The following is a 72,089-nucleotide window of genomic DNA, read 5'->3' as shown; positions in this document are numbered from 1 at the left end:
TTTTCTCCAGGTGCTCCAGTTTCCTCCCACATCCCACAACATAGCAGCACATGTTATGACGGACGGGTTTGCAGGTTAATTGGCTTCTGTAAAAATTGCCCCCAAGTGTGTAGGATGCGAAAGTGCGAAAACGTGGAACTGGTGCACGGGTGATCACTGGTCAGCATGGACCTGGTGTGGTTCAGGGCCTGTTCCCTAGATGTATCTCTAAATTATACTCTAAACCAGGTTGTGGAAGCAGGGCAAGGATTCTGGATGAAGGGAATGAACCTGTTGATGGGTGCCTTGGCCGGGCCTAGGAATTGCCCCAAGAAGGGATCTCTCATCTGCCCTCCAGCGAGTCTCAAGATCAAGATCATAAAAATAATATATATATTTTTTATTTTTAGAGATACAGCGCAGAAACAAGCCCTTCGGCCCACCGGGTCCACGTCGCCCAGCGATCCCCGCACACTAACACTCTCCTACACCCACTAGGGACAATTTTTTTTTTACACACATTTGCCCAGCCAATTAACCTACAAACCTGCACGTCTTTGGAGTGTGGGAGGAAACCGAAGATCTCGGAGAAAACCCACGCAGGTCACGGGGAGAACGTACAAACTCCGTACAGACGGCACCCGTAGTCAGGATCGAACCTGAGTCTCCGGCGCTTCAGGGGATCCAATTGAAACCAGCAATTGAGTAGCAGAGAGTGTGAACCACAATGTCAGCAGTCTTTGTCATTCTCAAGACCTGGAACATTGGCATAACAACCAAATGGAATTATATCCGATGCAGTGGTTTAAACATTTATTTAAATAGCAATTTCTACTTGAGTTGTTTTCTTTACATTAGATCAGTTTAACAAGTTATTCTCCACAGATATGTGTCTCGGACTAATATACTCTAACATCAACTACTACATCCCATCCCATCTCTCCCTTTATCTCCCCCACCCCAACTCCCCTCCCACTGAATCAGCCATGTAATGGAATGGTCACCAGGAGAGTAATGGATAGGTTCTACAGCAGGAATCCATAGAAAACAATTCTTGTTCAAAATACATACATTTTTACCAAGCGTTGACCAAAAAGCATTACATTTCTTGTCTGTTTCTTTTTTCCTACTTCTGTCTTGCAATTTATATTTTTAGAATACAGGATTTTTAACGACAAGTATTCCAAACTCAAACTGACATTTTCTCTTCCATCTTATATCTTTACACTACAAATGTCTTGTGCTATGAAATTCTCTCCACAAAAAGCAATATTTTCAGCACAAATATAAAAAATTCTAGCTACATTATCCTCATTACATGATAATTATATATAGATTGCAACATATTTTCCGCTAAGTCTGAAATTAAAATCCAATGACCATTTGCAAATGTATCTCTTTCTATGTAGATGTAAAATAGATTCCAATTGTGTGCAGTTCTACCTGCCTGTTAAAAAAAGGATTTGGTGGCTTTGGAGAAGGTGCCAAAGCAGAATGCTGCCTAGATTAGAGGTTTTTAGCCATAAGGAGAGGTGGGACAAACTTGGATTGTTTTCTCCAGAATGTCGGAGGTTGAGGGGAGACCTGATAGAGGTAGATAAAATTATCAGAGATATAGAGAGGGCAGATAGTCAGAATGTTTTTTTCCACAGCGGTGGATATGTCAAAGACCAGAGAGCATAGCTTTAAGGTGAGAGGGGCATTGCTTAAAGCAGACGTGCAGGATAGGTTATTTTACACAGAATGTGGTGGAAGCCTGGAACACATTCCCACGTGGGTGATAGAGGCAGATATGATAGGTGTATCCATGCCACATGGATATAGCATGGACATAGCAAAGAATGTTGTAATATGGATCACTTGCAGGTCGGGTAATTTAGTTTAACTTGGTGCCATGTTTTGCAGAGACCTTGCGGACGTAAGGACTTGTTCCTGTGTGTACTGTTATATGTTCTCAGTTCAGTTTTCCTTCTGCATTCTTTCCCTCAAACAATCTTATTTTTAAAGATATGAATATCTATCTATCTATCTATCTATCTATCTATCTATCTATCTATCTATCTATCTATCTATCTATCTATCTATCTATCTATCTATCTATCTATCTATCTGTCTGTCTGTCTGTCTGTCTGTCTGTCTGTCTGTCTGTCTGTCTGTCTGTCTGTCTGTCTACCTATCTGTCTATCTATCTATCTATCTATCTATCTATCTATCTATCTATCTATCTATCTATCTATCTATCTATCTATCTATCTATCTATCTATCTATCTATCTATCTATCTATCTATCTATCTTTCTATCTATCTATCTATCTACCTACCTGTCTACCTACCTGTCTGTCTATCTATCTGTCTATCTATCTCTCTGTCTATCTATCTGTCTGTCTATCTGTCTGTCTATCTACCTGTCTATCTATCTGTCTGTCTATCTATCTATCTGTCTGTCTGGTATGTGTATATATATATATATATATATACACTAGTCCAAGTGGACCCATTGGGCCCAAACCTCTCCTGCATTGGTGCAGCACCCTGTCCTCCCCCCTCCCCTCTACTCCCCCCTCTCCCTTCTCCCCCACTCCCCGCTTCCCCCTCCCTCCCTCCTCCCCTCCCCCTCCCCTCCTTTTAAACTTAAAAATGTGAATAACTTAAAAAAATACACCACCGATTTCAATAAAACTACTTGCATTATCACTAAAGTGACAATGGTGAGTAAGGTGGGCCTAAAATTGTCGCGCTATCGTGCACCGTTTTGGCTGAAGTTCAGTCACAAACAAGATAACAAACGAGAGTTTTAGTCTATAGATCTATATATATATATTTATATTTGCTGCAGTATCCTGTTATGGGGATATATAGAACATGGTAGAAGTTGATGGCGTGGGGAAGATAAACTCGATAATTGTTCATACTTCTTGCTTAACTGAAAATGCCTGTCACAGTTTGTGGTAATAGTAAAATCAGCCAGCTTCCTGGCATCCATTTAAGGATGTTTCTGCACAGTGAGCCAACTGTGATTGACCCTTACCAACTCAGTTACAATAGAGCAGCAAAAGCTTGTTAATAACACTGCATTGACCTTCATTTACTGAGGTCATTTGAGCATTTGAGGGTTAAATCTAAAAGCAATGGCTAAAAGATATTCACCCAGATTCCTTAATGTGATATCAGGAAGCCCGTGAGGTTAATTAGCTCTTTTACTCAGCTGCACTCAAAGCAGATTTTTTTTTTCTGCTTCAATGAAAATTGTTGCATGCGGCAACGAATCCCATTCCATTCCATCCCAGATAAGATTAATCTCTTCTTATAGTTAAACTACATACACTGAAAGAGTAAATGAGGAAAAACAGTCATTATGATACGTAATCCACCTTCTGCAAGAATGGTGGTAGCAAATTTAAGGGTAACTTTCTGTAGGGAAATAATAAATTCTCGAGAAAGGGAGAAAATAAAACACATGGGGTGATGAAGCAGTACTATTAAACAAATGGGCTGAATGGTCTCTTTCGAACCTCAGTTTTACGATTCTAAAAATTGAAGTGAATTCATCTGCTACCAAATACATAGCAATGAAACACGGTTGTAATGTATTTTTTGCATCTACAATTACCCTTCACATAATGAACTCAGGCAGGTTGACATATTGTAATTAAATGACTATTACTCTGTACATAACAATGAAATTACTCGTTTACTGGGGGAGAAATCCCACTAATTACCATGGATTTCTTGGCCCATAACAGGGCAATTACATAGAAACATAAAAAATAGGTGCAGGAGGCCATTTGGCCCTTCAAGCCAGCACCGCCATTCATTGTGATCATGGCTGATCATCCACAATCAGTAACCCGTGCCTGCCTTCTCCCCATATCCCTTGATTCCGCTAGCCCCTAGAGCTCTATCTAATATTGGTCTATCTTTTTTATGTACACAGATTCAAGTATGATACATTTACAAATTATTAATTTCAGTTCATCAATAAAATCGTGTTCAGTATCACATTTTCTTATGTACATGAAGGAACTGCAGATGCTGGTTTAAACCGAAAATAGACACAAAAAGCTGGAGTGACTCAGTGGGACAGTCAGCATCTCTGGAGAGAAGGAATGGGTGACGTTTCGGGTCGGGTCTCGACTCCAGCTTTTTGTGTCTACCTCACATTTTCTTATGATGTCAATCTAAAGCTATGAGAGAATGCAATATCTTCTTTAGATTAAGCAGTCTCTTATGCACAGGCCAAAGGGTCAAAGTGCAAATATTTCACCAGGAATACACTCTCCTAGCTTTATGGTATAGTATTTAGCTTTTACCACAATATCAAATGCAAATTGACCTTTAACTATTTCAATGTACATTTGCATAACTCATTCATCCTTGGTTTCAATATCTTTACACATTTATTTTCATAGATGCCATTGGTTGAATTTCTTCATTTTTTTCTCCAAATGAAATATGTGTCCTCTCATCTAAGTCAGCAAATCAGATCTTAGATTATCTGCTGGCCAATGTCTGAACCAAGTCAACCATACATTTTTCTTAATGTAACCCATATTATAGATAATTTTTCCGACACTCAGTTAATGTATACACTTGATTCAAACTACTTTAAAACACTTGGTGTAGTATCTTAAAAAAAAGGAATAGAGAAGATTTTTCACTATATTTTCACAGGTCTGGAGAAATGGAAATTGAGATTCTGCAAAAAAAACATTAGTAAAATATTTATATTAAAACATTATTTTATGAGGTCCATTCATAATTAATAGTGTTGATGTTATACATAAAATAACAATATAATGATATGAAATCAACTTTAAAATGTTTTAAATGAAAGTTTGTTTAAATGAAAGGTCTGTCAAAATGACATAATATTTAAATGAAAGTTGTTAAGATTGAAGTATGGCCACAAAGAAATTCTATAATGGAAGAAATAACTTTGTCTCAAAGAGAAAAAAAAAGATTATTATATGTCACTGAAGGGAGAAATTAAAATGTAGATGGCAACTTCAGGCTATTTTTCTTTATTATTATCTTGATGGAGCACAGAAACACAGTAACTGGAAATATAGTTACAAATGTGAAATGGCATCAGTCATCATGGGCTTTGGGGCAGAAACATTCTGGAAATTAAACTCTCCATATACAGTACAGAAAATTGTAGATCATATGTTTCTTCTGAATGGTATCATGTGCATGTGCAACCATTTCTGTAATTTTAACTCCGTTGTGCAATTCACTCAACTTAGAAATCATAATGCATTGATATCAGAAGGTATATTCAGATGCCACCTTAAAGTGAAGATTATTCACTTAGTGTACGTTATATTTACTCATGCCTTGTTTATCTCATCTTATGGTACAAAATATTGAAATAAACGCTAGAAGGACAATACTCAGACAATACATTGGGCGGCACAGTGGCGCAGCGGTCGAGTTGCTGCCTTGCAGCGCTGGAGACCCGGGTTCGATGCCGACTACGGGTGCTGTCTGTATGTAGTTTGTACATTCTTCCCGTGACCGTGTGGGTTTTCTCCGAGATCGTCGGTTTCCTCCGACACTCCAAAGATGTACAGGTATGTAAGTTAATTGGTTTGGTGTGAATGTAAATTGTTCCTAGTGTGTTTAGGATAGTGTTAGTGTTCCGGGATCGCTGGTCGGTGCGGACTTGGTGGGCCGAAGGGCCTGTTTCCGTGCTTTATCTCTAAACTAAATTAAACAAAACATATTTTATATTTAAGTTTTTTTCCCGGTAGTGATAATAACATTTAAAACTGATTTGAGATGGGTGCTACTTTTTCAAAGGAAATATACAGGATGAGATACCTGAAAAGCACTTAAATGAATAAGAGAACTCTGCATATAAACGGAGCAGGTTGTATCTCAGAGACAAAGAGCAAGCAAAAATATGCACTTGAGTGGAATGTGAGGGAAAGAATCGATGAGACATTTATAAGTCTGTGAATTATCAAATGGATTTGGATAGAGAATGCTGATGATAAATAGAGGATTGTTAATGGGCAGGAGAATCTTGAACATGTATGGAAAAGAATCAGAGTTGTAGAGAACAGATGGTGGAAGGAAAACCTTGAAGGCATGAATCAGGTAAACTGAATTTCAGAGGGAATTGATTTGAAGGGCAGAGCGGAACACATTTTAAAAGCAACTTGAATTAATTCAAGTTTTATTTAATGTATAAAATAACAGATAACTCCTTAGTGTAGTATCCGAGAAAATGCCAAATATAATCTACACAAAGACAAATGCTCATGAAGAGAAACATACAGAGAATTTACAGAAAGAGGGAGAGAGACAAAAAAATGATGTGAAGAGATGACGTGATTCGGATCACTTAACTGCTCATTCCTGGTTATCCATGTAAACAATCAACAGTTTGTAATTATATCAGTGCCTTGAAACCACTCCTAGATATCCATGAATTATACTGAATAGTGAGTTTTTATAAGAACATTTCTATTCATCATGTTCATCAATTATTTATGTGTTTGCTTCACTTTCAAAGTGTTCCAACAACACCCACATTGGTTTTTCAGATTAGCAGCAGGGTGCAGTTTTGGAAAACCTCATATTTTTTTCTGGTAGGGGGAAATTACTTTCTGGCTGGGGCTACACAAAATAAAGAAAAGGTGCATGATCTCTCGTGATGAACAGTATCCCTGCTCTTATCTCAAGGCTTTCTCCAGTGTTAACACTTCTGATTCGATTTGACTTGTTACTGCACTTTTCCACCCACATTGACCCCTCTTTTATCGTGTGGCATTTTAAAATTAAGTTCCTCATCCCAGTTTTGAAATATAAAAAGCATTAATTTTATAAATGTCAATTACAGTGAATGGGTTTATCTCTATTTGCAACCTTTTGTCCTCAGATAGACACAAAGTGCTGGAGTAACTCAGCGGGTCAGGCAGCATCTCTGGAGAACAAGGAAGGGTGACCTTTCGGGTCGGGATGAAGGGTCCCGATCTGAAACCTCACACATCCCTTTTCCCCCGAGATGCTGCCTGATCCGCTGAGTTACTTCAGCACTTTGTATCTATTTTCAGTATATACCAGCATCTGCGGTTCCTTTCTAAACATTTTGTCCTCATTGATTTGAGATAAGATGTGATACAAATAACAGCAAATTTGAAAAAAAGAACACAAAGTGCTGGAGTAACCCAAAGGGCCAGGCAGCATCTCTGGAGAACATGGATAGGTGACATTTTGCATCAAATCACCTTCAGACTGATCTGAATTGTATTTTTCAGGTAAGCAAAGATCCATAAAATGTAGAAGCAAGGAACTGTGGATGCTGGAAATGTGTAAAAACACAAAGTGCCAGAAGAACTCAGCACTTGTGGTAGGAATGGTCTGAAGAAGAGTCCCAGTCAAAGGCGTCACCTATCCATTCCTTCCGCAGATGCTGCCTGACCCACTGAGTTCCTTCAGCACTATGTTCTATCCATAAAATTGTTGAATCCACATCTTTATCCCCACCACCCCCTGCCGACCCAACACCAATCCCACCCTCTACCAAAACACACACAGACTGGGAACTAGCTGTGTATTATTTGCAGAATTTAAAAAGTACAATAAACAAACATCATGACTAACAATGTACATGAAGGCAGCCAGAGAGGTACCTCTCTACTGGCTAATACCCTGTGAATCCTCTAATCACCACATGGGGCCTCCCCTGTCTGCAGTTGATCTTCTCTGACATAACCACACCAGGTAATAATACGAGGAGACCTTTCAGCTTTTGGAGGCACGTTTTAGACTTGAAATTCCATACCTGAAGAGTATTGTGGCTAGATTTTATGAAAAGCCCAGTCATTACTGAAAATAGAGGCAAGCAGTATGTGGAGCTAATGTTGCATTTATTTTTGAGGCTGATAATGGAGGAGCCCAGATATTTCAATCCCATTGCGGACATTGGACTTTATTTATGGAACATTTGTGTTGAGCTATAACACTGAGAACTATATTCTGCACTCTGTATCTCTCCCTTTACTCTACCTATTCTACTTGAGTGTCACGTGATTGTACTTACGTAAAGTATTATCTGATCTGATTGGAAAGTGTGCCGAACAAAGCTTTTCACTGAGCCTCACTGAGTGTAGGTGAAATTAATAAACCTAAATCTAAACCTAAGGTTCATGATGAATCTACTGCCATTTTAAACGGGTCCAAACAAGTAACGATTGTATTTGAGTTTGATGTAATTGTAATTACATGTAGCATTATCTGATCTGATTAGATAGTCTAGTTTAGTTTAGTTTAGAGAAACGGCGCGGAAATAAGCTATTTGGCCCACCAAATCCACGTTGACCAGTGATCCCCGTACACGAGCACTATCCTACATACTAGGGACATTGTACAATTTTTACCGAAGCCAATTAACCTACAAACCTGTTTGTCTTTGGAATGTGGGAGGAAACCAAATCACCCAGAGAAAACCCACGTGGTCACAGGGAGAACATACAAACTCCGTGCAGACAGCGCCTGTAGTCAGGATCGAACCTAGGTCTCTGGCGCTGTAAAGGAAGTAGCTCAACAACTGCGCCACTGTGCAGCTTGCAGAAGAATACTTTTCACAGTGCCTTGGTACACGTGACAATAGTAAACAAAAACCTAAACCTAAGGACAGTGATGGATTTGCTGCCATTTTAAAAGTGTCTACTCACTGGGCATCTAAAGCACTTACCTCTTTCAGAAGGTTCAATTTAGAATGGTATTATCACTGTCATTTGGGCTGGAAGTAGTTGGAGCAATGGCCCATACATCTTTATCATTTTCACAGGCAAAGAAGACAGCCATTCAAAGGAACTTCAAAGTTACTTTTGTGTAGCCTGGAGGAGCAGGGATACTTCCTTGGACAGTCCTGACATCCTTCCTGGACCGTTGTTTGTCCCCTGCATTTATTTCATTGGTAGCTCAAGGTTGGCCAGTGTTAATTAATCTCTTCAACATTTTACTGACCTGAATTGAAAGAGGCTTCTGCATCAAGACCAACTTTGTTATCTAAACCAACATAAACACGTTGGCGCAGAGGTAGAGTTGCTGCCATACAGTGCCAGAGACCCGGATTCAATCCTGACCTCGGATGCTGTCTGTTCGGAGTTTGTACGTTTTCCTCGAGACCGTGTGGGTTTTCTCCGGGGGCTCTGGTTTCCTCCCACATTCCACATCTCTAAACATAAACCTAAATCTAAAAACAACCCCAATGAAATGCCAAAAAGGCTGCAAACTTGCATCGATGGAGATTAAGACAGAGTTTGTGGTTGCAGTACTCCCTATGCTGAGTTGTATGATTTGTTCGTTGGCTGCGAGATATCCTGAGGGTGTGAAAGGTCCCAGATAAAGGTAGAGTTCTTTCAACATTCATTGGAGTTTCTCTACGGGAGGCACAGTAGTAGAGTTGCTGTGTTACAGCGCCAAAGACCCGGGTTCAATCCTGACTACGGGTGCTGTCTGTATGGAGTTTGTACATTCTCCCTGTGACCCTCATCGGTTTTCTCTGGCTGCTCCAGTTTACTCCCATACTCCAAAGACGTGTTGGTTTGTAGGTTAATTGGCTTCTGCAAATTGTCCCTTGTGTGCAGAATAGAACTAGTGTGAATGGGTGATCGTGGTTGGCGCGGACTCGGTGGGCTGAAGGACCTGTTTCCACGCTGTATCTCTAAACTATATGAAGGCTACTGCAACACAGCAGCTGGCTGCAAAGTGCCACCAGTGGGTGCCTGGAAATATATCATCCATTTGCCTCCATTGCCAATGAAGCACAGTGCAAAAAAAGTCAGTCGGGAAATAAGTGCAAAATGGGGCATAAATTCAGAGAGCATGATATGGCAGCTGGACTGTTAATGATAAAAGGATTATGGGGGGATTAAAAAGTAGTTTGTGGTATCAATCATTCACACATGAGAAAGAGAGGATTTATTGTGTGTAAAATTGTAAAATATTGCGCACGAAAGGTTGGTCATTTGGCCCATCGAGTCACTGCTGGATCTTTTGAATAAATGCAACAAAGATTGTGGCCTTAACTAAAAAAAAAGTTACAATTTCAATACACTGACAAAATCTTCTCCATGGGGGCTTATTGATCTCCACGGAGCAGTGTGTGCGATGAGAAGTGGAAAATTAACTAACTAGTGCTGCCGCAATGATACATTGTGTTCTGTTCCTAAACAAAGCTCCGTTATCACTTCGTTCATTTAGCGTCATCCAAAATCATCAACGTTACACTGTAATTTAAAAGATTCCAATCATGACTGCACAAAATGTATGATTTCACCCGATAGTTTGTGACATGTTCGCTTATGCTGGATTGTCTGACTGGATGAGTGCAGAGGAGAACGAATAAAAGAGACTTTCATGCAGATGTATTGTGAGACAATGTGATCTAAACTCGTTCCGATTTGGAGAACCAAAGATGGACACAAAGTGCTGGAGTAACTCAGCGGGTCAGGCCAGCATCTCTTACAATTTGTATCTGACTGCACCGTTTCTTTAAACAAAGAGACCCACTTCTTAAATCCAGCATTGGAAGAGTTAACCATCCTCTTTTTATTCTCGATGCCAGTTTCAATAATGGCAGCAGCCTTTACTGTCTGTTCAAAAACCCCACCCCTTCCTTCCCCCAGCCCCCATGGCACTGATACCCCCTCCCTCTCTTGCCCTCCCCTGGCAGATGGTTAGAACCGGCCCTAGCTGGGTGATGGTGGAATCATTCAGTGATTAAATAGGAAATGTGCCGGTAAAGGAATTACAATGAGTGTTATTGTCACCATTAGCAGAATACACAGGAGCCCCCTCCCACCAGCAAGCTAAAGAGCACTCTGCATTTTCAACTGCACCAGTATCTTTTATTTAAAAAAGGAAGAAATGCAAAATGAAATGGAAATGGACGCTGTGGATGCCAGGATCAGTATAACAGAAATCACATAAAGGAAGGCAAAAAGATACAAGACATATCAAGCAAAGAACAGGATGTAGAAGAGAGAATAAAAGGAGACAATAGCAGACAAAAGAGAGAGAGGGAAGGACTGAAAGCTGAGAAGAGCTGGAAGCTGTTTTGTCTCATTTACTTCTCATCATCCAAAATTATATTGGTTTGATTTCCAATTTTAATTATTTTTAGTGCTGTAATATTGATGATTGTTAGTATCAATAATTCACATTCTGCTACTCAAATTCCCCCATTCTCTTTATCTATCTTTTTCATGCGTTCAGTTATCATTTAACATAACTTAATGTGAGGTGAACTGGTTATCAAGAGTTGCAATGAGTGGATGAATCATTTCATCAAGTGGTATGACAGACTTCATCTACATCTCCAGGAACAATGCATTTATGCTTCTCTATTCCCGTGTGTGTTAAGGTGATGGGAGGGGAGGGGGGAGGGGTGGAGGCTGTTGCTTGTTGGCATTTTTTTGGATCAGTTTCATCTTTCGAAGCTTTCCTTGTCTATTTTGAACAATTGGGACCTCAGAGTTCCTACATTTTCTCTCTCCGAATGAGTCCTACGATCATGGGTAGCTCACTTCATGTGAAGCACATTGACTTAAAGGAACTTCATCGTGATCCAAGCCTGCTCGAACTGCAGGAAACGTTTACGGCTCGGTGACTCTGGCTCAGAGTTGATGAGCTGGAGGCGGACATTTGAGCATGATGATGGATCAAGGAGGGAGAACATTGCCTGGACATCTCTTCTCAGCTTTCTGCCACTCCCTCTCTCTCATTTACCTACTATTGTCTCATTTTAGTATTTCTTCTTTCTGTTCTTTGCTTAATATATCTTGTATCGTCTTGCCTTCCTTTATTTGCCCCTCTTCAATTAAATACTGGAGAAATGGTCAGTGAAGAAGAAGGGGAGGGGTGACTGCATGAGAGGCAGAAATGGGGTTCCTGAATGTAGTTCTTGTAGCATCTCAGTCCTTGCACTTGTCCAATGGTATTAGGTTGTTGCAGCCGGTGCGGATGGCAGCGGGGAATGCAGGAAGAATGATCAAACTGACCATAGGGGAAGTTTAAAGTGATGTCGTTGCTCACCCGGTTGCTAACCATTTTAACTCCCCTTCCCATTCCAACCCCTCTGTACCATGCCCCCTCCAGTGCCAGAGTGAGGCCACACGCAAAATGGAAGGAAAGCACCTCATATTCCACGTCAGTCTGAAGAAGGGTCTCGACCCGAAACGTCACCCATTCCTTCTCTCCCGAGATGCTGCCTGACATGCTGAGTTACTCCAGCATTTTGTGAATAAATACCTTCGATTTGTACCAGCATCTGCAGTTATTTTCTTATATTCCACTTGGGTAGCTTAAAACCTAATGGTATGAGCATTGAATTGTCCAATGTTAGTTGACAACCGCCCCCCCCCCCCCCCTCCATTTTCCCTTTTCTGTGCCCTATTTGGGTGCACACCCATTTCTCCCACTATTCCACCCCCCCCCCTTTTCTCTTTCCCCCAATCACCTTCTACCCATATCCCTTTCACTGGCTTCACGTTTCACCCCCTCCCCGCGCAATAATCAGTCTTAAGAACAGTCCCGAACTGAAACATCACCTATCCATGTCCTCCATAGATGCTGCTTGACCCCACTGAGTTACTCCAACACTTTGTGTCTTTTTTAAACGTAATGTAGTGGTGACTTGGGATGGTAGCAGTCATGGAGATATGATTCTCAGCAGCCTCTAGCTTGGGACCTGAAGGCTGTGTTGCCAGCCTAGCACCAGGGTTAAGAATATCTACTTGTGGTAGGAGAGTCATGGAGTCGTACAGTCATACAGCGTGAAAACAGGCCCTTCAGCCCAACTAGCCCATGCCGACTAAACATATATCATCTACGCTAGTCCCTCCAGCCAGCGTTTGGCCCGTATCACTCTAAACTGATCCTATCCATGTACCTATCTAATGTTTTTTCAAAGTTGCGATAGTCCCTGCCTGAACTACCTTCTCTGGCAGCTTGTTCCATGCACCCTTTGTGTATAAAGGTTACCTCTCAGGTTCGTAATAAATCTCCCCCCCCTCATCTTAAACCTGGTTCTTGATTCCCCATACTCTGGCCAAGAGACTCCGTGCATTTACCCGATCTATTACTCTCGTATTTTTGTTTACCTCTGTAAAATCACTCCTCATCTTCCTCCAAGGCCAAAATTCCAGGCCTGCTCAACCTCTCCCGATAGCTCAGACCCTTGAGTCCTGGCAATAGCCTCGTAAATCTCTGCACCCTTTCCAGCTTGAGAGGAACTTGGAATGAGAGGGAATGTGGTCAAAGAGTGAACCAACTGCATTGAAAAATGGAAGTTTAACAGTAGGAATAGAACTACTAGAGTCCAAATTAAACAAAATCAGAATTTTGAAGGTTTAGTTTAGTTTAATTTATTGGTGCATCTACCGAGGTACAGTGAAAAGCTTTTTAAACTTACAGTGAAGCTGGTAATAACTTTGTGCATTACTTTCCGAGCCACATTCAAATTGGCATAGGGTCAAACGACAAGAGAACTCAATGTGTGGCACAAGAGAACTCAATGTGTGGCACAAAAATTGTTCGGGAGTAAATGGCCTTCAATTCATGTGGCACCACCATCAGTACTGGGGAATGAGAGAGTGTTTCTCTTGGAATAGACTCCACTCGAGCCAGGCCAACACTGCAGTTTTGCAAAGATAGGCACAAAATGCTGGAGTAACTCAGCAGGACAGGCAGCATCTCTGGATAGAAGGAATGGGTCACGTTTCGTGTCGAGACCCTTCTTCAGACATCTGGGCCCGAAACGTCACCCATTCCTTCTATCCAGAGATGCTGCCTGTCCCGCTGAGTTACTCCAGCATTTTGTGTCTATCTTCGCTGCAAACCACCATGTGCAGTTCCTTCCTCCGCCACAGTTTAGCAAATGGAACTACTGGGGCTGTAGATAACATTTGAAACTAAACAGCGGAGGGCGAGTCTGACGAGGCAAACGATGGACTGTTAAAGAGAAGGGATGCAAAGATAGCAGGGGGTGAATTCTGGTGAGGGGAAATTTAGACTGTGAAGGAGAAAGAATGCACTGATTGTGCACAGCAGAAAAATGGGCAATAAAAAGATTCTGTCAGGATAGTGTCAATTCTGTCAAGGATGTGAGTATACCTTCAACTGAAGTGACAGCAGGAAATAATGTTGTAGAGACAAATCTAAAAGCTCTTCATCCAAATGCACACAACACATGTACCAAGATGGATGAATTAGATGCACAAATAGAAATACATTCAGTTCTATCTGAGATTTTTTTTTAAATGGGTCAACTCTGACTAACAAGAGAGATCAGGAATAGGGCACTGCTGGGTTCAGTGCTTGGACCATGGCTATTCACCACAGCAACTATGTAACCTCTACCTTTGTCTCTACCCAACAATCGGCCGAGAAGGAAACCTCCTTACCTAAAGTCATCTGTTGTCGGCCTTGATTTGTCCTGCCTTTTTTAGCTTCCAGTTTTTTCCCCCACTCTCCCAACTGCAACCAGTCTAAAGAAGGGTCCCGACCCAAATTGTCACCTATCCTTGTTCTCCAGAGATGCTGTTCGACTTGCTGAGTTACTCCAGCACTTTGTATCTATCTATCTTTGGCGTAAGTGAGCATCTGCAGTTCATTTTTTATCACAATTGTAAAACATCTAAGTTTGCTAATGATGCAAACCTGGGTAGCAGTATGACTTGTGAGGAAGGTGGGGGAAAGTTTAAGGAATAAGGACAGGTGAATTGGTAAGGACATGGCAGGTGGAATATAGTGTGGAAAATGTGAGATCACCCGCTTGGTAGAAAAAATAGAAAAATAGTGGTTTTGTTTTCAAATGGAGAAAGACTGAAATGTATTAATGTTTGGTAATGCACTCCTGATCGTAAACAACTCATGAAGCAACTTGTAATCTCCCTCTCCTTTGGTCTTTTCATTATTACATAGAACAGTACAGCACAGGAACAGGCTCTTTGGCCCACTGAGTCCACGTAGACCATTGATCACCTGCACACTAGTTCCATGTTATTCCCACATTCGCATCCCACACACTACACACAAGGGCCAATTAACCTACAAATCTGCACGTCTTTGGAATGTCGACGGAATCCAGAGCACCCAGAGGAAACCCACACGGTCACAGGGAGAATGTGCAAACTCCGCACAGATAGTACCCAGGGTCAGGATTGAACTCGTGTCTCTGCCGTTGTGTGGCATCAGCTCTATCGCTGCACTTCTGTGCCACCCTAAAGGTGTATCAAGAAATGGACCACACAGGAAAAATTCATCAGTAGCTGAAACATCAATTGCTAATCATAAAACAAATGCCCTTATTGTTTGCTATGTTCAAAAATATAAGGACTTACCTAAAAAAAAAAGACATAATCTACTCCTTCAAAATTAAAGGATATATCTTTAGAAAGGAGATGAGGAGGAATTTCTTTTGTCAGAGGGTGATGAATCTGTGGAATTCATTACTGCAGATGGCTGTGGAGGCCAAGTCATCGGTTATTTTTAAGGTAGTTGACAGATTCCTAATTAGTACGGGTGCCAAGGTTTACGGGGAGAAGGCAGGGGGAGAATGGGGTTGAGAGGGAAAGAAAGATTATGATTGAACACCAGAACAGACACGATGGGCCAAATGGCCTAATTCTGCTACTATGAGTTATGGACTTACGAAAATGTTTTTTCACAAGAAAAAAACTACAAACTGCAAATCAGAGTGAATAACACAAAGTGCCAAAAAAAGAAACAGTTAGCAGTTGAGAGTGAATGATTCAGGCATACAAATTCTTCATCAGAACTCCATATGTTCTCTAATCCAGAAATGTGACCTGAATAGATGAGAAGATACTTTAGCACATGAAGGTAGTAAAGATTGAATGGTGCTGCAGCAATTATTAATACAAGTGTAACAAGAAATTTGAGCCTGAGATTGGTCTTTTCGAGAGCTAATCCGAGGACATGTTACATCCTGTCTGGTTTACTTTTCCATTACAGGCAAAATAATAAATATACAAGTGCTTACCTAACTTCCCCAGGCTGTGGGAAGGGAGAAACAAACACGTTACATAGAACAAGAATTTGAAACAAATGTTTATTCATTCAAAGTGCCACTAACCTCTATGCAGATCAGTATGCTCCAAATAATACATAGTGTATAAAATGCATGAAATGAGGGAATGAATGACATTTAAAAAAACCAGAGTGATGTGTAAAATAGTAAAAGTAGATGCAAGATTCTAACGACACCATGATGAATGGAAATGTAACAAATATGTGATCATTTGACATGTGAGCTCCATGTAATTTCAATTTGCCAGAGGGGAGGAACACAAAGCTGCCCTGCGTCTCAGCTTTTACAACCTGCACAATACAACACTGGAATGTGGGCCCACACCCATAATAGCGCACCTAATGTGTTCCCCGTACGGTGTGAATGATTAGTTCCCCTTTCTATTTTAAAGTTGGGGTTCAAATTCCTATTTCCATTCGGTTCAATCTCATGGCCTTGCTAAACTGTGCTTTGCTGACCATATTTTCTTATTAATCGTCATTGGGTATTTTAGGAAAACTCAGTGAATTATTGATGTGTAATTGCAGAAGTAGGGAAACAAGTGCATTTATAGAGAGCTACTTCATTAACCAAGCCTCTGTGACCACACTGAGAGGCTGCACACTTGACACATTTTATTGGCTTTATTAAAGGGTAGGGGGACTTGATTGAAAACTTACTCTGAATGACAGTGACTAACCAACTATCTTACGGTCTTCAGCGAGAGATTATTCAACATTATAGGCTTAAGAGGCCCAGCTTTTTCAAAGCTGCTTCACTATCCTTCTCTGCGGCTGACGGTGGAGAGGTCGACTTCTGAGCCTTTTCCGTTGCAAGAGGTTGGGCGGAGGCGGCATCGTTGGCGCGGGACGCGTCTCCAGTTAGCTTCCACAGTCCCATTCTCTGCAGGGCGTCCTGTCTTGCTGCCCTCTGCTCAGGGGTTCCAAGTAACCGGAGCGAGTCGGAATGCGCCGCCAGGCCCTCCAGCTGACTGCCCGGCTGCTTCTGGGCAGACCCGCTCAGGCGAGCTAGAACCTGAGCACGGAGCTCCTGCACACTCACCCCCGACCTCAAAATGGTGTCAAACTTTTTCGCATGGGCCGGCAGCAAGGTGAGGGACCTGTGTGAGCCCTGTTCATCGGGCCTGGACACGCTGGATTCACCTGTGGCACCGGACTCTAACCCCATTGCGCCTTCAGACCCTTGGTATTTCAGTTTCTTCACCTGCTTCTTGTCTCTTTTGGTCGTCGCCATTTGCTTTGGAGTTGGGCCAAGCCCAGGAATGGAAGCCAGGCCTCTGACGTTGACCATTTCAGCAGCTGGACTGCTGGCAACTGGGTCTACATTTCCAATCGCCCCAGCAATAACACAGGGCCTCGACTCATCTGAAAGGATTGAAGAATAGAAAAATTCAGAACAGCAACGAAACAGCCCAATATGTTCAATTGGTATAAAAAAATAACTGCAGATGCTGGTACAAATCAAAGGTATTTATTCACAAAATGCTGGAGTAACTCAGCAGGTCAGGCAGCATCTCAGGAGAGAAGGAATGGGTGACGTTTCGGGTCGAGACCCTTCTTCAGACGGGTCTCGACCCGAAACGTCACCCATTCCTTCTCTCCTGAGTTGCTGCCTGACCTGCTGAGTTACTCCAGCATTTTGTGAATAAATACCTTCAGTATGTACAATTATATGCATAAGCGGTTCATGAAGGATTTTGGAGATTATAATGTCAGGGTTGTGAATGCATAAACACATGTTTTTTGATATTAGGTGCTAAAGTTGAGCTCAAATATCTTACCCCACGACATTTTCTCCCATTCAATTATTATTTTTCATCTAATTAAATGTGGACTGAAACTTGGCACACCTCATTGATACAGCCCAATTCTCACATGTTTGTACAGGTGCCAGAGAAATAAAAATCCTGTTTCGTGCGAGATGGAAATTGCATAAGCTATTTTAGGACTGATTATCAGTGATGGTACAAGGCAGAGAACTGGGGGATGTGGCAAATTAAAAAGGGTGGAAATGTCCTAGCAATTATCATCAGCGAAAGAGACAAACCAAAGAATATGAGGACTGGAAGGAGTGTGTCACTTGAGCATGCTTTACTAAATTCATGGCACGTCAATTGCTTTGTGTATTTTCTCATTTAAATATTTATCATTCCCTTAGTCTTCACAAAGGTATTGGTCTCGTCCTTGCATAAATGTGAGTATTAGAGTGTTGTGTTCAGTTCTGGGCACCATGTTATAGGAAAGTTGTTGTCAAGCTGGAAAGGGTGCAGAGAAGGTTTACGAGGATGTTGCCAGGACTAGAGGGTCTGAAATATAGGGAGAGGTTGAGCAGGCTGGGACCCTATTCCTTTGTGCGCAGGAGGATGAGGGGTGATCTTATAGAGGTGTACAAAATCACGAGAGGAATAGATCAGGTAAATGCACCGAGTCTCTTGCAACAGAGTAGGGGAATTGAGAACTAGAGGACATAGGTTTGAGGTGAGGGGGAAAAGATTGAATAGGACGGTGGGTGGATACATAGGGTGGTGGGTGTATGGAGCGAGCTGCTGGAGGAGGTAGTTGAGCCACGTACTATTGCAATGCTTAAGAAACATTTAGACAGGTACATGGATAGGATAGGTTGAGAGGGATATGGGCCAAATGCAGGCAGTGGGACTAGTGTAGATTGGACATGTTGGCCGGTGTGGGCAAGTTGGGGCAAAGGGCCTGTTTCCATGTTGTATGACTCTATGAACTCAACCTCCATGGTTCCCTGAGACTGACAATACCAAAGTCTTAAGATTTACACTGGTCACCTGGAAAAATGTATCTTTGCCTCAGGTCTAAATGATCCACCCCTCACTCTGTGACTGTGCTCCCCTCTTTAGATAAGGAACTGCTTCCTGGTATCTACCCTTTCAAATCCTCTCAGGATACTAACTGAAACAGTCCCAGAAGCAGGGCATTTGATGAGGGGAAGTGAGAACAATGCAAAAGTGATCGTACTTGCAAGAGGCTGAAATTTATATATCAATCAATCATACTGGCACACTTATTTCTTTAGAAAATATCAGAATGAAAACATTAGGAGTCATTTGCAGATTGAAAGCTCCAAAGTGGCTGTAGATGTAGCAAAGATCTTCTTATTAACAAACATGACCGTAAACAGACTGATATAATGTGGCGAGAACTTACTGGGCCTTGCTTTCTCTTTTGGTGGTCGAGTGCTGCATACCATTCCTAAAAACTCATAAAACCCATCACCTATGATGCCATCTCCCATGGTCGCTCCCTCTTTGTCATCGTCCTCTAGATCCACCTCTAAAGCATCAATAGTTTCAATCAAAAACCCCAGGCATTCTTTCTCTTGCTGGGACAAGTGGCTTAAGAACTCATCCTCCTACAAACAAAGCAGAAACATTTACACAAACCCAGTAAGTATCCAGTTTAGTTTAATTTAGTTTAGTTTAGAGATACAACGCGGAAACAGGCCCGCTGGCCCATCGAGTCCACGCCGACCAGTGATCCCCGTTTCACAAGCACACGCTACACACTGGAGACAATTTACAATTTTTACCGAAGTCAAGTAACCTACAAGCCTGCATCTGTTTGGAGTGTGGGAGGAAACCGGAGCACCCGGTGAAAACCCATGTGGTTACAAGAAGAATGTGCAAACTCCGTACAGACAGCACCTGTAGTCAGGATCAAACCCGGGTCTCTGGTGCTGAAGGGCAGCAACTCTACCAGGTGCTCTGTAGTTCTCTGTAGAACCCAATCTTATGAATTGTTTTATAAGTTTTTTTCCCTTTACTATTGTTCTTTTTTCTCTGGCCAACCATATCCTCCCCGATTATATCCTCTTTGTACATTTGGCATGACTGCAGCCTATGCTTTCAGCCTCTCTGTATCTCCTGATTTCTCTCGCTCCATGATCAACACATACACAACTAAGTTACTGCAGCCAAGTCTACACCTTTTAGCTTTACTAGCATCGGTGGCCCATCACCTGATGTAAGATGTGCTTCGAAAAACTTTGCACTAAAGCTTAGGTTGACTGTTCAGTCCAGTTGTGAAGGAGTGCTGCACTGTTACAGAGGCTGTTTCGTGGCTAAATCGGTAGACTGTGACCCTGTAGCCACTCTCATTTACCCACTGAAGAAAAGCAGTTATTACTGTTATCTTGACCAATATCTATCCATCAACAATTGTGAGTAAAATGAGTGAAGTGGATTACATCGCATGGAATTAGGGAGTGCTTGCTATGCTCCTGTCACCTGTTTCATTAGAACAATGATTATAAGAAAATAACTGCAGATGCTGGTACAAATCGAAGGTATTTATTCACAAAATGCTGGAGTAACTCAGCAGGTCAGGCAGCATCTCGGGAGAGAAGGAATGGGTGACATTTCGGGTCGAGACCCTTCTTCAGACTGATGTCAAGGGGGCGGGACAAAGGAAGGATATAGATGGAGACAGGAAGATAGAGGGAGATCTGGGAAGGAGGAGGGGAAGAGAGGGACAGAGGAACTATCTAAAGTTGGAGAAATATGCCCAGGCGAAATATGAGGTGCTGTTCCTCCAATTTCCGAAGGGCCTCACTATGGCACTGGAGGAGGCCCATGACAGAAAGGTCAGACTGGGAGTGGGAGGGGGAGTTGAAGTGCTCGGCCACCGGGAGATCAGTTTGGTCAAAGCGGACCGAGCGCAGGTGTTGAGCGAAGCGATCGCCGAGCCAGCGCTTGGTTTCGCCGATGTAAATAAGTTGACACCTAGAGCAGCGGATGCAATAGATGAGGTTGGAGGAGGTGCAGAGAACAATGATTATGCTTCCACTAAGCATTTGGTTGGCTGTAAAATGCTTCAGGCACATCATAACCACAATGAAAAAAAAAGTTGTTTTCTAACATCCTTCATCCAAACCATTACAAAATCTGCCGTATCAACTCACACTATCACTCCCCTGCTCTCCAACAATGCATACACATATTTATTTTCTTTCTACATTGATTAACTTAAAAATCACTTGATTTTTCTCCCCCTATCATCCACATATAGTCAAGAGTCAAGAGTGTTTTATTGTCACATGTCCTAGACAGAACAATGAAATTCTTACTTGCAGCAGCACAACGGAATATGTAAACATATAGCACTCTGTGCATATATATATATATGTATATATATATATATAACATTTTATCATTTATCATATACAGAGTGCTATGTTTACATATTCTGTTGTGCTGCTGTGTGTATATGTGTATATGTCTGTGTATATATATATATATATATATATATATATATATATATATATATATATATATATATATATATATGGTATATGATGTATACATATATATATAACATATTTATGATATTGTTTACACAGACATATACACACATACATACACATAAAAACATACAATAATAGCGCAAAACGATAAAACCAATGCCCCCAAGTCTATGTGTAGGAAAGAACTGCAGATGCTGGTTTAAATCGAAGGTAGACCCGAAATGTCACCCATTCCTTCTCTCCAGAGATGCTGCCTGCCCCGCTGAGTTACTCCAGTATTTTGTGTCTGCCCCCAAGTCTTTGTAGTTCAGAGCTTATTTGGAGGTTTTGGTGTTGAATAGCCTGATGGCTGTAGGGAAGAAGCTGTTCCTGAACCTGGACATTGCAGATTTCAGGCTCCTCTACCTTCTTCCCAATGGCAGGGGTGAAATGAGAGTGTGGCCAGGATGGTGTGGGTCTCTGATGATGCTGGCTGCCTTTTGAGGCCGCAGCCCCTGTAAATCCCTTCAATGGTGGGGAGGTCAGAACCCGTGATGGACTGGGCAGTGTTCACCAGTGTTCAATAGATGCTCCTATTGTACTTTCAAATGCTTCGAAGAAAAAGTGAACAATATCTTTTACATGATTTTCTTTGTAACGGTCAACCTTCCTTAGTTTATACTTATTATGCTTGTCTGTACTCTCATCAAATGATATAATAAAAATCATTTAAACTATTAAGCTTTTTATCCCCAGAGACACTGTTGATTGTTCCATTTAAGACCTTTGCAAACAAGCTCAAAAATTAAGATATTAATTTTCTCCAAGGGGAAATCTTTGGAGCATAAGGTTTGACAAGTAGTATCCTGAGTGACAAGGGCATTCAGTTACTGACCCAGAAAAACTCTTGCTGAAGCGGAATTATTTCTGACTGCCTCACAACCAAGGTCAGGAGAAGATGCTGCAGGAAGCACTGAAATGCAAAGCAATTTGGATAAACTATCTATCGGGGAACAATACACCGTTGCTAAAGCGAATGGTTTGTTGGCATTCATAGCGAGGGGATTTGAGTAGAGGAGCAGGGAGGTTCTGCTGCAGTTGTACAGGGCATTGGTGAGACCACACCTGGAGTATTGCGTACAGTTTTGGTCTCCTAATCTGAGGAAAGACATTCTTGCCATAGAGGGAGTACAGAGAAGGTTCACCAGATTGATTCCTGGGATGGCAGGACTTTCATATGAAGAAAGACTGGATAGACTCGGCTTGTACTCGCTGGAATTTAGAAGATTGAGGGGGGATCTTATAGAAACGTACAAAATTCTTAAGGGGTTGGACAGGCTAGATGCAGGAAGATTGTTCCCGATGTTGGGGAAGTCCAGGACAAGGGGTCACAGTTTAAGGATAAGGGGGAAGTCTTTTAGGACCGAGATGAGAAAGTTTTTTTTCACACAGAGAGTGGTGAATCTGTGGAATCCTCTGCCACAGAGGGTAGTTGAGGCCAGTTCATTGGCTATATTTAAGAGGGAGTTCGATGTGGCCCTTGTGGCTAAAGGGATCAGGGGGTATGGAGAGAAGGCAGGTACAGGATACTGAGTTGGATGATCAGCCATGATCACATTGAATGGCGGTGCAGGCTCGAGGGGCCGAATGGCCTACTCCTGCACCTATTTTCTATGTTTCTATATTTCTATGTTTCTAAGTGCTATAAAAGTACCAGATGAAGACACAAGGAACTGAAGATGCTGGTTTTACAAAAAAATGACATAAAGTGCTGGAGCAACAGTGGATCAAGCATAATGGAGGAGAATTTCTTCAAAGTAGGCATAATTTGAGAAGATTCCGCAGTGGAGCAGTAAAATGTTGATCCAATGAACTGCAGAAGCTGAGGAGGTGTCCCAACCCTAAACGTTGCCTAGCAACGTTCTCCAGAGATGCTACCTGACAGCAGCTGCTCCAGCACTTTATATCCAGATGTTGGCGAGGAACCATGAAACCTGGAACTCTGCAGGAAGAAACTGCAGATGTTGACTAAACCAAAGATAGACACAAAACGCTGGAGTAACTCAGCGGGACGAGCAGCATCTCTAGAGAGAACGAATGGGTGACGTTTCATGTCGAGACCCTCCTTCAGAATGAAGAAGGGTCTCGACCCGAAACGCCACCCATTCCTTCTCTCCAGAGATGCGGCCTGTCCCGCTGAGTTACTCCAGCATTTTGTGTCGACCTGGAACTCTGTTTACTCACTTCAGACCATGAACAGCGCAAACATACATTGAACAGAACAGTACAGCACAGGAACAGGCCCTTCGGGCCACAATGTCCCTGTTGAACATGATGCCAGATAAACTAATCTCCTCTGTCTGTATGTAATCTGCATCCTCCCATTCTCTCTATTCCCTCATTCCTCATGCACATATATATTATTTTATGAAGTAAAGTATGTTTTTCAATTTTTAAATGATTCAGCACCGGTGGCGGTTTAATTACCAGGATCACATCCCATAAATATTCAGGGTCACGGTACTTCTTGTCACTGGAGCCTGGTGTGGCTCAATATTAGACAACTTATCAGTCTTAAAATCTAAAACTTTCCAATGAAGTTGTAGCCTTTTTCTTTCTTTTCTGACACGTGCTGTGAATATTTATTTAAACGAGTGGATATTATGCATCATTGCAAAGAACTACCGAGATGACTCACTGAGCTTGACATTGTGAAAGACTCCCCCCTGTGTTTTATTTTTACTCAGTTGTAGCTAGACTCCTGGAGATGCATATATATAATCTACTTGAGATCAAAATAAAGTTACTCTGACAGGCTGGGAATAAATGGCACACATTTTTCTTCTGTGCCTTGATCGAGTCGGCTTCATTGGTTGTCAGTCAGACAATTGCAATTCCATTAAACATCCTAAAGTCGAGCAGACATATCTAAAAAATATTTGGCTATCCTTCTCTTGTTTTTCGCCTATGGCTATTATTTCCATTTTAACACATTATTGGATCGATACATTTCTTGAGATCGCTGAGGTAAGAAAAAATCCTGTCTGTTAACCTTTCTTGGTCTACAGGAATCATCCTTTTGGAAAGGGCAAGCTTCACGAGTTGGGGTTGTTTACAGAAGAAGTCCATGTATCTCAACACAACAGGACCTGCAAAATTTAATCTGTGTCGCGAGTCCAAATCGAGCGATGTTATCAAAAGACTTTATTCTTGGTAAAAACCGTGACAAAACGCAACGCACTAAGTTTGGACACACACACTTAACTTACTAATCTAATCTCTCTAGTTTGGCGCCAGACACTCTAATACCTCGCGCTGCCGCACCACGTGACCCGTTAGCCAATCCGAGGGTTCGAGACCCCCTGGCCAATCCGTATGTCCCTACATGACCCCCCCCAGAACCCTCAAAACCATACCTCACGGGCGCCCGAACCTCCCGCCCGGAATGCGTACGGAGGGGGGAAGCCGATACCACCAGCGTGACAGGAGGCGGGGAGGGCGCCGCCGCTAGAGGCGATGGAGGGGCCACGGGAGCGGAGGGTGTAGGTGACGGGGAGCGCTTGATCGGCAACGGCGGCCCGGGCCCAACCATAGGCGGCAGGGGGGCCAAGAGGTGGCAAACAGGGCGCCGCTGGTGGGACCAGTGGGGCGGCCACAGGCCGGCCCCGGCGCGGAGGTTGGGCCACCGACACGGGGAGGTCCTGGTCCAAATGGGCCGGCTTGAGCCGGGATACCGAAACGAGCTCCTGGCGATTTCCCACCTGCAAGATGAAGGTGACAGTCCCTCTTTTCAGCACCTGGAACGGGCCCTGGTAAACCGGCCGAAGAGGGGGGCGGTGGGAATCTTTCCGAAGGAACACGAAATCACAGTCCCGCAAGTCCGACGGAACGTGGACTGCTGTGCTTCCGTGCCTGGAGGTCGGGACTGGAGCCAGAGAACCCACCCGTGCCCGGAGGGAACCCAACACCGACGTGACGGGCGGCGGCAAGGCGGGGGCGGAAGGGAGAATGTCACCCGGCACCCGCAGGGGCGAACCGTAGACGAGCTCGGCCGAGGATGTGCCTAGCTCAGCCTTCGGGGCCGTACGAATGCCGAGGAGGACCCAAGGCAGCTGGTCAGCCCAATCGTGGCCGGTCAGGCGGGCACAGAGGGACGCCTTCAGCTGCCGATGGAAGCGCTCAACCATCCCGTTGGCTTGGGGATAGTAGGCGGTGGTCTGCTGTAAGCGAGACCCATACAGCTGTGCCAGCGCGGCCCAGAGGGACGAGGTGAACTGGGCCCCCCGATCCGTGGTGATGATAGCCGGTACGCCGGGACGGGCCACCCAGTGCAACGCCAGGGCCCGTGCACAGGAGGCCGCCGAGGTGTCCGACAACAGGAACGCCTCCGGCCAACGTGTAAACCGATCAACCACCATCAGCAGATGAGTATAACCCCTAGAATAAGGCAATGGACCCACCAAATCCACGAGGATGTGGAAAAAACGGACGGGGGGAACCTCAAATCTCTGGTATGGGGGCTGGACATGGTGATGAACTTTGGAGGTCTGGCACGGAATGCAGGCACGTGCCCAGGCTGCCACCTGCTTCCGCAGGCCGTGCCAGACAAAACGGGCGGCCACCATGGCTGAAGTCGCCCTGATGGACGGATGTGCCAGGCCATGAATGGCCTCAAAAACCTTACGCCGCAGGGCGGCAGGCACCACCGGGCGAGGGCGTGGAAGGGAAACGTCGCACCACAACTTGGTACCTGTGGGTCCACACGCCACCTGTTCCAGACGCAGTCCCGAGGCTGTGGAGGCGTACACCGCGGCAGTTCCTTCCAGGCGCTGAGCCTCCGCTAGCTCCTGGAAATCCATTTGTCTGCCTACCACGGCTACGGAGGGAATGGCCGGCCGGGACAGGGCGTCGGCAACGGCGTTAAGCCTACCCGCAATATGACGGACATCGGTGGTGAACTCCGAAATCAGGGTGAGGTGCCGCTGCTGGCGAGCCGACCACGGATCAGAAACCTTAGCAAAAGCGAATGTCAGAGGTTTGTGATCCGTGTAGGCCACAAAAGAGCGGCCCTCCAAAAAATAACGGAAGTGGCGGACCGCTAAATGGAGGGCCAGGAGCTCCCTATCGAATGCACTATATTTGAGCTCAGCTCGAGAGGACTGCCGGCTGAAAAACGCCAGGGGCTGCCAGTGACCATCGACCTGCTGCTCCAAAACCCCACCCACCGCCACGTCTGAGGCGTCCACCGTCAGAGCCGTGGGGGCGGAGGAGCGCGGGTGTACTAGCATGGTGGCATTGGCGAGGGCCTGTTTGACCGCGACAAAAGCAGTCTCTGCAGCTGCGGATCATACCAACTCAGCGGGGTTACCCGCGAGGCATTGAAAAAGAGGGCGCATGACCCGAGCTGCTGCAGGCACGAACCGATGATAAAAGTTCACCATGCCCACGAATTCCTGCAGGCCCTTGATGGTAGTAGGGCGAGGAAAAGAGCGGACCGCGTCCACCTTAGCTGGCAAAGGAGTGGCACCGGCCGGTGCAACCCGGTGACCCAAAAAATCTACCGCTGACAGGCCGAATTGGCATTTGGCCGGGTGCAGAATCAGGCCGTGGTCTTGCAGCCTCTGGAACACCGTGCGGAGGTGGACTAAGTGCTCCGGGACCGAACGGCTGGCAATCAAAATGTCATCGAGGTAAATGAACACGAACGGCAACCCTCGACCCACACAGTCCATCAGACGCTGGAATGCCTGAGCTGCATTTTTAAGGCCGAAAGGCATACGCAACCACTCAAATAACCCGAACGGAGTAATGGTAGCTGTCTTTGGAATGTCCGGCGGGTGGACCGGGATCTGTTGATATCCCCGCACCAAATCGATCTTAGAAAAAATCGTAGCCCCCTCCAGGCTGGCTGAGAAGTCCTGTATGTGCGGAATCGGGTAGCGGTCCAGCCGTGTTGCCGCGTTGAGTCGTCGGAAATCCCCACATGGTCTCCACCCCCCAGATGCTTTGGAAACCATATGCAAGGGGGAGGCCCACGGACTACTCGAAGGCCGAACAATTCCCAGCCTCTCCAAGTTCAGGAACTCCTCTCGGTCGGGATGAAATGAACGACCCCATGCTTCTCGGAAGGTGCATCGAACCGTTGAACGAGGAGCTGCGGGAAGTCTGCTAGGACCGCATCGAACTGACCGGGGACCGTGGTAATGGCCTGGATTGCTGGGCTGGGTGGGGCGGCGCTTGGAGGAGCCCGCAGGCCCCGTACCTCAGGGCCGTACGCTAGCCGAGGGTTGCAGGCCCCTCCCGCGGACGTCTGCGGCCAACGAAAATGCCCATAGGAAATCCACACCCAAAATGGCCTGGCCCACATCCGCAACGATGAAATCCCAACGGTAGGTCCTGGACTCGAAGGACAGGGACATAGCCCTTTTACCGTAAGTGCGGATGGGGCTACCGTTCACCGCAATGAGGGGCGGGCCCTTCCCCCCCGCTTGAACTTCGCAGTCGTAGGGGGGCACAATACTCACAACCGCTCCCGTATTCACCAGAAAGACGATCCCGGTACCTTGGTCCGTCGCGTAGAGGTGGCAGTTACGGCCAATCGAGACTGCCTCTACATTCGATCAGCCCAGGCATTTCCCGGAAACGAACATGGGAGTCTGCAGCTTCGGGCCTCACTGCCCCACCGCTGATGGAAGAAACACCAGCCGTGCCTATTCGGCCCTGTTGCTCGAGCCCGCTGCCAATAAACAGGTGCCGCAGCCCCTTCTTGGTGGGCTGACTGCAAAATAGCGGCCGATGCGTCGCTCTCTCGGCCGCTCCGCCGACTGCCGCTGGGCCTCGAGACCCGATTAACCGAGTCGTCTCGGGTGTGTCGCTCCCTGACGAGCGCGTCGGCTTTCTCGGCGAACGCTACCGGATCTTCAAAAGAGACGTCCGCCAACACCAACCTGACGTCCCTGGGTAGTTTCTCCCGAAAAGCCGCTTCAAAAACCATACACAGCTGATGGTCGCCCATCAATGTCAGCATCTCGGTCATCAACTCCGACGGCAGCCGCTGCCCCAGCTCTGGTAAATGGAGGAGCTTCAGAGCCCACTGGTTCTGGCTCCAGCCGAAAGTCCTCAGTAGGAGCCTCTTGAGCCCCACGTACTGCTCTGTTTGGGGTGGACTGGTCAGGTACTGACCGACCCGCGCGGCCACCTCCGGCTGCAGACAGCTCACCAGGTGGTGGAACTTCTCCTGGTCTTCCTCCACCCTCTTAAGATGGAACTGGGATTCCGCCTGCACAAACCACAGGTGCGGCTGATGGGCCCAAAACAGCGGTAGGTGAACCTCGCCCGCGCTCGCTCCCACCTGCGACATGCTGCTGCTGTGCTCTTCAAATCTTACGTTTGGTGTCACCAATGTAGCGAGTCCAAATCGAGCGATGTTATCAAAAGACTTTATTCTTGGTAAAAACCGTGACAAAACGCAACGCACTAAGTTTGGACACACACACTTAACTTACTAAACTAATCTCTCTAGTTTGGCGCCAGACACTCTAATACCTTGCGCTCCCGCACCATGTGACCCGTTAGCCAATCCGAGGGTTCGAGACCCCCTGGCCAATCCGTATGTCCCTACATGTGCCTCTTAAAGATCAACATCTCCATCGGTCTTTATCTCTAATGGAAAAAAACATTCCACAATATTTCTCATTGGCCTGAGAAAAACAAAAGGTTCACCAAAAGTCTGGTCAGGGTTTGATTTGAAAAAGGGGAGATCAGATAATACTATACATAAATGCAATCAAGTCAAACTGAAATACAACAGGTAGAGCAAAGGGGAAGATAGTGAGTGCAGTATATAGTTCCCAACACTATAGCGCAAGCGTGCCATAGACAAAGTCCAATGTCCGCAATAGGGTAGAGGTGAATCGGACGGTACGTTATCTTATGGAAGGACCGTTCCGAACCTTGGTAACAGATTGGAAGAAGCTATTCCTGAGTCTGGTAGTGTGCGCATTCAAGCTTCCTTTAGCCCGGCGTGAGCAGGGAGAAGAAGGAATGACTGGGGTGGGACAAGTCTTTGATTATGTTGACGGGCTATCAATAGTGAATTGGAGAGACACATTTGAGATAAAATGGTTGTGGGCAATGAGTTGGGGAAATGAGATTGGCAAATCACTCTAATGGGAGTTAGCAGAGACTCAATGGGTAAAATAAGCCCCCTTGATGGCCAGTGTAGAAAGGAACTGCAGATGCTGGTTTATACCACAGATAGACACAAGATGCTGGAATAATAGGGCAGGTCAGGCAGCATCTCTGGAGAAAAAAAGATGGGTGACGTTTTGGGCAGTGACCCTTCTTCGGACTGGAGTAGAAGGGTCCCCATCCGAAATGTCACCCATCCTTTTTCTCCAGAGATGCCGCCCTGCTATTCCAGTATTTTGTGTCTATTTCTTGATGATCTTTCCATTCTTTGATTCTACCAAAAACAAATGTATATTTTTAATCCTCATTATTTACACAAGTAAATTCCATTGTGGTAGAAGTGATTGAAAATACCGTGGCAGTATTGCTTCATAGAGTCGATGGCGTTGTAATCTGTAATACGAAAAATTATGCTATCTGAAAATATTACCATGGCAACAGCATCCTCTGAAGTCAGTCTTTATGAATGTTTATATTGATTTACCTCTGCACTTCCAAGCAGATCGTTGCAGTTCACTTATTAATTAAGTTAATAGAACACACAAACACATAAGCAGCAAATATGTTGAGACTAGAATACTTCAACAGCAATTACTCCTTGAAGTATAATAATCTACTATATTCTGGACTTTGTAAGTTCCGGAAAATCCAAGGGCGGAGGAGTCTGCTTCTTGACCAATAATAACTGGTGTAATCCTGGAAATATTAAGACGCTTTCTCGTTCCTGCTCGCCGGACCTGGAACATCTAACTATCTTATGCCGACCATTCTACCTACCCCGGGAGTTCAGCTCGGTGATCATCACAGCCGTCTATATTCCACCGCATGCGGACACCGACGTGGCACTGTCCACCCTACACGATGTGTTGTGTCAACACCAAAACAAGAACCCTGATGCGGCTGTGCTGGTGGCTGGAGACTTCAATAGGGGAAATCTCAAAAAGGTCATGCCCAACTTCTACCAACACATCACGTGTGTCACCAGGGGGGAAAGAACTTTGGACCACTGCTACACGCCGTTTAGGAAAGGCTACAAGGCCGTTTCTCTCCCTCCTTTTGGGAAATCTGACCACGCTGCCATTTTCCTGCTGCCGGAGTACAAACAACGGATAGTACGGGAAGCGACAGTGACGAGGGACGTAAAGCGGTGGGCTGACCATTCAGAGGCCATGCTGCAGGATGCACTGAGCGAAGTCGACTGGAACATGTTCCAAGCAAGTTCCAGAGACGTAAATGAGTTTGCGGAAGCGGTTACGGACTTCATTGCCACAATAGCCGATACCATCATCCCCACGGTAAGGGTCAGTATCTTCCCTAACCAAAAACCCTGGGTGGACAGGTCTATTCGCGTGGCCTTGAATGCTCGCACCGCTGCTTACAACTCTGGCCTGGCATCCGGCAACATGGACGACTACAAGGGAGAGTCCTACCGACTGCGAAGGACAGTGAAGGATGCAAAAAGGAGGTACCGGGACAAGATGGAGTCACAGATGGAGCAGCAGGACACCAGGCGCCTTTGGCAGGGGCTACGGACTATAACTAGCTACAGGTCCAGCACCCCCTCAACCGGAAGTGCCGGCTCCTCCTTAGCTGATGACCTGAACTCTTTTTACGCACGGTTTGAGACGGGTAACACGACCAGCTCGCCGTCTAAAAACAACACCGAAGGGGCGCTGGCTAGCGAGGCTGGAGGGGGATCCACCGCCGGGGATGTGCACACATTCTCGGTGTCCGAGCATGAGGTGAGGTGGGCTCTGACGCGTGTGAACACGAGGAAAGCTGGAGGCCCAGATGGTATATCTGGGCGAGTACTAAAGTCTTGTGCTACTCAGCTTGCTCCAGTGCTCACCACAATATTCAACCTCTCCTTGGCAAAGTCCGTGGTCCCTGCTTGCTTCAAAAGATCCATCATTGTACCGGTGCCAAAGAATGCCTCTCCAGCGTGTTTAAATGACTACCGACCGGTGGCCCTCACCTCGGTTGTCATGAAATGCTTTGAGAGGCTAGTCAAGAAGCACATCTGCGCCCTCCTTCCTCGCAACATGGACCCACTACAGTTCGCATACCGTCCGAAAAGGTCCACGGATGATGCGGTCTCCCAGGTTCTACACACCGCTCTCTCTCATCTGGACAGCCAGGGGGGCTATGTGAGGATGCTGTTCATTGACTTTAGTTCAGCATTCAACACAATAGTCCCCAGCAGACTGGTTGAGAAGCTGCTGGAACTGGGGCTTAGCACCCCTCTGTGTGCCTGGGTCCTGGACTTTCTCACTGCCAGGCCCCAAGTGGTCAGGATGGGGGAACACACATCTAGCTCCCTCACCCTGAACATAGGATCCCCCCAGGGCTGCGTCCTTAGCCCCCTACTGTACTCCCTGTACACACATGACTGTGGGGCCAGGTTCAGCTCAAACTCCATCATCAAGTTTGCTGATGACACTGTGGTGGTGGGCCGGATCTCCGACAACGATGAGAAGGCCAACCGGGAGGAGGTGGCTGATCTGGCACTCTGGTGTCAGGACAATAGCCTCCTCTTGAATGTCACTAAAACAAAGGAGCTGATTGTGGACTTCAGAAGGGCTAAACATTCAAGGACGTACACGCCACTGGAGATAAATGGGTCTATTGTGGATAGGGTGAGCAGTTTTAAATACTTGGGAGTCCGCATCGCAGAGGATCTGACGTGGGCAACGCACATTGCCGCACTGGTGGGTAAGGCTAAGCAGCGTCTTTACCACCTTAGACAACTGAGGAAATTCAGAGTGTCTCTGGGGATCCTTCATTGCTTCTACTCTGGGGCTGTAGAGAGCATCCTGTCCGGCAACATTACAGTCTGGTTTGGGAACAGCTCTGCCCAGGACAGGATGGCCCTGCAGAGAGTAGTGCGTTCGGCAGAACGCACCATGGGAACTACACTCGTCCCCCTGCAGGACCTATACATCAGGAGGTGCAGATCCAGAGCAAGCAAGATCATGAGGGACCCCTGCCACCCCAGTAACGGACTGTTCCAGATGCTACGATCAGTCAAACGCCTCCGCTGTCACGCTGTGAAAACGGAGAGGATGAGACGGAGCTTCTTCCCACAGGCCATCAGGACTGTCAACTTTTATAACCCCAGAGACTACATTTTTGTCGACACTAATAGTAACTTATTAACTTTATTTATATGCTGTAACTGTAATTCTTTTTGTGCACAACCCGCAGGCATTGCCACTTTCATTTCACTGCACATCGTGTATGTGTATGTGACAAATAAAATTGACTTGACTTGACTTGATAATAGGCTGAACTGTGGGTATCTCTGTCCAGCCTTCCATAGAAAACTATCAGTGACGTCCCCAACCATAGGTAACGCTTCACCAAACTCCAGCACCCATGCAATATAATGTGGAATACAGTGACAAGCTGAAGGCTAGTCACTGGTGCATCTGACCATTTGTACACCACTGCACCCAGCTCAGAGGTGGAACACATACATGCAGATCTGAGGGCCAGATGCACTTCATATCTGGCCCCTCAGCTTTGTGCCATGTTAGGCTGGGATAGGAAAAACAATCCCACTCATCTGAATGGAGTCGTCAACCTTAATTTAAAAATGTATGTGCAGGTATGTGTTTTTTATTTTGGGTGGCACAGTGATGCAGCGGTAGAGTTGCTGCCTTGCTTCTCCAGAGGCCCGGGTTTGATCCTGACTATGGGTGCAGTCTGTATGGAGTTTGTACGTTCTCCCTGTGAGCACGTGGGTTTTCTCCAGGTGCTCCGGTTTCCTCCCATGTCCCAAAGACGTGCAGGTTTGTAGGTTAATTGGCTTTGGTAACATTGTAAATTGTCCCTAGAGTGTGGGATAGTGCTACCGCCTTATAGAACTGCATCATAATTTCCTGACTCTTGTATTCAATGCCCCAACCAATAGCATGCCAAACGCCTTCTTTGTCACTCGATCTACTTGTGTTGCCACTTTCAGGGACCTATGGATTTTGACCTCAAGATCCATCTGTGCATCAATGTTGCTCCCATGAATGTTGGTATGGGCTTGATGAGCTGAGTGGCCTCCTCCTGTGTCACTATAACTGTGAGATACAAGATATAGAGATGAAGACAAAAGAGACTGCAGATTCTAGAATCTGGAACAAATACACAGAACGTTGGAAGAGCTCAGCCGGTCCAGCAGCATCTGTGGAGGTTAAAGGTGTAAGTTAATGTTTCAGGTTGAGACCGACCCTGCATCGGGACTGATAGGGAAGTGAAAGGATCACCAGTCTATAGTAGTATGAGGGAGCGATGCACAAGGACAAGGCAGCATGGTGATGCAGCGATAGAGTTGCTGCCTTACAGAGCCAGATACCCGGGTTCGATCCTGAATACGGGTGCTGTCTGTACGGAGTTTCTAAGTTCTCCCTGCAACTGCATGGGTTTTCTCTGGGTGCTCCAGTTTCCTCCAACACTCCAGAGATGTACAGGTTTGTAGGTTAATTGACTTCGGTAAAATTGTCCCTAGTTTAGGATGGGATTACTGTGTGGGGATATACTGGAGGGCGTTGACTCGGTGGGCGGAAGGGCCTGCTTTCCATGTTGTATCTCTAAACTAAACTAAGTCTAGTGGGTGATAGGTGGAACCTGATGAGGGTTCAGGACTAGAAATAATGGGCAGATGCAACCTGCGTGGCGGCACGGTGGTGCAGCGGTAGAGTTGCTGCCTTACTGTGCCAGAAATCCAGGTTTGATCCTGACTATGAGTGCTGTCTGTACATGGTTTGTTTGTTCTCCCCTGCGCGGGTTCCCTCCGAGATCTTCGGTTTCCTCCCACACTCCAAAGACGTACAGGTTTGTAGGCTAATTGGCTTGGTATAAATGTAAACTGTCCCTGGTGTGTGTAGGATAGTGTTAGTGTGCTGGGGACATCGGTCATTGTGGACTCGGTGGGCCAAAGGGCAGGTTTCCGCGCTTTATCTCGAAACTAAACCAAAGTCTAAAGTGGTGGTTGTGCCTGGGGAACTGAATTCCGAGGCCGTGGAACCAGAAAGCTGTGAAGGTGGTAGTATTTCCAATTTGCATTCGGCCTCTCCATAGCAATAGAGAAGGCCAAGGACAGACAGGTCAGTGTGGGATTGTGAAGGAGAGTTAAAATGATATGCAACTAGAAACCAGAGACTGCTGCTGCAGACAGAGTGCGGGTGCTCCACTAAACGGTCACCTCGTCGAGAGGTAAAAATTGTTGGCAGCAATGATTTGTCAAAAGACCTTCAGGGCTTTCTGGTGCCGTGAGCTCAGTATTCAGTTCCTGAGAAGCAGCCACCACTTTAGACTTCAGAGATACGGCGCAGAAACAGGCCTTTCGGCCCATTGAGTCCGTGCCGACCAGCGATCACCCTGCACACTAACACTATCCTACATGAGGGACAATTTTACAATTTTACTGAAGCTAATTAACCAATAGACAATAGGTGCAGGAGTAGGCCATTCGGCCCTTCGAGCCAGCACCACCATACAATGTGATCATGGCTGATCATTCTCAATCAGTACCCCGTTCCTGCCTTCTCCCCATACCCCCTGACTTAAGGCTATCCTTAAGAGCTCTATCTAGCTCGCTCTTGAATGCAAACCTGTACGTCTTTAGAGTGTGGGAGGAAATCGGAGCACCCAGAGAAAACCCACACGGTCACAGTGAGAAAGTACAAACTCCGTACGGACAGCACCTGTATTCAGCTTCTCTGGAGAAAAGGATGGGTGATGTTTCGGGTCAGGAACCTTCTTCAGATTGCCGTCTGATGCTGTCTGCCATGAGAAGCACCTGACTGGAATCGTCGCCCATCCTTTTTCTCCAGAGATGCTGCCTGGCCCGTTGAGTTACTCCTGCATTTTGTGCCTATCTTCGGTATAAACCAGCATCTGCAGTTCCTTTCTACACACCTGTAGTCAGGATGGAACCGTGGTCTCTGGCGCTGTAGGGCAGCTACTCTCGTGCTGTGCCACCGTGCCACCCTGGACTTGATGTCTGCTGGGGGGTGGTTGCAACATCATGCTTCAAACTGGACTGGAACTCCAGAGCCACAACTGGGAACAAGCGTAAGAGGCAAGCGCTGGCTAACTTGTAGCTTGCCGTGAATCGGGCAGGGTGACAACACTACCTCTCATTGCAATATCATATCATATCACATCATATCATATATATACAGCGCGGAAACAGACCTTTTTGGCCCACCAAGTCCGCGCCGCCCAGCGATCCCCGTACATTAACACTATCCTACACACACTAGGGACAATTTTTACATTTACCCAGTCAATTAACCTACATACCTGTACGTCTTTGGAGTTCTGGGTTCTGGTTCTGGCACTGAGCCACTGGACAATGTTTGGTTGTTTCTAGAACTCTGTGGGTAGTTCTTATGTATCAGGTCAGAGAGCTTTATTTCAATTAGAGTGCCATTTCTAACAGTAACAGATAAGACCGGTATTATTTATTAGCCAAAGTTAAACCTGAGCAGATTTCCTGAACCCTATCATGGAAAGTGCCTCTCAATGAAACACAAAGACTTAGCTCAGAGTAGGTGTCTGTCCCAAGCCAACAATATTCCAAAGTACTTGCTTTAAAATAATAGACACCACTTACAATTACTTCATATATAAATCATATATGGTATATTAATTGTGTTGGAATAGAAAGATATTTCCACGACTCATAATAGGTTAATGGAAATCGGCTGTGGGGGATTAGGAGGCAGCTGTTTACTCATAAGCTGAGAGTTGTTATCAGTGGCTGTAGGCTTGCCTGAAGCCAAATTATCTGCAGTTTTCCCACAAGGATCAATTCTGAGACCATTGGTCTTTTCTATCTGGATGGAAGTCATTAATGAAAATGATAGGGAATGATCAACTGCTGCAGTTTGCGAATAATATGGAGATTTTGCAAGTAGTGGGACTCAGGAAAAGACCACAAGCAGAAGTGGTAGAAGTACTGCCTCACAGTGCCAGAGACCTGGGTTTGATCCTGACCTCAGGTTCCGTCTGTGTGAAGTTTGCACGTTTTCCCCGTGACCGCGTAGGTTTACTATAGGTGCTCTGGTTTCCTCCCACATCCCAAAGATGTGCAAGTTTGTAGGTTAATTGGCTTCTGTCAAATTGCCCCAAGGGTGCAGGGAGTGCATGAGAAAATGTGATAGCATGGAACCAGTGTGAATGATTCATGGTCGGTGTGAACTCAATGGGTTGAAGGGCATGTGCATGCTGTATCTCTTTAAAAACAAACTGATCTTAAACATGTTTGGAGGACCTGAATTCTTCAAACAGTATTTGACTGCACAGTGTTAGGTGTCTGACTGGGTCAATTCTAGGAACAGAAGTGAAGCTGTGCTGAAAGAGGAAGACCTTGGTATCATAGTTCAGAGCTCTTTAAAGATTCATGATCAATACAGAGATGTCTGAACTAATTAGCTCAAATTCCGCATTTTATTTTTGGAACTGACCAGATTTCTCATAAAATAAAATGTTGTATCAGTCATAGTGACCAGGAAACGATCACCTAGTCATCAAAGCCTGATGAAGCATCTGAAAATGGTCACGGTTAACACCTGAAGAAAGGAACTCAGGGTATGATTACTGGCCTCCAGTAAGTAGATGTACTGAATAAATAGTTTCCCTCATTGTTTATCAGACAAGTTAACACAATGTACGTGACATTAAAAAGAGACAAGAAGCCTGTAATTCAGTATATTAACTTATTTGGAAAGGGTGTAATGAGCGTGATAAGTTTAGTTTAGTTTAGAAAAAACGCGTGGAAACAGGGCCTTCGGCCCATCAAGACTGGATCGACTGGGCTTATATTAAAGAATGGATCGACTGGGCTTATATTAAAGAATGGATCGACTGGGCTCATATTAAAGAATGGATCAACTGGGCTTATATTCACTGGAATTTAGAAGGATGAAAGGGGATCTTATAGTAACATATAAAATTCTTAAGGGATTAGACAGGCTAGATGCAGGAAAAATGTTCCTGATGTTGGGGGAGTCCTGAACCAGGCACAGTTTAAGAATACGGGGTAGACTATTTAATACTAAGGTGAAGAATTTTTTTTCACCAAGAGAGTTGCGAATCTGTGGAATTCTCTGTCACAGAAGGCAGTGGAGGCCAATTCACTGGATGTGTTCAAGAGAGAGTTAGATATAGCATTTAGGGCTAATGGAATCAAGGAATATGGGGAGAAAGCAGGAACGGGGTACTGATTTTGGATTATCAGCTACGATCATATTGAATGGCGGTGCTGGCTCGATGGGCCGAATGGCCTACTCCTGCACCTATTTTCTATTTTCCTATGTTTTATGAGTCCGTGCCGACCAACGATCCCTGTACACTAGCACTATCCTGCACACTAGGGACAATTAACAATTTTACCAAAGCCAATTAACCGGCAAACCCGTACGTCTTTGGAACGTGGGAGGAAACCAAAGCAACCGGGAAAAACCCCAGCGGTCACGGGAAGAACGTACAAACTTCGTACAGGCAGCACCAGACAGTATGGAGACACAAAATGCTGGAGTAACTCAGCGGGTCAGGCAGCATCTCGGGAAAGGAGGAATGGGTGACGAGTCGGGTCGAGACCCTTCACCAGACAGTATAGTCAGGATCAAACTCTGGTCTATGGTGTGGGAAGGCAGCAACTCTACCGCTGCGCCACCATGGCTCCATATTGTTGTGAAACTTAAAGAACTTATGTCGTATCCATGGATGATAAAATTAATCCGGGAAGAGATGTCAATAGCCCTGTTGCAAATATACGAAACAAATACTGGCACATTGAATTTACCTTGCTGTATATTGCTGTCTCTTCCTCTGTGTCAACCCTTCCACTTTCCTGAGCAAGTTTGGGCTCCATGGGTATATCCTTATTTGCTAAATTCTGTAGATGTCAATCCCATCGATAATTTTTTAGAAGAATGTTTCTTCCAAACCTTGGAGCAAAGGTAAAAATCACAGAGTTACCAACCTATGATCTTGGTTGTTCATGACATTAAGGGATTTCACTGCCAAGCGATGGAACATTTTCCATCTCAGTTTAGTTTAGAGATACAGCATTGAAACAGCATAATGAAAGGAGATTGTGAGGAACATCTTGAGTCAGAGGGTGGTGCATCTGTGGAATTGATTGCTACAGAAGGCTGTGAAGGCCAAGTCAATGGATATTATTCAGGTGGAGATTGACAGGTTCTTGATTAGTACGGGTGTCAGGGGTTATGGGGAGAAGGCAGGAGAATGGGGTTGAGAGGGAAAGATAGATTGGCCATGATGAATGGCGGAGTAGAATTGATGGGCCGAATGGCCTAATTCTGCTCCTATAACTTATGAACTTATGAGGTTCATCAGCCCACCGAGTCAATGCCGACCAACGATCACCCCTTTCATACAAGTTCTGCTTTATTGCATCTTCTCATCCATGCCCTACACATTAGGGCCGATTTTCTTTACAGAGGCCAAATAACCTACAAGCCGTACATCTTTGGAATGTGGGAGGAAACAAGAGCACCCGAAGGAAAGCCACGTAGTCACAGGGAGAACGTGCCGATTCCACACAGAGAGTAGCCGAGGTCAGGATCGAACCGGGGTCACTGACGCAGTGAGTCAGCAGCTCTACCCACTGCACCACTGTAATTCTAACGATCTCAGCTGGAAGTGACACAGGCACATGCAAGGGAAAGCTCTCTGCAATCGGACTTTATAGACAATAGACAATAGGTGCAGGAGTAGGCCATTCAGCCCTTCGAGCCAGCACCGCCATTCAATGCGATCATGGCTGATCACTCTCAATCAGTACCCCGTTCCTGCCTTCTCCCCATACCCCCTCACTCCGCTATCCTTAAGAGCTCTATCCAGCTCTCTCTTGAAAGCATCCAACGAACTGGCCTCCACTGCCTTCTGAGGCAGAGAATTCCACACCTTCACCACTCTCTGACTGAAAAAGTTCTTCCTCATCTCCGTTCTAAATGGCCTACCCCTTATTCTTAAACTGTGGCCCCTTGTTCTGGACTCCCCCAACATTGGGAACATGTTTCCTGCCTCTAATGTGTCCAATCCCCTAATTATCTTATATGTTTCAATAAGATCCCCCCTCATCCTTCTAAATTCCAGTGTATACAAGCCCAATCGCTCCAGCCTTTCAACATACGACAGTCCCGCCATTCCGGGAATTAACCTAGTGAACCTACGCTGCATGCCCTCCATAGCAAGAATATCCTTCCTCAAATTTGGAGACCAAAACTGCACACAGTACTCCAGGTGCGGTCTCACCAGGGCCCGGTACAACTGTAGAAGGACCTCTTTGCTCCTATACTCAACTCCTCTTGTTACGAAGGCCAACATTCCATTGGCTTTCTTCACTGCCTGCTGTACCTGCATGCTTCCTTTCATTGACTGATGCACTAGGACACCCAGATCTCGTTGAACTCCCCCTCCTCCTAACTTGACACCATTCAGATAATAATCTGCCTTTCTATTCTTACTTCCAAAGTGAATAACCTCACACTTATCTACATTAAACTGCATCTGCCATGTATCCGCCCACTCACACAACCTGTCCAAGTCACCCTGCAGCCTTATTGCATCTTCCTCACAATTCACACTACCCCCCAGCTTAGTATCATCTGCAAATTTGCTAATGGTACTTTTAATCCCTTCGTCTAAGTCATTGATGTATATCGTAAATAGCTGGGGTCCCAGCACCGAACCTTGCGGTACCCCACTGGTCACTGCCTCCCATTCCGAAAGGGACCCATTTATCCCCACTCTTTGCTTTCTGTCTGTCAACCAATTTTCTATCCATGTCAGTACCCTACCCCCAATACCATGTGCCCTAATTTTGCCCACTAATCTCCTATGTGGGACCTTGTCGAAGGCTTTCTGAAAGTCGAGGTACACCACATCCACTCACTCTCCCTTGTCAATTTTCCTAGTTACATCCTCAAAAAATTCCAGTAGATTTGTCAAGCATGATTTCCCCTTCGTAAATCCATGCTGACTCGGAATGATCCCGTTAATCTCATCTTCAGAAGTAAATTCCAGCTCCACGCAACCTTAAAGCAGGAATTATTCGGCTCATCATATTTCTGCTCATTCTTTGCCGGAGCAATTCAATACAAATTAAGTGCTGCACCATCGCTCCACAGTTCCATATTCTTCAATACATTGAATATTGAGCCAATTTTCTTCTTCAGGGACAAAATGCTGACCTATTAAAAAATATGCCCAAGACACCTCGTACGAGTATTTAGTTTAGTTTACAAATACAGTGGGGAAACAGGCCCTTCGGCCCACCAAGTCCGCGCCGACCAGCGATCCACGCATACCTGCACTATCCTTCACACTGGGGACAATTTACAATTTTACCGAAGCCAATTAACTTACAAACCTGTACGTCTTTGGAGGGAACCAGAGCACCCGGGTAAAACCCACGTGGTCACAGGGAGAACGTACAAAGTCCATACAGCCAGCACGCGTAGTCAGTACCAATCCCGGGTCTCTGGCGTTGTAAGGCAGTAACTCTATCACCGCCACTGTGCCGCCATGTATTCTGACATTAAATATGAAATATGACTACACATGTCACATAACAAGCTTCATCCAAGAATAGGTCCAAGAAATAGACTTTAAGGTGCATCAAGAAATAGAAAGCTGCAGAGATTTCAGGTGGATTAGACAGGGCTTAGGGTCTGTACAGCTGAATACGGTTTCTTAAGCAACGAAAAACTGGGAATGCTTTAGTGACAGGGATTGGATGAGAACGAAGATTTCAGGAGCTTGTAACATCTAACAACCTCAACTTGATAAGTACAGTACGCCTCACCAAATTTCCCATTGTAAAGAAAGCTCTCCATACCACTCACTTTGCTTCCTTATACTTCAAACTACACTGAACAATTACTTGCACATCGAATGTACGATCATACAATACTGAACGCATTCATTTGACATATTTATAATGGGCATTGCAGATTTGTCATATAATCTGTATTGAAGTGGAACAGTGATTTTTCACATTTTCCCATCTTCAGACTTTACTTTAGACTTTTGAGATACAGGATGGAAACTGCCCTTCGGCCCACCGAGACCGTGCCGACCAGCATTCATCCCATACACTAGCACTATCCTACACACTAGGAACAATGTACAATTTTTACAGAAGCCAATTAACCTACAAACCTGTACATCCTTTGAACATGGGAGGAGACATGGAAAATAGAACCATTGAGTCATTGAACCATTGAAGCTGTTTCTGATCCTCTCCCACACTCTTTATATTCACTTCCAACTTACAAAAAAATCCAGGCCACAAACCATTATGAGGAATGGGACTCTGTCGTGACCGTGGGACTGCATCAAAAGTTATGAGAGTCTGGAGTGCTTCATTGTGATAGGTACCGAAACGGAACAATGAAATTCTTATTTCCAGCAGCATGTTGTTGTTTGTCCTTCAGGTTCGAAGATGACCATGACTTCACTTTCAATCTTATTATCTCGACCGCCGATTGGGATCCCCGCCAGCCATAGTATGCTGGCCGAGGTTGAAGTCATGACTTGCGCTTAACTTGGATTTAAGTGAGGGGGAGTTGCGCAGATCGTCGGCCTCACACTCTCGTCCCGGCCTATCATGCCCCAGCAGCAAGACATAGTCGAGATGGCTGGGGACAGACAGGTCAGGATACAGTGGATGGTCAGAAGTGTCCTACGTATCTCACTCTGCCGTGTTTGCGCTCCACGGCGCTTTGCTAGGATCGTCTTTCTGCCCGTTGAACCTTCTGGTGGTTTCCTCCGCGCAATCCGCCGAACCCAGGCTTCACATGCTAGGTCGACAAGCCCCAAGCCGCTGGAACCAATGACTTGCCGACTGTACATGTGGCAGGCACACAAGTCAGTGGAGACATCGTAGGGGCGGGGTAGTCCTGCGGCTGATCCCACGGCTTGCGGGGACGGTCGAGACCGGGGCGGTTCTCTCCAGGCGGTGGTGGGCAGCCCCATGGGAGGGGAGCGCTGTCCGTCGCTGCTCCTCAGGCCCCGGGTACGGGCCCCAGGCCCCAGGCTCCAGTCTCCCCGGGGCGCCGGCGAGGCTTCTGTCCCGGCCCGGAAGACCCGGCCTCCAGTCGCCTCCAACCCGGCCGTGCTGCCCCCGGGAGGCAGGGTCGCTCTGGTCCTGCCCGCCCGCGTTGTATGAGGGGTGGCAGCCGTGGTAGCGCGGCGGGGCGAAGGTGGCGGCCACCAGAGGCCCGCGGTAAGATGGCGGCATAACAGGTCCGTAAACACAGTATTCAATAAATAACATAATAAACCAATGTCAAAAAATGTTCAATAAATTTAAACCAATATTAATGCGAAACAAAACAAAAGCCTGAAGTTCTTAACGCAACCAAAACAGTTCGTAGTTTGAGGTTAAGTTGGTGTTTGTGGTGTTCAATAGCTGATGGTTTTCTGTAACATTTGAGCTGCACTCAACCCGTATCCTTCATTCTCATCCTCTGAGGAGCGTTTGTGGCACTGGGCCTGTAGACGCTGGAGTTTAGAAGAATGAGGTGGGACCTCATTGGAACATACAGAATTGTGAAAGGTTTGGATGGAGTGGATGTAGGGAGGATGTTTCCACTAGTGGGAGCGTCTAGGACTAGAGGTCACAGCCTCAGAATTAAAGGATGGTCTTTTAGGGAGGAGACGAGGAGAAATTTCTTTAGTCAGAAGGTGGTGAATTTGTAGAACTCTTTGCCACAGAAGGCTGTGGAGGCCAGGTCAGTAGATATTTTTAAGGCAGAGATAGATAGATTCTTGATTAGTACAGGTGTCAGGGGTTATGGGGAGAAGACAGGAGAATGGGGTTAGGAAGGATAATCTTGCTATTGAGGGCGTGCAGCGTAGGTTTACTAGGTTAATTCCCGGAATGGCGGGACTGTCATATGTTGAAAGACTGGAGCGACTAGGCTTGTATACACTGGAATTTAGGATGAGAGACGATCTTATCGAAATGTATAAGATTATTAAGGGGTTGGACACGTTAGAGGCAGGAAACATGTTCCCAATGTTGGGGGAGTCAAGACCAGGGGCCACAGTTTAAGAATAAGGGGTAGGCCATTTAGAACGGAGATGAGGAAAAACTTTTTCAGTCAGAGTTGTGAATCTGTGGAATTCTCTGCCTCAGAAGGCAGTGGAGGCCAATTCTCTGAATGCATAGAACTCTTAAGGATAGCGGAGTCAGGGAGTATGGGCAGAAGGCAGGAACGGGGTACTGATTGAGAATGATCAGCCGTGATCACATTGAATGGCGGTGCTGGCTCGAAGGGCCGAATGGCCTACTCCTGCACCTATTGTCTATTGTCCATTGTCTATCAGCCATGATTGAATGATAGACTTGATGGGCCAAATGGCCTAATTCAACTATTCCTTATGACATTCTAATTAAGAACCTCTTCCAACCCCAACTTTAATCTCATCGGTGCCTTAACTAGTTTTCCCATGGCGGTGATCAATATGTTCTTTGCTTCTAACCCTGGAGGTTTTCTGCCGCACTTCCTCATGGTGAACTACTCCTCACCAAGCAGTGAAACAAAAAGCTGGAGGAACCCAGCAGGTCAGGAGCATCTGTGGAGGGAAATGAACAATCGCCATTTAGGGTCAAGACCCTTCCTGTGGTCGGGAAGGGTCTTGATCTGAAACACAAACTATACAATTCCCTTTGCTCTACCTATTGTACTTGAGTTTGGTTTGGTTGTACTTCTGTATGGTATTATCTGATCTGGTTAGCTAGCAGGCAAAACAAACTTCTTCACTACATTGTGGTACATGTGACAGTAATAAACCTAAACATTTCCCTCCACAGATGCTGCTGACCTGCTGAGTTCCTCCAGCAGTTTGCGTTTTGCATCAGATTCCAGTATCTGTTGTCTTGTGTGTCATAGTCAGAGAGTCATACAGCACGGAAACAGGCCCATTGGCCCAACTTGCCTCCGCCAACATGCCCCATCCCAGTCGACATGTCACATCCACAGTCTCCACTGTTCTTCACCGGACCGTCTGAGTCCTTACGTACTCTTCTGTAAGCATGCTCCTACATCTTTCCCATACTAAGTCTATCCAGTGGTTCACTGGGTAATGCTCCTGCTATGGCAGTCTCAACACAACATTACACAGGGAAACTCAACAATGTTGCTCTTTGAAGATCACATTTGAAGTTCCTGATCTGTCATAAAATTCCAATCTCTGTCATAACACTGACCAAGATTATCTACCTCTACCCTTGGGCCACCTCCACTAAAGACCTTCCATTTAATATTGCCATATACGAGCAGGGTGGCACGGTGGCGCAGTGGTAGAGTAGTACTGGTAGATGCCTTACAGCATCAGAGACCCAGGTTCGATCCTGAGTACGAGTGCTGTTTGTACGGACTTTTTGCGCTCTCCCTGTACCTGCATGGGTGATCCTGTTTCCTCCCACATCCCAAAGATGTGCAGGTTTGCAAGTTAATTGGCTTCCGTAAATTGTCCCGAGTGTGTAGGATACGGGTGATCACTGGTCAGCGTGGTCCCGGTGGGCCGAAGGGCCTGCTTTCATGCTGTATATCCAAACTAAACCTCATGGCCTCCTAACTACGTGACAATTAAGTTACATCTTTGCACAACCCGGAGAGGTTCTTGTGACAACTCATCAATCCAAAATGTTTGTTCCGTTTTTCTCTCTCCACAGATGCTACCCTGAGCTGCTACGAATCCACACCATTTGCTGGTTTTGGTTCCTTTACATTTTGTTTGTGACATTTTGTTTGTCCAAACATTAGTCTCCGTCTCGAATATACTAAATGACTGATCATTCATTCGTTGCGTGTTGGGGTAATCAGTTCTAAATGTTTACAACCCTCCGAATTAATTGGGTGGAATGAAGTATTATTGTGAAGCCATCAATCCCTCTGTGACTCAAACTCATTCACAGTCTGGAAACTGCGCCTCTGTCTGTCTTTTCCTTCCTCAATAGTTTTGTCTTCATTTTCTTGAAACCTAAACTCACCAGCTCTCTGCAATTCTTGCTTGCATCATGGCCTCAACTGGTCTGAATTTCGATGACACTCTGTACAATGCGCTTTGCCTCAGTCTTATTATTTTAAGGCACAAACATTCGTCAGGTAGGTGACAACTCATCCTCTGTGATAATTTTCATCACTAGTGCCCCACAAAGATATGTTCTATGTCCCCTTCTATACTCCTTACACCCACATGACTGCAGCCATGGGAAGTCATGGAAACCTTTCCAACACAATTTATAAGTTGACAGACGAAACCGCCATAGTGGGCAGGATATCAACTACTGACGAGACAGAGTGTAGGAAGGAGATTAAGAACCTTGTAACTTGGTGCCAAAACAACAATCTCTCCCTCAATGTCAGGAAGTGAAGCAGTACGCACACCCCCTTGTATTCATCGACGGTGCTGAAGTAGTCAAAAGCTTCAAGTTCTTAGCAATAAATATCACCCTCAATTTGCCCTGGACCTGCCATATCAAAGCAATGGCCAAGAAAGCACACCAACGCCTCTACTTCCTTAGAAAGCTTGCCACGTCCCCAACAACCCTCACCAACTTCTCCAGTAAGAAGCATTTTATCAGGATGCATGTCAGCTTGGTTTGGGAACAGCTCCATCCAAGACAACAAGAAATTGCAGAGAGTTCTGGGCATGGCCTAGACCATCAAGCAAACCAACCTCCCTTACTCCATCTACACTTCACGCTGCCTTAGCAAGGTCACCAGCATAATCAAGAACCATTCTCACCCCAGTCACTCCCTCTTTTCCCCTCTTCCATCAGGCAAGAGGTACAGAAGTTTGAAAACATACATCTCCAGATTCAGGGACAGTTTCTTCCCAGCTGTTATCAGGCAACAGACTCGTCCTCTCACCAACTAAAGTGTGGTCCTGATCTCCATCTACCACATTGGAAAACTTTGAACTATCTATAATCAGACTTTATCAAACTTTATCTTGCACTAAATGATATACCCTTTATCCGCTAACTGTACACTGTGGACGGCTTGATTGTAATCATGTATAGTCTATCTGTTGACTTGATGGCACGCAACAACAAAAAGCTTTTCACTGTACCTCAGTACACATGACAGTAATAAACTAAGCTAAGCCAAACTAAACTAGATGATATATACAAAGTTTAATCCTTTTCAGTAAATGCCACAGTTCCGTCTCATAAACAAAACAGGTAAAATAGAGATAACGTTCATTTCATTAGCCATTTTTGGCGAGCTTGCCAAATATTTTATTTTGTAACAACCGTACGCCACTCAATACTTTAGCCGCTGGCGTGAATTCCCTTAAGAAACTCGCTGTTTACAAAGGAAGTGGTATACATTGTTTATATCCTTCTGAACAAGTGCATACCTGTCTGCTTAGAGTTGTATGTAGGTCGTCCTGCAATTCAATCCTCAGCAAAACTGTTGTTTTCTCATAGTTATGTGACCCGTAAAGTCAGAGTATTGCGTACAAACATCTGAAAACAAAGGCGAGAGACTTTTGTTTGAAAGCAAACACCTTCAAGTTCCAGGCAAAATTACATCATCTTCCTTCGCTGTGCGTTTAGCAGGCGGTTGGAGTATTCCCACAACAGGTTACTTTATGCAAAACAGCCTCAGATGCTTTAACCGTTTGACTTTTGAACTCCGCTCCTCCAAGAGGTGAAACAATAAAACACGATACGGCTTCTACACAAATAAATTGAAAATGAATGATCGGGAGCAGTTCTTATCAATAAACAGGCTTTTAAAATGTCAAATTGCATTACTATAGTTACAGAAATGCATTTGGCTTAACGCCTGAAGCATTAATGTTTCAGTCTGGGAACCTCAGTGTGTAAATGTTTCATGCCCCGTAACTTACTGTGTAAACACATTCCGGACAAAAAGATTTTTTTGTTAAAAATTCCGTGCCGACTCGGTATTCATTAGCTACTCAGTCAAGCACATCGAGGTGGTCTCTGGTCTGCGCTTGGTTGCTGACATTTACTCGAGCTCTACTCCATCTGGAAACAGAGAATCAACCATAGTCCCTGCTGTTTTTTGCAGCATAGCAACCGTGTTGGCATGGGCACGTTTAACAGGGAGAAGGAAGAGGGAATGCAGAAGAAGCGAAAGAGAAATAGTGAGTCCGGGAGAATGAAAGTAAAAAACAAACAGGCTCATCTGTAAAACCTTCTCCAGCCAAATAGATTGCTAAACAAATTGCCTCAGCTCGTATAATGGTCACTTTGTTATGTAAGCAGGAATCTATCAGTGCAAAGAAATGGACCTTGCATCCATGCAGATAATGTTGGAAATGCAAATGGTCAGAGCAGTTTTAGTTTAGAGATACAGCATGGAAACAGGTCCTCTGGCCCACAGAGTCCACGTCGACCAGTGATCACCCGTACACTAGTTTAATCCTGCACTCTAAGGACAATTTACAGAAGCCATTCAGCCTACAAACCTGTACATCTTCGTGATGTGGGAAGAAACCGGAGGACCCGGAGAAAACCCTCGCAGGCACAGGGAGAACGTGCCAAAACTACGTACAGTCAGCACCTGTGGTCAGGATCAAACCCGGGTCTCTGATGCTGTAAGGCAGCAACTCTACCGCTGTGCTGCCCGAGTTGTTCAGATGAATGATCACTCACCTGAAATGTGAATCCTCTCTCTGTGGGCATGCTGCCTCGCCTGTGTTATATTCCCGGCCGTTGATGATTTTATATCAAACCTCTGGCATGAAACGGTGTTTAGCTTTCCTTTTAGTTGGATGTAACGGGCGGCTTTTGGTAGCAGATGGTGTTAGATCAGAGATTGTCAGCCAAGTAGGTTAGTCAGAAGATCTTTAAGGGCTGGAGGCAGAGCAATATAGCCAAGGCCAGGTGAATCCCAGCAGGTATTGAGCAATTTCCACAGAGCCAAGCAATACCAAACACGCGCTGTAAAATGGTGAAAGTGGGACGACTCGAATGGCGATCAAAAGACTATTTAGATCCGAAGGAGCGGGGAAAGGCAAATCAATTAATTAAATAAATCTGGGGGAAAAAATCCTAGTATGTAAAAATATGTAACGACTGGATTGCCAAAAAAAATCCATTTGATGCACCAGGACTTTGCCCAGTCTGTCCTTAATGTGATTCCAAAATCCGCATATCTCTTAAATATGCTGATGAATGGCTGAGGAATCCATTCAGTAGCAAGGAAAGAATACAATGAATAAAAATAAGAATGAAAGGCAGCACAGTGGCCTGCTGCCTCACAGCGCCAGATATCCGGGTTCCTTCCTGTCCTCGGGTGCTGTCTCTGTGCAGTTTGCACATTCTCCCTGTGACCACCTGGGTTTCCTTCCGGTTCTCCCGTTTCCTCCCACATCTCAAAGACGTGCAGGCTTAACTGTCCCCTATAAATAGCCCCTCGTATGTAGGCAGTGGATGCGAAAGGGGGATAACATAGAACCAATGTGCACGGATGATCGATGGTTGGCGTGGACTCGGTGGGCCGACTGGCCTTTCCTTTCTGTATCTTTTCAATCAATTAAATGAATCAATCAATAAGAATAGCACTGAACAGATCAGTCCAGCCAACCAAATTCAGTGATGCCAAACACACCTCCAACCCAATTGACCCCAAAGTCTTTTAGACTCTAGAGAGTCAGCGTGGAAACAGGCCATTCGGCCCACTGAGTCCGTGCCGACCAGCGATCACTTCATACACTGGCACTATCTTACACACTAGGGACAATTTATGATTTTACCAAAGCCAATTTACCTACAAAACTTGTATATCTTTGGAGTGTGGGAGTAAACCGGAGCACCCAGAGAAAATCCACGCAGTCACAGGGAGAACATACAAACTCCGTGCAGACAGCACCTGCAGACAGGATTGAATCCAGGTCGCTGGCGCTGTAAGCAGCAACTCTACCGCTGTGCTACCGTGCCGCCCTATTATTAACGTCAAGATGAGAAACATTGCCCCAGCCCCCATAAACCAATGATGCAGACTGACAGACTAGCATTTCTATTGCAAATGTCCAGAATATCTGTCTTGAACCTTGGGCCCATCTTGTTCCAGCAGCATTGGAGATAGTATCAGATTGTGTCGGTGAATCTTCCCTCCCTATATTTGGAAAGAGGAATCTTAGGCCCATTAACATTGACTCACGACTTCATGAAGTACATATGCGTCAACCCAAACATAAGCAAGAAATCCCTCAGTTGCCATCAATTTGTGTCCTACTCCTGCTGATGAATCGGAACTCAGCCACTTGGAACTTCATACTTGCGAGAAGCTCTGTTGTGCACAAAATGTACGCTGGGCAGCAGACTTCAATATCCATTACCCAAAAGTGGTTTCATCACTTTCTGACTGAGTTGACCTTGTGTGTAAAAGACAGGGCTGACAGATTAGTGAGAGAATGAGGAGAAGGGAAATCCATTTAGCACATTCTTATGGTGAGACCACATTAATTGAAGCTCAGTGTCCTGACAAGCTGGGAATCGGCACACAATATGTCAAGTCAACCCTTGAATGAATATGTCATGACATGCGATTATTTTTTGAGGGACTGCAGGACCAATATATATCTGTAGGATAAGGGAAGTAACAAAACAACAGAAAGCCTGTGAAAAGCAATATCACCAAAATAATACAATGGTCCGACAAAGCTGAAGGACAATAAAGATTGAGAAGGCAATAATCATGGCATTCAAATGATTACTGGAGATTAGAAGAGCCCTAAATACATTATTAAATTTATGCTTGTTATTCTATTATCACAGAGTGAGCCTTTGTTCACAGGTGATTTGCGTCGAGTGGACTGATGATATGAAAGAATACTTGAGTGCCATTTTATATACCTGGGCTCAAAAGGCGACCTGCATGTCTGGCGTCTCGATAACGCCTGCTGCCTGAATGTTTGAATGCAAGAGTGTGAGCGAGCTCAAAGCTTATTGCTGAAGGTTAAAAGACAAATCAAAGCTATATTGCGATCTAAATCTGCAAAACTTCATTTTGCAGATTCATCTAGTCACATGAAACATAAACATACAAACATGTCAAAATATGAGCAAGAACTACTTGTTAACGAATTTGAGGACAGTCTCCAGTACCGTTCTTATAGAGGCAATGTCCTATTTTCATATCGAGTATACACGTCATGTATTTCTGATAAGCACTGTTAATGGGATTGATTGAGAAAACAGATCAACTAATTCAAAAAAGGAGATAATGTGCTGGAATATCTCAATGGGTCAGGTAGCATCTCTGGAGAACATGAATAGGTGACTCTTCGGGTCAGACCCTTCTTCAATCGTTTTTTGTACAGCTGAGTTACTCCAGCAATTTGTCTTTTTTTTGAACCATTGAATTTCTCCAGCACTTAGTATCCTTTTTTTGTATCACTGAGTTATTCTAGCACTGTGTCTTTTTTTTTTAATACTCCAGAGATGCTGCCTGGTCTGTTGAGTTACTCCAGCGCTTTGTGTCTTTTTTGGCAAACCAGCATCCTTGTGTCTCAACTAGATCAAAAGCAGAAACCCAGGAAGTGCTGAGAGCTAACAGCAACAGCAGAACTATCTGCTAACCCAATGTAACTTGTACCCCTCACTCTGTCATTAGTTTCAATCCATAGAGTCAACAAGCACACTGCTAAGGAGAGTATAAGTTAGAAGCCCACCTAAAATATGGGAAGCCAAACTGATGGAGTTTCAATCTTGGACTTGGGAACTAACTGACTGTGTGTAGAGCTTTCAAAATCAGAGACTTTTGGATAGGTACATGAATATGCAGGGAATGGAGAATATGGATCATGTGCAGGAACTGCGGATGGTGGTTTAAACCGAAGATAGACACAAAAAGCTGGAGTAACTCAGAGGGACAGTCTGCATCTCCGGAAAGAAGGAGTGGATGAAACGTCACCCATTAATTCTCTCCAGAGATGCTGCCTGTCCCGCTGAGTTACTCCAGCTTTTTGTGTCTATCTATGGATCAAGTGCAGAGAGGTAAGAGTTGGTCTTGGCATCAAGCGTGGCATGACGTTGTGGGCCGAAGGACCTGATCTTGTGCTGTATTGTTCGATGTTCAAAGGTAGGCATTCGAGGGAAGAATACACTAGAGAATGATATGGAAATTGGCCCGGAAATTCTACGTCTCTTTCAGAGTTTCCCAGACTTAAATATTTTTCTGATGACAAGGAAATTCTGGCTGGAAATAACCTTTGCCAAACTTTTATTCTATCAACTCTGAACTGACACAATGCCCCCAATCTTGCCATCTCTCATGGTAGAGTGGATTCCCACCTCAGCAAGGATATGGTGAAGCAACTGCTTTCAGAGATGATCACGAGGTCAAAATGGGAGGAATCTTTCGGGGCTGGAGGAAGTCACCAAGATGCATTTGGCTGAGGCTGCCATGGCCAGCTTTAAAAGCAGGGGTGAGGATATTAAGAGAGACGTTGCTTTACTGGGAATCCATACAAGCCGACAAACATGAACATGATGGGTATATGGGACTGGATGCAAATTTGGACATCAGCCCAGCAAAAATGATGCAGCCCAATTTTATGGAGAAAAGAACGAGCAATGTCGTGCAAGTGTGTGTGCACAGGAATAATTATTGGGAATTAAAAGATGCATGGATGAGGGATTCAGGAAGAAATTAGCTGATAAACAAAGATAGAGGAACATGTTTGATAATAAGTGTCTGAAGAAGAGCCTTGACCTGAAACGTCAGCTATTCATTTTCTCCAGGGATGCTGCCTGGCCTGCTGACATACTCCAACATTTTATGTCTATCTTCGGTTTAAGCCAGCATCTGCAGTTCCTTCCTACACATGTTTGGTAATAATGCAGGGATAGGACTTCAAGTTAAGATGTCATCAAGTTTGTCAATCGTTGGATTTAGTGTTTGCCAATTGCCGGAACGATAGACACGGATGGTGGCCAGGGAACAAAAAGGGATTACTGATGTATGATAATTTTCTAATATCACAAGGTTCCTGGCCAAAAAAATAAATAGAGACATTCAAAGATATGAGTTAGCATTCTCCACACATTGGTTTCTAATTGCACTTGTGCAGTTAACTGACCCAGCTCTCATAGACAGCAACAAACCAAGTCACGTCACAAAGCTAAAGGCAACTTGCATTTTAACAAAGGCTATTGCCAAATACAGCTGTACAGGTTTAATGACTTTCACACTTAACTCCAATATGCCAAAGTTAAAACATTGACAACATTTCTAAAATGGTGAATAAATTCCTGTAACAAACGGTGAGTGTTGGTTATGGTTCGAAGGCCCAGCACTTTGATATTTCAACCAAGTGGAGGAGCAGAAGTCCTGCTCTGCATTTGACACAGGTACAGGTGAGCACTGTGACCGATTCCAAGTTCATTCTTATGCAACATTCTTAAGGTGTGGTTTTGGCAAGTCACTGAATGAAAATGAAGGACAGGGACGAACTGATTTGTTCCGAATCTAGCCCAAGTACAGTGTCCTCGTCCACTCTGATTGTAATCAACCAACTCAACATGGACCACATCAAACTGATACATAGTGTCATATAGTGTGTAAACAGCCCCTTTGGCCCAACCAGCCCATGCTGACCAACATGCCCCATGTACATTAGTTCCACCTGCCTGCATTTGGTCCATATCCTTCTAAACCTATCCTATCCATATATCAGTCCAAATGTTTCTTAAATGTTGTGAGAGTACCTGCCTCAACTACCTTCTCTAGTAGCTCATTCCATGTAACTAGCACCCTTTCCAGTTTAACAACAACTTTCCTATAACAGGGTGATCAAAACTGAACACAATAGGCTAAATGCGGCCTCACCAATGTCTTGCACAACTGTAACCTGATCTTCGGGCTTTTATACTCAATACTCTGGCTGGTGAAGGCCAATGTGCCCATAGCCTTCTTGACCACCCTCTCAATCTGTGACGCCACTTTCAAGGACCTATGTACCTGCACTCCTAGATCCCTCTGCTCTGCCCCACTCCCCAGAGCTCTGCCATTCACTGTGTTGGGCCTGCCCTGGTATGACTTCCCATAATGCAACACCTCACACTTATCTGTATTAAACTCCATTAACCATTCCTCAGCCCACCTGATGCTGCTGCAATTTTTCAATTGTTACTGTTCACGTCTGGAGTTCTTGAAACCAATGTATTTATTGCATTCACAGACAGATCCATCCATGGTCAATTGATTCTCTATTATTTACCTATTGCTGCATGTGGGCTACTTACCAGATACCTTGGGGTGTGTTGGCACACAAATCAGCTGTTCTAACTAGTCCTCATCGTTGTTCAGCAGACATTGTTCACCATCATTCTCTTGTCTGCTAGTTTAATCTTCTGCCTTTGACCATGTGAACCAATGGTATTTTCTTGCCTGCCTCACCTACATATATATACTGTCCATCTAAGTATATCTCTATTGCATTGTTCCGCTGCTCTCTCCCTGTTTCTAGGTCCTTGTTCCTGATTCTGTATCTATTTATCTAAATACACATCTCTCTCATTCCTCTTTCCCATCTTTCACAGGCTGTTTTGTACACAGGCTGTTTCACAGGCTGTTTTGTACATACACTGGCTCTTTCCCACTGGAATGGTTCTCACCGTGTCTCTCCTCAGCTTTTCCCTGTCTAGCTTTCACCTTCTTCTCTTGATTGACACTCCCTCTCCCCTCCTCCCTCTCTTTCCCCTCCTCCCTCTCTCTCCTCCTCCCCTCTTACTCCCTTTCTACCTCTTCCTCTACCTCTCTCACTCTACTACCTCTCACTCTACCTCTACCTCTCTACCTCTACCTATCTTACTCGACCTCTACCTCTCTCACTCGACCTCTCACTACCTCTCTCACTCTACCACTACCTCTCTACCTCTACTACTCGACCTCTACCTCTCACTCTATCTCGACCTCTCTCACTCTACCTCTCTCACTCTACCTCTCTCACTCGACCTCTCTCGCTCAACCTCTCTCGCTCAACCTCTCTCGCTCAACCTCTCTCGCTCAACCTCTCTCGCTCAACCTCTCTCACTCTACCTGTTTCTATGCTTTCGCCTGTGTAATTCCTCTAGCCTCTAAATCGCCTGCAAATTAACCTGAGCGCATTTCGCCCTCTCCTTATATCCACCCGTCCACCATATTGCATGGTGGTCATTTAGTGCAGTCACACCCCCTGCAGCTGGAACTATTGCAGCTGCAAGTACAGTCTGCTGATGACAACGTCAATGCTAATTGCCATTATCCCGACACAATGAGGCTGCACAGAGAACATGTTGAAAGGTTCACCTGCCGCCTTCTCCTTTAAACAAACTCACAACAGCGGCAATAAGCGTAGCCAATGTTTCAGACAAAGGCAAGCACGCACCAGGAAATTGTTGCATGCAATGTGAAATCGGGAGGATCACTGCGGATTTTTGCTTTTGTTTAGCTGTTAAAGGTAATCAGAAACATATCAGTCACCGGGGATAGGGAACAATGGCTTTCCACATGCAACCACAGAGTAAGAGCCTTTCACAGCGTTTTAATGGAAAAAGAGAAAGGATGCCAAATAATAGTTTTTTTAATTTACGGTGTTCACTCCAAAACAGCCACTGTATCCCATTGCCAGAACAGCCGATGACCTGTGAAGTCTGAAACAATCTTCACGGGGCAATGCAACACTTCAGCAGTGGCACATTCTAACTGTGCTACTTGCAGTCAATGCTTCCAGTTTTTGTTTGGTCAAAAAAAACTACTCAGCGATGGAGGGGCAGAAAAGGATGCAACATTCTTGACCTTCGACTCATGGCAACAGGCCCTTTAGTCCACTGACTCCGCGCCGACCAGCGATCACCCCGTATACTAACAGGTTTTTAAAAAAATTGTAAAATTGCCCCTACTGACACTAACACTATCCTACACACAAGGGGCAATTTTACTTTTTTTTACCAAAACCAATTAACCTACAAACCTGTACATCTTTGGAATGTAGGAGGAAACCGGAGCACCCGGAGAAAACTCACAAGGCCACAGGGAGAACATACAAACTCCATACAGGCAGCACCTGTAGTCAGGATCGAACCCGGGTCTTTGGCGCTGTACAGCAGCAACTCTACCACTACGCCAGTGCGCCACCCAATAAACCATCAATGTTTTCTGTATTATCACGTGTAGCAAGGTGCAGTGAAAACCTTTTTTTGCAAACAGTTCAGCAAGACTATCACCATACATAAGCATAATCCCCCGGTTAGTATTGAATGTACAGAACAGCCCACTGTGTCTATATGCAAGAGGGGGCCATTTGGGCGTCATTTTACAGTCCTAGCTGCACGTGGCCACAAAGGCCCGTTGTAGCCGTCGCCTCCATTCCGGCCGACCTGAGGACTGTCTTTCCTCACCTTGCATGGCTCTCTTCAGCACTTGGGGGTGGGTGGGGGCTTCCCGCAGCCGACCTCAAGGCGGTAAAAGGCAAGAACCACCCAGTGAGTGTTGACAAACTCACAAGTTATCGGAGTAGAAGTTGGCCACTCAGCCCATCTACCTGCCATTCAATCATGGCCGATCTCTGCCACCTAATCCCATTTTCCTGCCTTCTCCCCATGACCCTTGACACCCGTTCTAATAATAAATTTGTCTAAAATCCTATCACAAATTCATGTTCACGTTATAGGAGTAGAATTAGGCCATTCGGCCCATCGAGTCTACTCCGCCATTCAATCATGGCTGATCTTTGCCACCTAATTCCATTTTCCTGCCTTCTCCCCATAACCCCTGACACTCATTCTAATCAAGAACCTGTCTATCTCTGCCTTAAAAATATCCACTGACTTGACCTCCACAGCCCTCTGTGGTGATGAGTTTCACAGATTAACTACCCTCGGACTAAAGAAAGTTCCTCCTCACCTCCTTTTTGAAAGGGTGCCCTTTAATCCTGAGGCTATGACCTCTGGTCCTAGACTCTCCCACCAGTGGAAACATCCTTTCCACATCCACTATATTAATGCCTTTCATTATTCTGTAAGTTTCAATGAGATCCCCCCTCAACCTTCTAAACTCCAGCAAGTACAGGCCCAGTGCTGTCAAATGCTCATCATATGCTAACCCACTCATTCCTGGAATCATTCTTGTAAACCTCCTCTAGACCGTCTCCAGAGCCAACACATCCTTGCTCGGATATGGGGCCCAAATGTGTTCACAGTACTCCAAATGCGGCCTGACCAGCGCCTTATAGAGCCTCAGCATTACATCTCTGTGTTTGCTGAGAGTGATCGCCGATGATGACCTTTTAGGAAATATCAAAAGGAGGTCAGAGAGGGAGAGGTGGAAAGCTTTAGAGCAATAACTCCAGACCACTGAGTTGATGCCCTCACATGTAAGTACAGAGATGGAAATATCTAGTTGCAGTTATGATCTGTTTGAAACTCCCCATTTGTGTGACTGACTCACTGCTGTCTTTCATATACAGCAATCACTAAATGCTGGAAATAAATCAATTATTAATATTCATGGCAAAAGAAAACTCACAAAGAGAGCTGCAATGAGTGGCAGATTTTGCAAACGCGCCAGATGGATGAATCCGAGGCAGAGAACATGGATATCAGATGGCCAGAATGTGAAAATAGATCGCTGGGGGTGGAGGGGGTGTTAGAAATCAGCTGAGAAATCATCCACAGCACCTGTTCACCTGAGGATAATGGCATTCTTCAGCCCAGCTAGAAGCTGCAAGAAAGATTAATGTGTACCATGTCACAGGGCTTGTGTACCATGTCACAGGGCATGTGTACTATGTCACAGGAGGACTCTCAGCTTCCTCTTCTCCCCTCAGGCAAGGGGTACAGAAGTGTGAAAATGCACACCTTCAGATTCAGGGACAGTTTCTTCCCAGCTGTCATCAGGCAACTGAACCATCCCACCAATATTTAGAAAGTGGTCAGCTACTATCTAGCTAATTGGAGACCATCAGAATATATCTTCAATAGGACTTTGCTGGACTTTATCTTGCACTTGATGTGTTTCCCTTTATCAAGTATCTGTACACTGTGGACGTCTCGATTGCAATCATGTGTAGTCTATCCGCTGACTGGATAGCGTGCAGCAAAAATGCTTCTCACTGTCCCTCAGTACACGTGACAGTGAAGTAAACGAACTAACTAACTAAACTAATTATAGTGCCTCTGCATGAAATCATAGGCCTGCGCACCTTGGCATAAGACTTAGTGGCGCCCAGCTCCAACTAATCTCAAGGGCCTGAAGACGATTTTGTCCAATGGTGGAGAGCAGTGTTGATGCCACTGTGGCGCTGGTTGCTTGACAGGTATGGGAAAAGGAAAAAAGTCTTGCAGACACAAAAGCAGCTCCTCACAGACAGAGATGGGAGAATTTGTAGTGGGGTGGGATGAGGAAACGGCTGCCAAATTAAGCAAAAACTATGTGTACGTGTTCATGGAAGAAATTACAAAGAAAACTACAGAGGATGAAGAACTGAAGAAAATTAATATAAGGGGAAAAAAATGTACTGCGGAGGATGGTGAGACAGAATGCTAATAAATTCCCAGGACCAGATGATCTGCATCTGCATATTGATCTACAGGGAATGGAGAGATGTGGGCTACGAGCAGGCAGAGGAGATTAAACTGTCTGGGCATGTTCAGCATTGAGGTAGTGGGCTGAAGGGTGTGTTCCTGAGCCCAATGCACAGCTCTTCTCTCCTTATTTCATGCCTTTTGTCCTTTTGTCTCCAGCCTTTGTCTTTGTCTAACCATCAGTGGCGCAGCGGTAGAGCTGCTGCCTTACAACGCCAGAGACCCGGGTTCAATCCTGACTACGGGTGCTGTCCGTACGGAGTTTGTACGTTGTCCCTGTGACCGCGTGGGTTTTCTCCTGGATGCTCTGGTTTCCCCCCAGATTCCAAAGACGTGCGTGTTTGTCAGCTAGTTTATGGGCAAGTTGCAGAGAGGGTGGGGGAGGGACAAGCAGGACAAAGGGAACATCTCTGATGTGACACGAGGGTTTCCCTTGGCAATGCAGTGCTGACGGTCATTTAGTTTGTAGGCTAATGAGGGGAGCTTGAGGAAAGGCTCTGAGCTGTGGGGAGAGTTTGGGCAGGCTTGCACTTTATCCCTTGAAGCAGATGAGGCTGAGGGCTGAGGTGTATAAGATCTTGTAGTGATGTATAAGATCATGAATAGGGGAATAGATAGGGCGAATGTGGAGAGTATTTAACCCAGAGTAGAGGATTTAAGAAACAGAGGACATAGGTTTTTACACACAGAGGATAGTGGGCATATGAGACAAGCTGCCAGAAAAAGTGTGGAAAAAGTTGCCTGTCAGGTTCCTAATAAATCTCCCCCCTCACTTTTGTCCTCTGGTTCTTGATTCCCCTGCTCTGGGTAAACGACTCTGTGAATTTGCCCTATCTATTCCCCTCATGATCTTATACACCTCTATAAGATCACGCCTCATCCTCCTGCACTCCAGCGATCACCCAGTCCACCACCACTATCCTACACGCGAGGGACAATTTGGTTTTACAACTTACCGAAGCCAATTAACCTCCAAGCCTGTACGATCCCGGGTCTCTGGCGCTGCAAGGCAGCAACTCTACTGCTGTGCCACCGTGTTACCAAAAGGTATGCGAGTTATTGACCAACACTAAGAGAGGAATCTGGGTGTTTGCCACAAGCTGAGCGTCTCACAGGCGGATGCTGGGGTTGCCATGATACTGCAGCCTCCTGCTTTGCTTGGTATATTCTTTTCTATCCCAATGACCTCTGCTGCGGTTTCTAGACCTGAACAAATGCTTTTTCGGGAAGGATCGTGCAAACGTGCAACGGGTCTGTGCTCAGGGGCACTAGTACCCAACTCAAGCGAGTAAGCTAATTAATTCCATGGGGTTGTGAAGCAATATTGGACGCTGTTGTTGTTGTGATTACAATGAGAGCTGTTCTGCGGGAAAGCTGTTACCTGTGGTTGCCGGGTAAAGTAACCGGATGAACAGCACCAGACTGTTGTGAACTCAAAAGGAACAAGGCTTACTGCAATCCTCGTTTGCTGATATAGATCAAGCCTTTATGAGAAATACTTCCTCAAGCAAGTGGGAAGCATTGGTACACAATACGAGTTCACCTTTCCCTACTTATAGTGTGTTATGCATCTTTTACAGCTCATGTTTCTTAAAGTAAGAGACACGCAGACCATTTAAGAGAGTTTGGAATTTCTCCAATATGGGAGGAGTGTTTCGTCTAGTTTAGTTTAAAGATACAGCGCGGAAACAGGCCCTTCGGTCCACCGAGTCTGCACTGGCCAGCGATCCCCGCACACTAACACCTTCTTGAATGAATAAGTTTATTGGCCAAGTATGTGCATATACAAGGAATGTGCCTTGGTGCTCCGCTCACAAGTGACAACACAAACATACAGTTAACAATTAAGAATAAAGCAAAAACACATCAAAACAATAAGGATACAACATTACGGTCTAAACATGTGGGTGAAAATAAACCAGAGCAAAAAAGGTCTTGGGACAATTTGCAACTTTACCAAGCGAACTTGTACATCTTTGGAGTGTGGGAGGAAACTGGAGATCCCAGAGAAAACCCACGCAGGTCACGGGGAGAACATGCAAATTCTGTACAGACAGCACCCGTGGTCAGAATCAAACCTGGGTCTCTGGCACTGTAAGACAGCAACTCTACCACTGCACCACTGATGGTTATAAAGTGCCGCCCCTAATTAATTCAATAATGAATTAATATTTCTTTGCTTATTAGAAACTTTACAGTAGATTGGCCATAGATGAATGTTATCAGTGCTAAGTCCCCTAAAATTGCACTGATTTTCAGATACTTTCCAGGAGCAACGATCCACTAGTATTTGGTAGGAAATATTCTAAGACAACCAAAACTTACTAGAGACACTGAACAGTCCCAACCTGAACCGTCACCTACCCATGTCCTCCAGAGATGCTGCCTGACCAATTGAGTTACTTCAGCACAACTAGGAGAACAAGTTGGAGGTATTACCTGCCCGTGAAATACCAGTGGCAACATGGCAACGTACAACAAAATGCCAGAAACTACAAAGAACGGCACAGCGGTACAGCTGGTAGAACTGCCAGAGACTCGCGCTTGAATCTGACCTCTGGTGCTGTCTGTGTGAAGTTTGCACGTTCCCTCTGTGTGGGTGGAAAAGTGGGGTAACATAGAACTATGATCGACGGTTGGCATGGACTGGGTGGGTCGAATGGCCTGTTTCCATGCTGTATCTCCAAACAAAAACTAAAACAAGCACAGATCAATTTCTTTCCCTGGCCTTCAACGCACCCACCATTGCTGAATTCCCCACTATCAATGCCCTTCAACTTCCCAACATTCTTCTTGTAAATGTTACTTTGAGGGGCTCACGCCTTGCCCCCACCAGTCCCCCCCACACTCCAAAGCTTATCCCCTGCATGGGTTGCAATTAAAATACTTGACCCCTGCACGGATGGATAAAACAGGACAACACACAAAAAATCTCAATGGGATCTACAAAACTAGGTCCTTATGTGTCTCAATTGGAGAATGAAGCCATTTGGCCCATTGAGTCTATACAATCTCTCAGTGCAATTCCATCAAAACTGTTCATATTCCCTCCTCCTTATTTTCCAGTAGCCAATTCTCGCTTGTGTCAAGACTGCTATTTTACGAATGCAACCCCCTCATTTTGCGCCCCCAAGTCATTTCCCTACAGCACCACCACAGTCAGGCTGAAGTGCGTACCACCTACAGAGTGTGCTGCAGGAACCAGCCAGCTTTCCTCCGATGACATTTCTAGCCCTCGTGCTGAGAGGAAGAACAAGGAACAGGCCATCGTGTAGGCGGATGGGATTAGTAAATTGGCACCATGGTTGGCACAGGCACTGTGGACTGAATGACCCGTTCCTGCGTTATATTGTGCTTCTTTCGTGTCCATCATCCATGTTTCAAATGTTACATCACTGTCATCGTCCGTCCTGAAAAGGGCGCAAGCTTCCGGTGACAATCAGTGGGAGCCATCACTTGTACGATAGATGATGGTGGTGGTAACAGAATTAGCTCAGGACACTTCCAGTTTCCAGCCCCGACAACATGGACGCTTCTGCTATGGGGCCGTTATGTTGTTCTAGAAGATAGACACAAAATGCTGGAGTAACTCAGCGGGACAGGCAGCATCTCTGGGGAGAAGGAATGGGTGATGTTTCGGGTCGAGACCCTTCTTCAGGTCACCCATTCCTTCTCTCCAGAGATGCTGCCTGTCCCGCTGAGTTACTCCAGCATTTTGTGTCTATCTTCGGTTTAAACCAGCATCTGCAGTTCCTTCCCACATTTATATTGTTCGATATTCTATGTCTTCCCGCAACAAATGCTTCAAAATGCAGATGTAGGAATCGTTCATCTTGTTTGATCTTCGCGGGGCCTGGCTAGGATCAAATTGGCTGTTATATCTGACTACATAAGCAGCAGTCACAAACATAATTAGCAGCTGGGATATCCTAAGGAGTACATAAATGCATGATTAATATTGATTAAAGCTGCTTTGTAAGATGTTGCATCTGCTGTGACTGTTCCTTGGAAATCCAATTGTCTGGCTTTAGTTCATGACTGTTAATCATCCGAGTTAAACCATTCATCGCAAACATATGAAAGAAAAAGCAGCTGTGCCTTCAGTGCTCCAAGAATATGAATGAAATAATGGAAGGTATTCCGTGCATCCATATTTAATGTACAGTGCAGTGATATTAAGTCATCAAAGTGAATAGGTCCTTACAGTGAAATGGTTCCCACCAGACGACAACAAATGTTATATGATACTAGACGACCCGTGGACCCGTTGGGTTCCCGTTGTGACGCAAGATGACCACGGAAGTATTAGATCAAAATGGCGATCTCATCTTGTATATACATATATATGTATGTTTCCGAAATACAGCCAAAACGGTACACGATAACGCAACAATTTGAACAAAACTTGATACTGCACACCGGCAAAACAAGGAAACCAGGCGGAACATCATATAATATCCTTGGTGCCACCCTTGAAGAATCCAAACAGGCCAAGTATCTTGGCATCAAATTACAGAACGATCTACGTTGGAATGGTCAGACTCATCATGCAACCGTGAAAGCAACAGGTGTCCTAAATTTTCTGAGATGCAACTTTTATCATTGTTCAACTTCTAACAAGGAGAAGTTATACTTCACCCTTGTTAGACCACATTTGGACTACGCAGTTGCAGCATGGGACCCATACACAAATAGAAAGATTTCTTCCATCGAACGTGTCCATAGACAGGCAGCTCGTTTTGTTACAAATACCTATGAGAGAGAAGCGAGTGTTACCAAACTTCTAAATTCATTGGGGTGGAACCCACTCCAAGACAGACGTAAAGCCCACCGTTTGACCTGTTTTTACAAAATGTCAAATGGTCAGCTCGACATAGATGACCAAATCTACACCAAACCCAACACTATCACGAGCAAACGAGGGCATTCGATTCAATTCGAGATACCAGTTACCAAGACAGATGTGTGTAGCAACTCATTCCTCCCTTGCACAATTAAAGCATGGAATAGTCTTCACCCTACGACAGTTACTCAACCAGACACAACTACTTTTAAGGTAGCTCTTCTTCTCCAAGAAGCCCTTGCTTAAATCCATACTCTGCTACCTCCAGTTTAAATTACATTTGGAATATTTTGGAGGACCAAGAACCAAGAACTGCAGGCGAATGCAATCTCTCAGTGCAATTCCATCAAAACTGTTCATATTCCCTCCTCCTTATTTTCCAGTAACCAATACTCTCTCGTGTAAAGACTGCTATTTTACGAATGCAACCCCCTCATTTTCCGCCCCCAAATCATACGCTATCGTGTACCGTTTTGGCTGTATTTCGGGAACATTCACATATATACACACGATGAGATTTTAAATTATATATACAGGTATGCCTTACTAAAGACGTGGCTTAATGGTGTATGGGTGGTGGACAGAGATGGCGCCTTCAAATTCCTGTGTTAACACCCCAACCGACTTGTCCTGGGACCAGCACATTGATGGAATCACAGAAAAGTCACAATAGCACCTCTACTTTCTGAGAAGTTTAAAGAAGTTTAAATTCAGCATGTCAGGTTGTGAGGCCACATTTGAAGTGTTGTGTTTAGTTTTGGGCACCGAGCTACAGGAAAGATATTGTTAAACGGAAAGAGTGCAGTGAAGATTTACGAGGATGTCGCCAGGACTTGAGGGCCTGAACTAAAGGGAGAGGTTGGGCAGGCTATACCTTGGAGTGCAATAGGATGAGGGGTCATCTTCAAGAGGTGTATAAGATTATGAAGGGAATAGATAGGGTAGATGCACAGAGACTTTTACCCAGAGTAGGGGAATCAAAAACAGAGAACATAGGTTTCAGGTGAGAGGGGAAAGATTCAATGGAAAGCTGAGGGACAACTTTTTCATACGGAGGGTGATGAGTATATGGAATGAGCGGACCAAGATGCCCCATCTAAACAATGCCCATATGCACATATTTGGTCCCTATCCATTTAAACCTTTCCTATCCATGTACCTGTTCAAGGGTCTTTTAAGCTTCTTGAGGTAGTGCCTCATGTAGACTATAGACAATAGACAATAGGTGCAGGAGGAGGCCATTCGGCCCTTCGAGCCAGCACCGCCATTCAATGTGATCATGGCTGATCATTCTCAATCAGTACCCCGTTCCTGCATGTAGATGCTTTGATGGGGAGTTAGACTGTGCCCATGGTGGACCGAGCCGAGTTCACCAATTTCTCCATCCCCTTGCATTCCTTTGCAATGGAATTGCCATACCCGCCCATGATGCCACCAGTCAGGATACTTTCTACAGTGCATCTGGAGACGTTTGTTAGAATATATGGTGACATACAGTCAGAGAGTCAAACAGCACGGAAACAGGCCCTTTGGCCCAACTTGCCCATGCCGACCTAGATGCCCCATCTGCACTAGTCCCACCCGCCCGCGTTTGGCCCATGTCCCTCTAAACCTTTTCTACCCGTGTACCTATCTAAGTGTCTTATAAATTTGGTTATATCACCTGCCTCAACTACCTCACCTGGCAGCTCGTTCTATATACCCACCACCATCTGTATGGGAATGCCATCCCTCAAGTTCCTTTTAAATCTTTCCCCTCTGCATCCATCCTATCTATTATTTTAAGGTCATAAAATCATAAGATCATGTGATAGGAGCAGAACTAGACCATTCGGCCCATCAAGTATATTCCACCATTCAATCATGACTGATCAATCTCTCCCTCCGAACACCATTCTCCTGCCTTCTTCCCATAACCTGACACCTGTACTAATCAAAAATCTATCTATCTCTGCCTTAAATATATTCACTAACTTGGCCTCCATAGCCTCTGTGGCAAAGAATTCCACAGATTCACCACTCTCTGACTAAAGAAATTCCTCCTCATCTCCTTTCTAAAAGGACGTCCTTTAATTCTGATGCTATCACCTCTTGTCCTAGACTCTGCCACTAGTGGAAACATCCTCTCCAGATCCACTCTATCCAAGCTTTTCACTGTGCTGTATGTTTCAATGAGGTCCCCCCTGCAGCGAGTACAGGCCCAGTGCCGTCAAATGCTCATCACATTCTCCTCATGATTTCATACACTTGTTGAGTGATGGGGTCATGGTCCAGAGGAACATACACGTAGCTGTCAGATGCTCAGCCTCTGTGAAGTCCAGTCAATTACACAAACCACACCAGGACCATCTTGCCAGAGGGGTTGATAATAATAGAATGTCAGAAGTATTTTGCAGAGATAAGAAATAAGGAATTGTAGAGATATAGAAGCCAGTTTACAGGAAAAGTAAATGACGCGCTCTGGTTTCCTCCCACACTCCAAAGACAGACAGGTATGTAGGTTAATTTGCCTTGGTAAAGATTGTAAATTGTCCCTGGTGTGTGTAGAAGAGTGTCAGTGTACGGGGATCGCTGGTTGCCACAGGTCGAAGGGCCTGTTTCCATGCTGTATAACTAAACTAAATCAGACTAGCCCGAACTATACGAAACTAAATAAACTAAACTTAACTAAAAACTATCGAAACTAAATTAAATGAAACTTAAACGAAACTAAACAAAGTAATAGAAGCAGAAACAATTACGACTTTTAAAAGATATTTGGATATCTTTGGGCCAAATGGCTATGGGCCAGATGCAGGCAAATGAAACTTGCCCAGTAAGCCAACTTGGTCAGCATTGACAAAGGGGGCCAAAGAGCCTGTTTACATGTTCTGCAGCTCAATGCCTTCATAACTCTTTTAGTACATTGGCATCAAATGGGATATTTCCCCTTTTGAGGTTTATTTTTCGAGGACGAACTCAAAACAAAGCAACACAGCGATCTGAGAAAACTTAACTTCTCAGGGGTCATTTTTAAATGACCTCTTTTTACTACTTTTTAATCATTTATTTCTTCTCTCAGAATTGGAAGGCATGGGATGTCTCAAAATCTTTAAATCTCAGCCCCGATAATTATGCATCCTTATTTGATATCGAGCATAACCTATTTGGTAAATATGAATCTAAAAATAATTGAATAATATTAGGAAATGAATTCCAATTGTTTTGTGCCCTGCATTAATTTTCAGTTCATTACATAAAGCTTACAACTAAATATACAAGATATTAATTTTTTAAATTCTAGCTTTTTAGAAAAATTATTGTGCTTTATTCATTGTACAGTACTTCCTGTGATTTAGCCACTGCAAAGCTCACGTTATAAATTACTGGCATTTTTCAGCTTTGGTATCCTGCTGCATGGTGCTTTGCTAGACTCCCCACAAAGCCCTGCTATCTGATTCTTTACTCATTCAGTAGGCATCTAATACTCTTCTGCAGTCTGTGTACAGTAATCCTCAAAACATTATCTTATTAGGCATTTTTAAATTTAAATTTATTTATAGGATGCGGTATCACTGGCTTTATTGCCTAATTTAGCATTTGAGGCCCTCTGAGGGGGTGCTGTGAACTGTTTATGTATGTGCTGTTATGTTTGTGTGCCATTGTATGTTCGTTCTTAGTACCTGAACTGATGTACAGCACTTTGGTCAACGTGGGTTGTTTTTAAATGTGCTCTACAAATAAAATTGACTTGACTTGACTTGACTAAATGGCCTTTTATAATGCAGTAGTATGGACCTTCTTGGACAGCGCTGGTCTTTCTGGTGAAGGTTCTCCCACAACGAAGGTGGGGAGGGAATCTCAATATTGGGGCAGCACCGCGGCGCAGCGGTAGATCCTGACTACCGGTGTTATCTGTACGGAGTTTGTACATTCTCCCCGTGACCGCATGGGTTTACCCCCTGTGCTCCAGTTCCTGCCCACACTCCAAGAACATACAGGTTTATAGCTTGATTAGCTTCGGTAAAGATTATAAATTGTCCTTAGTGTGTAGGATAGTGCTAGTCGGCGTGGGCTCGGTGGGCCGAAGTGCCTGTTTCCGCTCTGTTTCTCTAAACTAAACATAACTACTGTAAGTGAGGCTCAGTGTAGCGAAGGAAGAATAACATGTTCACAAGTCACGATGGGTATGGGACCGTGTAGTTAGTGGTCATCCCATACATCAGGTTGTCCATCTTGGTGTTAGAGCTTATGTGTTTGGGAAACACAGCTACAATTTGTAGATGGTGAACACTGTGTACATGGTAAGCCAGTGATTAAGGGAATGATTGCTGAGGGCAGGAGATGGGATGTTAATCAAACGTTCTGCACTGTCCTGGATAGTATCAAGTTTCTTGAGTGTTATTGGAACTGCACTCATCCAGGCAAGTGGCAAGTATTCCATCACACACCTGACTTGCGTCTTCAAGATGGTGGAAGATCTTCGGGGAGTCAAGATGTGGATCATTCACCATAGAGAACTCTGATCTAATCTTATATTGACACAAAGTACTGGCGTAACTCAGTGGGTCAGGCAGCATCTCTGGAGGAAAAGGATGGGGGACGTTTTGGGTCGGGACCCTTCTTCACACTGAAAGTAGGGGGTGGGGCCTGAAGAGCTGGAGACCAGCTAGTGCATCAGTCACTGAAAGGAAGCATGCAGGCACAGCAGGCAGTGAAGAAAGCCAATGGAATGTTGGCCTTCATAACAAGAGGAGTTGAGTATAGGAGCAAAGAGGTCCTTCTACAGTTGTACAGGGCCCTAGTGAGAATGCACCTGGAGTACTGTGTGCAGTTTTGGTCTCCAAATTTGAGGAAGGATATTCTTGCTATTGAGGGCGTGCAGCGTGGGTTTACTAGGTTAATTCCCGGAATGGAGGGAGTGTCGTATGTTGAAAGACTGGAGCGACTAGGCTTGTGTACACTGGAATTTAGAAGGATGAGAGGGGATCTTATTGAAACATATAAGATTATTAAGGGGTTGGACACGTTAGAGGCAGGAAACATGTTCCCAATGTTGGGGGAGTCCAGAACCAGGGGCCACAGTTTAAGAATAAGGGGTAGGCCATTTAGAACAGAGATGAGGAAAAACATTTTCAGTCAGAGAGTTGTAAATCTGTGGAATTCTCTGCTTCAGAAGGCAGTGGAGGCCAGTTCTCTGAATGCTTTCAAGAGAGAGCTAGATAGAGCTCTTAAGGATAGCGGAGTCAGGGGGTATGGGGAGAAGGCAGGAACGGGGTACTGATTGAGAATGATCAGCCATGATCACATTGAATGGTGGTGCTGGCTCGAAGGGCCGAATGGCCTACTCCTGCACCTATTGTCTATTGTCTATTGACCAGGACCAATCAGGCAGGCCACAAATGACCTCAAGCAGGTGCTGCCCTGGTGGGCCCATTGTTGGCTAGAAACGTCACATCCCGAAACGTCACCCATCCTTTATTCTCCAGAGATGCTGCCTGGCCCACTGAGTTGCTCCAGTAATTTGTGTCTATCTTTGGAATAAACCAGCATCTGCAAACCTTTGTTTCTACATTTTGATCTAATCTTGTAGCCAGAGTTTATCTGTGGCTGGTTCAGTTAATTACGTTGCTGGTAACCCTTAAGATTTTGATGGTGGTGTTATTGAATGTCTGGGCAAAAGAGTCAAACTATCATTATCTCACTTAGCAAAAGCTGGACTTCATGAGCGATCAAGAAAGTATTGATGATGGAATTGTAAGAAATAAGGGATATTCTCTTTGTCATACAGCAACCCATTTTACAAAACGCGTTGATATATTTTCAGTTCTCCCATTAACTGGGAGAGGGGAGAGGGTGAGAGGGTGAGAGGGGAAATATTTCATACGAACCCGAGGAGCAACTTTTTCACACAATGGGTGGAGAGTACAGGGAACGATCTGCCAGATGAGTAGTTGAGGCAAATACTATCGCAACATTTAGAAGACATTTGCACAGGTACATGGATAGGAAAAGGTTAGAAGGATATGGGCCAAATGCAGGCAGGTGGGACTAGTGTAGATGGGGCATCTTGGTCGGCGTGGGCAAGTTGGATAAAGGGCCTATTTCCACGCGGTGTGACTCTATAACTGAGAATAATGACCTAGTATCCAGCTGTATTATATTCCCCCTTTTCTTAATGTGACAAATTGTATTGGATTTAGCCCTTGTATTAATGCCACCTCATTTTCCTTCCCGTTTGTCCATCAGTGCTAATACAGGTCACATTTGGATCGGTCATAAGGTCATAAGTGATAGGAGTAGAATTAGGCCATTCGGCCCATTGACTACGCCATTCAATCATGGCTGATCTATTTCTCCCTACTAACCCCATTCTCCTGGCTTCTCCCCAGAACCTCTGACACCTGTACTAATCAAGAATCTATCTCTGCCTTAAAAATATTCACTGAACTGGCCTCCACAGCCTTTTGTGGCAAAGAATTCCACTTATTCACCACCCTTTGACTAAAGAAATTCCTCTTCATCTCCTTCCTAAAAGAAAGTCCTTTAATTCTGAGGCTATGACCTCTAGTCCTAGACTCTGCCACTAGTGGAAACACCCTCTCCACATCCACTCTATCCAAGCCTTTCACTATCCTGTATGTTTCAATGAGGTCCCCCCTCATTCTTCTAAACTCCAGCGAGTACAGGCCCAGTGCCGACAGACGTTCATCATAGATTAACCTACTCATTCCCGGGATCATTCTTGTAAACCTCCTCTGGACCCTCTCCAGAGCCAGCACATCCTTCCTCGGATATGATGCCCAAAATTGGTCACAATATTCCAAATGCGGCCTTACCAGCGCCTTATAGAGCCTCAGCATTACATCCCTTTTTGTACACAAGCCCTCTTGAAATAAATCCCTCTTGAAATAAATGCTCGCGTTGAGTCTCCTTTCTCAATCAAAGAGGCAGCACAGTGGCACAGCAGAAGAGTTACTGCCTCACAGCACCAGAGACCTAGGTTTAATCCTGATTACGGGTTGCTGTCTGTCCGGTGTTTGTACCTCGATCCCTGTGACTGCGTGGGCTTTCTTTGGGACAAAGGGTACATTCAGGTCCACTACTGATTTTTTGCCATCCTTGGTTCCAGAACCTTTCTGGATTATCTGATTTTAGTTTAGTTTAGTTTAGAGATACAACGCGGAAACAGGCCCTTCGGCACACTGGGTCTGCGCCGACCAGCGATCCCCGCAAATTAACACTATCCTACACACACTAAGGACTTTTCTTTGTTTACATTTACCAAGCCAATTAACCTACACGTCTTTGGAGTGTGGGAGGAAACCGAAGATCTCGGAGAAAACCCATGCAGGTCACGGGGAGAACGTACAAACTCCGAAAGACGGCAACAGTAGTCAGGATGCTGCATTCGCTGTAGGGCAGCAACTCTACCGCTGCGCCACCGTGCCACTGGACCAACAGAGGTCACGGCCTCTGAGAGGAGTCCAAAGGTGCCAGAATGGTCCACCTAGGCCACCGGGGATCCGAGATACCAACCCACAAATTCAGCTTGGGAAGTTGGCTATGGGAAGGGATCTGCCGGCTCCGGCTGGGCTGGTGTTCCAGAGCCCTAGCCGCAGGTGGCAAATTCGACCCGCCCATCGGTGCAGAAATGCAGGTGAAGTCGACACCAACCTAGCCACCACTTTTTTGGGAGACTTCCGTGGGGGGGGGGGGGGGGGGGGGGGGGGTGGGGGAGGACTTCAAGTGCGCTCTGGTAATTTTGTGCAGATTAAAGGAGGTGCCGGACCACCGGTTGCCAGAAATTCAGTGGTAGACCTGTCGTTGCGAACTGCGATACTTCACCATTTTGTGTCACTCTTTAATATTGGTGGTAGTCTGATAATTCATGGGCCTTATTAATGAACGATAAAGGCACCCTCTGTCAAGCAGATTGAGCGTAACGGTGCCACAGCACAGGTATGTCAGCCTAATTATACTGACACACAATGTGGAATGGGTTAAAGCGAGAGCAATCACCAGCCATATGCACAGTGGAAGCCATAATGCAGTGCCTTTCGAAAGAGAAATGCAATCTTAGCAGTTCTAACTTTATTAAGTTGCAAAACCAATTCCAGAAAGGGGATAAAAATCTCTGGCATCCAATTAGCTGATTACTGCAGTTATTCTCCTTTCCTCCCTGCCTCCTACATTTGCCACTGGGGAATATCTGATGGTAATTGTCTGGCAGTTGCAGTTCAGGTCTCACACTCTTGACCTAAAGCTCCTGTGTTTTCATTAGCAGATAGTTTGTTCCTTTTGCTGACTCCAAGTAAGCAATTTGCTCCACTGCATAATAGGTCCGTACCTTGAAAAAATCAGCTTGAAGCCAATGTCAACAACATCTGAATGTTAATTTTAAAACAGATTCAGTGATGCGTGGAGTCAGAGAGTCAGTCATACCGGATGAAAGTAGGCCCTTCGGGCCCAACCCGTCCATTGCCTACCAAGATGCCTCATCCAAGCAGGCTCCATTTTCTCATGCGTGGCCCATATTCCTCTAAACCTTTCATATATCCATCTCCAAACGTCTTTTAAATATCATTGTGGCACCTGCCTCAATTGCTTCATCTGGCAGCTCATTCCATATACCCACCATCTTGTGTTTGAAAAAGATGCCCCTCAGGTTCCTATTATTTTTTTTCCTTTTCACCTTAACTCCATTGATTTCCCTCCCCTTGGGAAAAAAGACTCTACGCATTCACCCTATATATGATACATTTCCATAGGATCACTTCTCAGCCTCCTGCACTCCAAGGAATACAGTCATATTCCACCAGGCAATCAGCCTCCCAAAAGCAGAATTAAAAAAGAAAACATTGGATGGAAGTTCGTTGACCTAAACCATGTGATTCTCCCTCCACAGATGGTGCCTGACCTGCTGAGAAGGTCAGTTTACAGCAAGTTACAGCGGCCATTTAACCCACAAACCTGGACGTCTTTGGGACATGGGAGGAAATTAGAGCAGCTGGAGGAAACCCACGCGGCCATAGGCAGAACGTGCAAACTCCACACAGACAGCACCCGAGGTCAGGATGGAATCCGGGTCTCTGGCACTGTGAGGCAGCAGCTCTACCAGCTGAGCCACTCTGCCGCCCTTCGTTTCCAATTCTCGAAAGGTAAAGTGCCTGTCCCACTTAGGCGATTTT

The 72,089-nt window shown here is 45.1% G+C and overlaps 1 protein-coding gene across 3 annotated transcripts; it reads right to left on the bottom strand.

Moving 5' to 3' along the window:
• Positions 1 to 16,090: 16,090 nt before the first annotated feature.
• Positions 16,091 to 59,072, bottom strand: LOC144601610 (uncharacterized). 3 transcript variants are annotated; one of them, XM_078413827.1, is made up of 6 exons: positions 48,159 to 48,183; positions 47,387 to 47,528; positions 46,892 to 47,000; positions 38,289 to 38,433; positions 19,222 to 19,426; positions 16,091 to 17,412 (listed from the first exon to the last, which is right to left on the bottom strand). In XM_078413827.1, the coding sequence occupies exons 4-6, from the start codon at positions 38,355 to 38,357 to the stop codon at positions 16,766 to 16,768; spliced, it is 921 nt and encodes a 306-aa protein (XP_078269953.1). In that variant the 5' UTR covers positions 38,358 to 38,433; positions 46,892 to 47,000; positions 47,387 to 47,528; positions 48,159 to 48,183; the 3' UTR covers positions 16,091 to 16,765. The 3 variants fall into 3 exon arrangements, with proteins under 3 accessions (XP_078269953.1, XP_078269954.1, XP_078269955.1); XM_078413828.1 differs by lacking the exons at positions 47,387 to 47,528; positions 48,159 to 48,183 and adding an exon at positions 59,033 to 59,072; XM_078413829.1 differs by lacking the exons at positions 47,387 to 47,528; positions 48,159 to 48,183 and adding an exon at positions 57,019 to 57,105.
• Between the last annotated feature and the right edge of the window lie 13,017 nt (positions 59,073 to 72,089).

This window comes from Rhinoraja longicauda, chromosome 17 (genome assembly GCF_053455715.1).
Source record: "Rhinoraja longicauda isolate Sanriku21f chromosome 17, sRhiLon1.1, whole genome shotgun sequence".
In the NCBI taxonomy this organism is placed as follows: Eukaryota; Metazoa; Chordata; class Chondrichthyes; order Rajiformes; family Arhynchobatidae; genus Rhinoraja; species Rhinoraja longicauda.
This window is presented reverse-complemented; position numbering and strand designations above follow the sequence as displayed.

Bases quoted from the DNA above. Each gene is read 5' to 3' on its own strand.
- LOC144601610 (XM_078413828.1), bottom strand. From the start codon at position 38,357: ATGGAGCCCAAACTTGCTCAGGAAAGTGGAAGGGTTGACACAGAGGAA. The intron at 19,427-38,288 runs GTAAATTCAATG...CTTTGTTTGTAG, and splicing joins AGACAGCAATATACAGCAAG to GAGGATGAGTTCTTAAGCCA. The intron at 17,413-19,221 runs GTAAGTTCTCGC...CAATCCTTTCAG, and splicing joins AAAAGAGAAAGCAAGGCCCA to ATGAGTCGAGGCCCTGTGTT.